The following is a 72,089-nucleotide window of genomic DNA, read 5'->3' on the forward strand; positions in this document are numbered from 1 at the left end:
TACTACCTCAGGTCTTCCTTGATAAGAGATCATGAGCTTAGTGGGACTAACCCAATCAACAAATGATACATAAAAAAAATTCATCAACAGGTTACTAGCAATCTCTGAATACAACCCGAATAGGAAGACTTGGGTTCCAGCCTGGATAGAATTATTCTACTATTATGTAAAATCTCTCAACTTTAATCCCAAAGTGCTTCCCTTCCTTAATAAAGAGAATTTGAAGAATATCAAGCTGCATGCATATTTAAAGAATAAGGTAACTAACCTACAAAAACTTTTTGAAACTTTAAATTTGTCCAGCGCTTTAAATATTTTGCAGCCATTACACCTAAATCCCAAGCTTAAACTCAATAACAAATTGCTTAATCTAAATGCTTTCCCACTCCTCAAAGAGAAAAGTCTGTTAGAGATTTACAGTATCAAGAATCAATCTATCACTGAAACGAGAGTGGCATTGAACCTTCCCAAAAGCTAAGTTATTATTTTGAGACATATTAAAGATATGTCTATTAAAATTTTGGATGACCCCAAATTAAATATAACTAACATAAATTTACGTAAAACATTAGGGAGATCACTGTTAATGAAGAAAAAAGTGATCTCAGATGCATGCAAACTTATAGTTTTAGTTAGATTCCAAGACAATGTACTATTCTCCTGTAACTGGACTGACCTGAATCTTACAATCACACCTAATCATATAACTCAGTCTATCAAAATAACCTAAAAATCTATCCCATTCAAAAAACGTAGGTATGCGCAACTTATGATATTAAATAATGTGTACCTTTCCACAGTTCTATTAAATAAATTCTACACTTCAACTTTACCATTCTGTACATACTGTGACAATCAGAAGGCTGATTTATTCCACATATTTTGGAGCTGCAAATCCTCCCACAAGAATTGGTGCTCATTAAAAATTAAAATCCCAAAAAAGGGTTATACGACAAGTACCCTTTCCTGGAAATTTGCCATTTTACATATCACCCCTCCAGGGCTACTGAAATTACAAACATACATCTTTGTCACTATATTTGCATTAATCAAACTGTATATCACTGGAAAAACAAATCTGTACTTTCATGGATAGGCTTTAAACAAATGGTTGTTAAATACTTAATGGCCCAAAGTATTTAATACCTAGACAAAAACAAAATTCACATTTTCTCAATTACAGGAATATACCATTTGACTACATTCTGAAATAGTAATGCACCATGTTTTATCTTGATCTTAGAGACGGATTAGGGCTTTCAAAATCACAGTGTTATTGTTTTAAGAGACTAAATTAGAAACTGTAGTTTCATCTTGCTTTTTGGAATGAGCATGTAGCACGTTTGTATTTAGTTCATTAGTTTTGTTGTATATAGATTTGTAAATACTACAATGTAATATCACTCAAAAGTACTACTGTTTGCTGGCAATTGTGTTGTTTGTGCTTTGTATAAATAAAGAAATAAAAATAAACAGATTTTTGAGATAAAAAATCTTCAAATGTCAAATCTGAATGTCACAGGTCTTCTCTCACCAATTCAGACATATTTTCACTGGGAATCTTAATTTCCACTTACCTTTTTCCTTCCTCACAAAATTTGTTTACCTTTTTTTTCTCCTTTCCTGCACATGTGATCAAACCACCTTAATCTGTTTTCCTTCATCTTGCCTGTAACTTGGGTTACTTTGGGTTCCATGATGATGTCTTCATTTTTTCATCTGTCCCATAGTACGGCCTTGTATATCTTAGGCACTACATGTCCATCACCTCAACATTCATAAGCTGCCCTGCCTTCATTGATCAGGTTTCTGCATCATACTGAAGTGTTGTGTACACCTTACATTTATCTTCTTTGGCATTCTTTTGTCATACACTACCTATGTCACTTTGTGTTAGTTGGCTACAGCACTTGATGTTGTTAACCCTTTCCAATAGTTTCTCTTCTATCTCAATTTTGGTTCTTCTGATTGCCCCATTTGCTGCCATGACAACTATTTTGCATGTCATGTCCCTATTATTTGCTGAAGTTCCTGTTCAGAGTCTGATTGTAGTGCTACATCATTTACATGCAGCAGCATTGCTGATCTGTCTCCTTTGACCTGTTTTCTACTATATTCTATCACCAGTGTAAAGTGGACTTAGAACAGAACCTTGATGTGCAACCATTCCCACTGGTAACCCTTCTGTCTGCCTGAGCCCTCTTTCCACTTGCATCAGTCAGTCCTTACACATAACCTGTATTAATTCTGGAAATGTTCCCAGAACCTTAAACCATTGCATTACCCTCCAAATCAGCTATTTGGGGACCTTGTCATGTGCTTTCTTCAAGTCAAGGAATGCCATGTTGGAGTCTTTCCTCATCTCTGAATTTTTCTCCAAGGTCTGTCTCGCTACAAATATTGAGTTGGTTGCACTACATCCTGAATTGAATCTGAACTGCTCAGCTCCCATTTTACTTTCTAATACCCTACATATTCATTTATCAACCACCCCCTCCAGCACTTTCATGCAACGTGACAGGAGCTTGATAACTAGGTGATGCCTATAGTCGTGAATATCCCCTTTGTTATTGTACACTGGCACTGGAATGCTTATTTTCCAGTCATATGTGATATATTGTTCTTTCCATACTTAAATGAGCACCATCAGCAGCCATTTCCCCCCTACTGCATCCAGCATATTCATCATACCTGTGCTAGCAGTATTAGCAACAAATGGCCACAAATAGAGCTATGGAGAGTTAACCTTAACAGTAAAATATATGCTATCACTGAAACATGGCTTAAGCCTGGCTCCTATAGCCTTACTACCAAACAGCAAAAGTATGTTCTATTCTGTCATAACAGAGTTGGACAGACAGTGGCAGGGGTGCCACCTTTCTTGTGAACAACACAGCCAATCTAAAGCCAAAACTTATTGCTACCTTAAATTTTAAATATTTCAAGGATCCTAACCTGGTACTTTGTCAGGTTCAGCTTGCTGGATGCATCAGAATATTCTCATCAGATATTTGCATTTCACCACCATCCTCTGTTTCGTAGGCTCATAGACAAATACCAGGCTAGTAGCTCTTATGGTCTATTTTAAACTTAGCCAATTTCTGCTGCAAAGGTGAGAATTAAACCCTACACCTTGTGTCTGTGAGGTAAACAACTTAATCATTAGGCCAATTCCCATCCTTCCAAAAAGCAGAAACAGGTGTCTTGATGGGATCCATTCAAAATACCCTTAGTCAGATCATCTCAATCACACAGACTAAGCCAACAATATTTTAGGGACCAGTCTACTGAAATAAATCAATACCCTGTCAACCACAACACAAGGCAGAAGACCAGCTGTATAGCAGAAAATGTAGCACCTAAGTTTAATAATCAAATGTCTGAACTCTAGAGTGCTACCTCTTAAAATAACAACATTCAAAACTCACTGTAAGGCTCTTAAAGTACTTTTGTAGGGAGGAAAGCACATCTAACATAGGTGGCTGCATCTTATCTTACCCCTATTACTTCTGTATTCTGGCTATGAGATTGCTATACTGTGTAATAAGAGTAATTCTCCAAAATATGCAGTCTTAAAACTGGTATATAAAAACTAGTCACATTACTGTTTGCACTTCTCAGGGTTGAAATTAGGTGTGGCTTGCTTCCCACAAGAAAAATATAGGTATAGAAATTTAGTGCAGAAAATCGTCTAGTATTTCTTTTGAAAGTGGCAGAAAACTTCCTCCTAAAGGAAGAACAGACACACACCAATCTGGCAGTTATTATAAGTTAAGAATGAACCTCAGTCCCTGAACCTGTGTAAGAGAAATTTTGCCACTGAGCAACCATTCTGCACTAAAGATAATGTTAAGAGATTTCAGAGAACAGAGAAAAAAAAATCAAAGGAAATCAAATTTCCTTCTGAAATTTCAGATTAACATATTTATTGCAGTGTACATTAAAGGTGAGCAGGTCAGATAACTTCATCTGTAGCTCTAAACTAATATCTACTGCTTGTTTACCAGGACATTCATGTTCACCTCCTATTCATCCACTTGCACCTGTTAACCTTTTGTTGGAGGAGTGGTCTGTGCCTCCACAGGTCTGCAGTCTCCGCTAGTGAGCCCACTGTACACGTCAGACTTCAACTTTCAAATCTGTGCCAAACTCTAGACACTTCTTACTTGCCTTCATCTGACTACACTCATAAGTCTTTTTAGACCTAAATGAGCCAGCTTACAAACTCACTTATAAGCAAAATTACCATTAAAAAGCTTAGCAAGCTAGAGAAAAAAAGAGTGATCTTTCCATCTAGTACACAAACGCAAAGACAAGTTGCATCACTTTGCCCACCTAAGTTTTAAAAGTGAGTAAATCAAGTAAAATCTAATCAAAAGCATTTTAATTAAACCAGAAACTAATAATGTCTGTAAATACTTATAGTATTCAGTTTAAATTCTAACTACAGGTGCAACCATTGCAGTGGTGGTGCTGCGGTAGCGTTGTCGCCTCACAGTAAGATGCTGTCTGGTTTGATTCCCAGCTAGAGGGTCTTCTGCATGGAGACATGTGTCAGTGGGCATACCTTCGTTGAAGGTTGTGTGTCAGAGCTGGCAACTCGGTACATAAAAATCAACTGCCAATCATTAGCGGACCGGAGTTCCGCTGTGGCGAGCCCTAACCGAGAAAAGCCGAAAGACACAACAGCAACTAGAAAAGCAGAATCATAAAAGATTACATGATTGGCTTGGGTGTGTAGGCAGCAGCTTGTTCTTATCTGATTCACTGCATGGCGTATTGCAACTTTTACCTCAGAAAGAATATTAGCCTGCAGGATGAGCCAGACAGGAATAACAAAATGATTAAAGAACTGTTGAAAATCAAGCAACTGAACATTCTGGTCAAATGTCTATAAAATGGAGGAGAGAGGGAACTAGGGGGAACCAGAGCCCCAAGAGCTGACATGTGAAGACAGGTAATAATTTAACACAGGAAAACAGAAGATGTCAGGAAAGTCTGTTTTACTGAATGGTTCTTTAGGTCATGCAACTCTATCTGAAAGGTATGTACAATCCAGGACAGTAAACTGACTAAAGAATGTGTGAGACCAGTTGAAGTCAAGGAGTAGATTAGGCTGGTGAATCCCTATAGGAAATAGGTTCCTAATCAGACAGTCTTCAGAGGTGGCAGATGCTTTGTCTGTCAGCTCAGTCATATATATATATATACATATATATATATATATATATATATATATATATATATATATATATCTATATACATTTATCAGACCAACTGAGGGTGGTGAGGGGTCAGATTCTCCTCCTTCTGTGTATCACCTTGGTGGAGATGGGGGCCTGCAAATGGCTCCCACGACACCCTAGCCCTGCTTTTGACAGGGGGGATATCAATTGGGGTGACTGAAGGCATGACAACTCTCAAACAGGAGTAGCCCTGGGAGTTATCCAGGGACACAAAGTGCATTCAAAATGTCAGTGATCAATGTGTTCTACAATTCACATTAGTTCTTGCAGCTAGCTGCATTCTTCATTGATGCACAAACTGAGTGATCTACTGCTCAGAGTCATATGGGTCTTCTCTGGCACTTCCCCACCCTGGCTGACATATGACAATTTGGGCACAGAGCATCAGCACAGCTGCTGATGGACACAGAGTGCACCAAGAGAAGAAAGTGAGATTTCACAGGTGCCATTACTGGTACGTGGCCTGGGGTTACAGGTCCCATACTAGAGGAGGTCTCCTGTGGTGGCCAGTGAGGTCACCCTCTGTGGCTAACGGGGTGACCTCACTGACAATCCAGGTCTTTGAACCAGCACCCAGTGAGAAACAAGGCATCCTCTGCAGGTACCCTCAAGTAGGGTCAAGTGGAAAAGACACCAGTATCTCTCAGGTGTCCATATTAAATGTCCACTGTATGACATCAATGGTCATTGGGATTACAGTGTGTCCAAGCCAACAGCAGACTGGGACATTATTCCACAAGTACTCAAATAGCCATACTCACAACCATACCAGCATGAGTTTAGCATAATCATTTCACTTGCCAGCATGTCTTTGGAATGTTGGAGGAAAGTGGAGTCCCCAAGGACTGTACCAGGAAACAAAATGCTGTAAGGTAGACACTCTAAACACTACCCGCAACATTCTGTACCTTTACTATGCTTAGTTCATAATTAAATCACTTCAAGAATTCAAGAATGTTATTACAATTTATGCTTATTTGCTTGTTGGGTCACTCAGTCAGACATGCAACATTTGGCAATACCAGTAGCTCAACAAGTAGAACACTCACCTTTGTGCTAAAAGATACAAAGACTGAGGGTCTTATTCCTACCAGAATTTTGGATTATATTCCATTACTGACACAGCAGTGCAGCATAACAGGGGTGCTGCATTCCTGAGTACACTATCCTTCAGAGGAGATACTAAACCAACATACCATCTGCCTGAGAGGGTGATAGTGCAAGTGGATGCAAAAGATTCCATGATACTTCCAAAAGGAGTTGGGGGAGACCCTTTGTGCCCTGGCCAAATTTCCACTAGTCTTTTAAATACTATGTTGGGACTCCCCTGAAAAGAGGCTGCTGGCCTAGTGAGACTAATTCAGTTAACAAAGTGTAAATAAATAAAATGTAAACTATGAATAAAAATCTAAGCTTTTACTAAATGCTTTGCATGGACTGTGCTTTGATATGATCTATCATTACTGTATTTTCTTTAACATGCTAGGAAAATAGTGAGAAATCCATGAGCACTCAAAATTATTTTATGAAGTATAAAATAATATCAAGTATTGAATCTTTCTTCATAGTTACATACCAGAATCTTGCTTTATAGTTAGCAATGCTATGAACTTTTGAGAATGAATGTTATAACATTCAGTCTTTTAAATTCATAGGTTCACAGGTAAGTAGTAGGCAATCAGTCTGTAGACTATTTCAAGCCAAATCAAAAAACCTATTCATATTTTCCCTTCAGCCTCAAGAAGGGCAAGACAAAATAGACCAGGAGAGAATTTGAGGCTGCCCATCAAATTATCAAGAGTTACCTTGAAGGTGGCAAGGGTGCTACTTTGCTTGACATGTAGTGGACGTTTGGTCCAGAGTTGAGTGATAAAATGGGATATGCATCTATCATGCCAAAATGTCTTAGATAAGGTTTAGTTCCTTTAGCCAAGCATTTGATGTACTGTCAGTTCTGTGAAGGAATAGGAGGTCAAATAGGGTGGGAATTGGGATCCTTCATGGTACAAAAGGCTAGACATAAGTCTCCATGGACGAGCTGTATGAGGTATTGTTATGAACTTTTCTCATGATAATAACATGTCATGTGTAAATGGCAATGCTTATGTGTGGGTGGTTTCAGTAAAGCAGTATGGGAGTTTGTTTCATGAAAAGAACAGAAAGAATATGCATCATAGCAGTATTCATTTTAACATGCTGCAAAGATTAAAGGCAAATTGTAAAGACTTAGTTTTGGTCATTTACTAATGTAGAGGTGTTAGATTCCACTCTGCAAGCATGATCTTTTGATTTAGTTTTCCTTTATTTTATTAATTTATTAACTAGGTGAGCATACTAGGCTTAACACTCTTTTGTGATCTGGGAGCACATCGTGCCTGTGTGAGGCGGAAGGCAAATGAAGACATAAGAAATCTAACTCTGGACTAGAGGATGAAACATGTTAGCAGGTCATAGCTTTAATATTCTCCATTAACCACCAGATATGAACAATTAAAAGATGATGTCTTTAATATTGAGCTGCGTGGGGAGTATTTATTATCATCTATTTTAACTGGATGAATAAATAGCCTTCATCAAAAGGTGGTCTGAATATAAACGCATTGCTTTCAAAACTTAAAAATATGCTGTTAGAAAGAGAAAGAAATCCAACAAGTGTTCAGATCTCTGCAGTGAAAGTGTCTGCATTTCTAGCAATCATGATTCAATTATCTAAATGTTCTAGTAATGTTTACATATATACTATTATAGCAACAAAGCAGACAAAGCAGGTTTTCAACAGAAGAGGATTTGGGACATTCTAGCATCTGCAGATCAGGCAGAGCACAACATTAAACTCTTGTTTTATGTATAACAAGAGCAAGCAGTGGTCAGTGTCATTTGTTGACCTGTACTGGAGCAAACTGGAGTTTTAATGGCTAAAGAAGTGTAGATACTAAAATATGAAGGTATGATACATCTTAAATTAAGCCAGCAAGCTGCTGCTCCCATTTACACAATTGAATTTGTAACACAGTGATCAGAATAATATTATCATGGAATGTTTATTTTGTACACTTTAAGACAATTAGAACAAGTTTTCTATTATTAAAGGAAGCCCTTGTCTTGTGGCTGAACCTGCAGTGCATTGCAGAATTTTCATTTAACGAATGAGACTACATGCAGAGTTTTCATTTGACAAGTTAAGCTTTACATTGCCCTCTGGAAACAGTGTAATATTAATGACCACATGTTAGTACTAGGCTGTCTGCTCTTTTGGGCCCTTTTGAGCATAGCCAAACTTCCCAACCCAAAGGTAAGAATCAAACACAGTACCTTGCGTCTGTGAGGTAAACACCTTAATCACTATACTAACCCTCAATATTATGCCAGGTTTATTACTGGGTGTTGTAATGAAAATCAATTAGTCTCCAATGGTCGTCATGCACCACTGAAAAATAACATTGGTGATTGATGAACAACTGTGCTTAAGGGAGTTCTGCACACTTCAATGTGCTGTCCTTTTATATCCACATTATTTACCATTAATTCAAGTAGATATTGACTCAGTTTAACATCTCATCCAAAGGACAGCACACTCAGGTGCGCAGCACTCCATTAAACTGCACTGCATTGTTAACATTGGAAATTTAATCCAATTATCTTGTGTGGGAAAAGTACTCACAGTCTTCTGCACCATAGGAAAGTACATTACTTGTTAAGCTATTGAGACTATTACAGTGCACTTATCTCAAAGAATAGGGAGCTCCCTGATGTCCTGCCAAATTTCCCATGTTAGTATGAATACCACCTTGGGTCACCCATTGAATGAGGCACTGGCCTAGTGGAACAATCCAATCAACAAAGTAAACAAAAATAAAAAAAAATGTATCTCTAAAATTCCACTCTGTCTCACATATCCTCAGGCACAATGATGTCCTTTAGTAATGCCATATCAATTATATTCAAGACTTTGTCTCCTAGATAGGTCCTGTACATTTCTTTTTTACATTGTACATATGCAACTATTTCCTATAAGTGTGTACCTTGTTCTCCATGATGGCAGCTTCATGTATATGCCTATTTCCCCTTTCCATGAGGTATAGTAAGTTTGCTTTTTACTGTATTTTTTTCTGTAAATATTTTCTTTCAAAAATAGCAACTTTTTTGTAAATGTATTATTTATAGTAACTGTTCATTCTCTGTTTGTACTCCAGTCCAAATGGGTCTGTTTGTTTGCTAAATAATGTCTTTGCTCTGTAAATGTTTATTGTAGTTTAAGTGGATCTTTTCTCCCCAGATCTCTGCTAAAAAGGGGTTTTACATAACCCATCTGGAGATTCCTGTTAAACAAAAGTAAATAAATAAAAGCAAAAGAGAGTTTATTATATATCTTTTACAAGGTTAATGGTGAGGAGGTTTAGGCAGGAATCTGATAGGACAGCTCCAGAAAGGCGGGAAATCGGCATGTGATAATAGATGCAAGACAAGGTCAGTAGAGGAGGCAATCAAGAAGCCAAGGGAGTTGTGAGATTACTACAGAGATGGTGTCAGCACGTAATGCCAATATACATATAAAGACAGAATTACCAATTACAAGAACTAGCTAAGGGCAAAGGGAGAGGAGCCAGAGATCAGGGCAAAAGAAGACCAGGTACTTATTTGGGAAGATGAAAGGAAAAAAAAAACTAAATGCAAAGAACAGGTTACGCCATACTAGCCAAGAAAAAGCAAGTCAGGAGGACAGAATAGCACAGCATATTAGAGCTACATTGTTCTGAAATTGTGATGCTAGATCAGGGAGAAAGTACAATGCACTATGGTAAAATATAAGGGGATTTAAATAAAGTCAGGTTGGGGGGCTATAAAAATGACAGTAAAAACAAAGAAGGCTGCCTGGAAAGGGAATACAGATGTTACGAGGCTGATGATGTGCAATATGCAAAGTCTGTGTTAAAAAAACAAAACCCTAAATTAATAGAAAATGGGAGAAACTGACATGGTGGGTGCCACAGATAGCTAGGAAATGAAGACAGGGAATGAGACTGACTGGTGTTTAAAGGCCCATGATTGACTGAGCACCTGTTTCTTTTTTATTCATTTATTTATTTATTCTTTCATACATTTCTTAAAAGGGTAAATGCACTGGTTAGCAGACCCTTTTCAAGTACGATACAGTCCAACTAGCAGTGAACATTACAATAGCAATAGAAAGAAGACATAGATTGGTAAGACAATTTAATTACACAATAAAACAATTGCATACTGGAATAGTATCAATACACACTTATAACTGTAATGAAAATCTGTCATTTTTAATATTAAATATAAAGTATTAGTGGGAGAGATACAGTCATATATTGAGATTGGAGATGGGAGAGCATTTGGAGCGGCTGGTTACAAAGAATCGTTTGCAGAAGAACACATATAGCGGTACAGATGAGACAGTAGGCAGTTGTAACAGAATTTAGAGACCAGGAGAGTTAAGAGGAAAGCAGGAGGTAGAAAGAGAAGCATAAAGGAAAGTTCAAATAGAGAGCTGAAGAGGACATGTCGTGGCTGTAAAAGAAGATGGAGTAGATGAGTGACAGCATGGCCATGTGTATTCTGGATTATCCGAATTATCAAAGCAGTGACAATGAAATGAGTATTTGGTGTTTGTTTTTAGAGCTTTAATAAAATCAGTGATGGTTGTATTTACTCAAGCTATGCCTGCAAATGATTTATTGTGATCAATATAGTACCCTGGTACCCCGATGGACAATCTGTTGGCAACAGTTATAGAGAAATGTGCTCTGACAAGGTGGTTAGGATTAGTGTTCCTAGGAATGTATGGGCGATGTCTCTGAAAAAGGAGATTTTTAAGAGGAAGGGCAGCCGCAATCATTGTGAAGCTTAAGGGGGTGTATGCATTGCAGGAAAGGAGTTCCAGTGTCTACCTGGAGCCAGCTGCATTTTTAATTGTTCGACAGTGATGTTCAGAAGGAGGTGTAAGGTTTATAAAATGTGATAGCTTGTTTTCTGTCCTTTACAAAGTCATTTGCACCTTTTCAGCTGTCACTGGCTTATAAAGTTGGACAGCTTTTGAGAGTTGTTAGGGTATCACAAAAACAGAAAAAATATCTCCTTCCAGTCCCTCAGAAGGAGCAGCCACTATTATATTATTTCATTTCTGGTGATTGTCCATGTATTCCAGCTTGTTCTCCACTGAAGGTATGGCAGACTGATGTTCAGGAATTACCACTTAAGTCACTTATTTGTGATGATTGTAAGTTGCAAGCAAATTCCAGAAAATCAGTTTTCAGATGTAATTCAACTCCTGCCTTAGAAACCAAACATAGAGTTTTATGCTCTGCAATCTTTGGGCCACTTGGGAAATTAACTCCATCAGCTTGTCTGAATTTGTCTTCACTAGTACTGCTTGATAGGGCCATTTTGCATGGTCTCACTAGTTCTGATAGGGCCATTATGCAAGGTCACACTAGTTCTGATAGGGGCATTTTGCAGGGTCTCACTAGCTCTGATAGGGCCATTATGCAGGGTCACACTAGTTCTGATAGGGCCATTTTGCAGAGTCTCACTAGTTCTGATTGGGCCATTATGCAGGGTGACTCTAGTTCTGATAAGGGCATTTTGCAGGTTCTCACTAGTTCTGATAGGGCCATTATACAGGATCTCACTAGTTCTGATAGGGCCATTATGCAGGTTCACACTTGTTCTGATAGGGCCATTATGCAGGGTCACACCTGTAGCTGATACTCCTATGCTGCAGACAATAATACCATCTGGAAATCTATAGTTTCCTAACATTAAACATTAACAATGTCAATAGCGCTGTGCATATAGTAGTAGTAAAAGTAATAGTAATAATAGTAACAGAAAAAAAGCTGTTCTAAGTCTAGAAGTGTTATTAAAAAGAAAGAAGCATTTAAAGTTCTCACAGCTCAGAGCATAATCAAAAAAGTACTGTGGCCATAATGGTGACCATCTCCATTCTGAGCAGCTGGCACATATAATCTGCTGCCTCTGTCTTTTTCTCTGTCCCTTTCTCTTTCTCATTCACAGTGACCAGTTCACATGTTTCACATGTCCATGACATGATGTTGTGCGCCAATATCATGTCCACCATCTCTTGTGTGGTCTTTAGTGAGAAGAGATTCAGATTCTCAAGTGGCTGCTTACATCATGTCCTGTCTATCCCAAACATCCTCTGGCTCAGTCCAATAGGTTGATGTCCCTTTCCCTGTTTTATCTCTTGAAATATTTTCAGTACAAAAATGTGGCTGAACCAGGACATGGCAGAGCAGCAGCACTGTCTCCTTACTTTTTGAATTTAATAACCTGTATATACACACACACACACACACACATATATATATATATATATATATATATATATATATATATATATATATATATATATATATATATACATATGTTGTTCTTCTTTCGGCCTTTCCCAGTTAGGGGTCGCCACAGCGGAACTCTGGTCTGCTAATGATTGGCAGCGCATGTCTTTCGAATGCCACTCAACCACGGGGAGGACATGCAGACTCCACAAAACCTCTTGCTGTGAGGCGACAACACTACCGTTGCACCACCACGGCTTACACACACACACACACACATATATATATATATATATATATATATATATATATCCCAGCATACTTCTTATTGCTGCCTTTCGTTTATCATTCTGGTCCTGATGATTCAGACTAGATGTGCTCAACAACCCCCCCCAATAATTTTCCTGCTCTGTTGTCATCAGTTTCCTACTTCCACTCCATTCCCAAGAGTGAAAGTCAGAGAGATAACGAGGCCTTGCACTGCCACATTTGCATGCATACTATAGCTAAACTCAATATAGACAGTTGTACTTAATACAGATGCAGGGTATTAATCCAAAGTGGAAATAAATGTTACTATCTCAACAGCCAATTAATAACAATTATCCAGCTTGAACTTCGGGAATGAAGTTTTTAACCCAAGTACTAAAATAAACAAACTTAAATACCTTGATGATCAGGGAAGGAAGCTACTGAGGGAAGGGAAGGAGTTATGCCTTAGCACCACCAGAATATAGTGACACAGAAGGGAGATCAGTAGGGGAATTAAGAGCATAGAAATTTGGAGAAGGAGGCATAACAAACCTATTTTTGAGAGCAGATTTTTGAGGCAGGATAACCTGAAACTCTTGCAGAAGTGAAAGAAGAGTTTACTCTTAATGAGTAAGAACATTTGGGTTATATAGGATTACAGTGGGAGCAAAAGAACAACATGAGAAAGCATATATCGCCAAATGATAAACTGTTGTTTGTAGAAATTTTAATAGACTCAAGACCAAAAATAGCTACAAGATGATGTAATAGTTAAAGATTAATGTGTTTATTTTTCTACAACTTGTTAAAGAATAGTTCTTTTTGAATGGTAGAAATCCATTTCGTATAACTGATTTTCAATGTGTTAGAAAATTAAAAATAAATTAAATCAAAAAAAGAATCTTGAGCAGACTGTATAGAGCACTGAGAGATATGAAAAACCTGTCCTAAAAATGAATGGGATGAGAAACTAGGAAAGCCTTTATTCCCTTAAGATTGTGAATAGTCCTAGTTCCCAGATATGTTATCAAATCAAAATACTTCCATATATGTACTTGGAACTGCTTGCATAAATATTTTATAACCCAAGCAGTGCAGCAGAGATGTTCTCAGACACTTCAGGCAGGTGCTGGAGATGTGGGGAATACCATCAAGGTACATGGGAGCATATTTTCTGGGACTGTGAGAAACGTCAACCATACATAACAGATTTAGGGCTCTGCATACAAGAAATGCTAGGGGATGAGGTGAGAATTACCAAAGAGATGTTTTTACTCAATAGGAGTAGTACTCCATGACCCAAACACATTAAGGTGTTATCTGTATTAATGACAGTAGCCAAAAAAGCCATTACAAGAAGGTGGAAGGATAGCGTCAGCCCAGATTCAGGTGAAGTACAAAAGATGATGAATGACATAACAAGTGAAGGACAAATGAGTTAAAAACAAGATGTTAACTAGGAAATAGTAGCTTTGGAAACAGCCCTAACCTAGGGGAAACCAAATATTTAAAAGTAACTGAAATGATGTGAAGAAAGGGTAGGGGAAACATGGAGTGAAGAGACAGCAGGATGGACAGAAGATGGAAAGAAAATAGTAATAAAGAAGGGAGAGAGAAAGAGGGACTTGTGTGTTTCAAGCTCAGGAGGTGAGGGTGAGGGAGACGTAAGTGTAAATCAATTAGTTTGAGTAATACTAGTATTTTGATAGGAAGATGTTGCATAGATTACATTGTGCAGAAGTTTCAAGAGGTGAAAATGTACCTGCTTCTTGCGGTATTTGTATTTGTATTGCATATGAATATTTTCTGCTATGCTCTGTTTAATTTATAGTTTGAAGTGCTGACTGAAACAGAAAAGATGTTATGAATACTGTTTCTAATAAAATTGTTTTGAAATGAAAAAAAAAAAAAAATCACACAATAACCCTTCACTATCTTCCCAAATAAAAAAAGATGTAAATGGTTAAAAGCTCTGTGGTTGGTGTAACCCAGAATATTTTTGTGAGTGTTTTTCCCTAAAATGACTTTACCAAATGGACATATTTTGGGGTCATTGTAGTCCCCATAGGCACTTGTTTCTTTTGTTGAAAATGTTTACCATCACAGCAAAAGTAGTTGTTCAAGGTGAAATCCATGCAATCTGATAAGAACCTGACATCTTCTTCAGTATACTGTACATCTTTTGCAGGGATTTAACTTTCTGTAATGCTGCTAAATACCTGGTGCATCTTCATCTGCAAGTTTCCATTCGTCTCTGCTGTATCAACATCTTAATTCTTCTTTCACTAGTTCCCATTATTTAGCTATTTCTTCCTTTTTATTCAGTAGATTACTCAATATCTCAGAAGTCTCATTATTTACCCAATCTGTGAAACCTTAATGATTAACCAATAGGTGAGGAATTGCCAGTGCCTCTCCCCCTCCTGATCTTCCCCTCACTAAGTGTAACCTTTAACGGGGCATTATCTGACAGAATAATTGGACAGGTAAAAACTGGAATGATTGTATTTGTCATATCTAGCAAACATATTGCATTTTTTTAAATAATAGCTGTAATTTAATCCCCCTATAGTATTCATCATGATATCCAGAAAGCCAAATGTTCCCATGTATTTTTCTAAGTAGTGCCCTTCTGTAGATACTCTTAATTTGCACTGCCTGTCTGACACATCTTGAGGGTTGGTGACAAGACTCCACTCCTCAGGTATTAGCATCATGACCTGCTGGAAGGCCATAGTGCTTCCCATAACCTCTTTTACCTCCGTAATTTTAGCTCTTGTAGGGAGATATAGCCCCCAACTAAGTTATTTTTTTAGTTTTCCAGTAACACTTTATCATAATGTATTCAAAAGTCAAAAGTGACTTTATTGTCATTCAGACCATACACAAGTGCACACCTGAATGAAAAGCTTATGTACAAACAGAAAAACACAGCAACACAGAAATAAATACAACATTTACAACAACAGTGACTGAACCAATAGTACACACAGAAGCATCCATTAACCATGCATGATTCCATGAACTACAGAAATCCACTTCTTCCATGTCACCACCATAACCCTCTCCCATACCAGCAACATCCTAAGACCCAGTCAGGTCTCCTCTGACACCACAAACCAAATCCAATTTAAAACAAAACTGGTAGACAAAAAAAGGACTTCTACCACCTGCATTCAGCATGATCGCTCTGAACGGCCACAACCATTCCAGTGATCCTCTCTCAATCCTCACCGAACACATCTCATTCTCACCAGCTCCATCTCTGACATCTCCGGCAGTCATCAGCAGCTTTCAAATCCAATCCAGCTCCTTCTGACCTAGTAAAATCTAACATTGGTCTTTCAAACCCAACTTGGCAGCCAAGAGTCTGATTTCATCATTCCACATACTGCACCTCACTTAACTCGCCAAACTTCCATTTTCATTTCAACAACCCCAATAAACAAAAACAAAGCAATATGGACACTACGGACACACGAACACCACAGTGCACCTTCCACCAGGCCACAAAATACAACACACACATTGGGATCCGGAGAGGCTGCTGCCACACAAGGTGCCACCATCTTCCTTATGTCTGAGTTTTCCTCTTCTGTTTTAATTTGTGAACCCTTCTTTAGCAATAGCATTACATCTCTCTTTCCTCCTCCTTTCTCAGTACTTGCTTAGTAACCTTCCACTCAACTTCTTTCTATCCATTTTTGTGTCCCTTGTTATTCAATGAACTTGCAGTGCAGCTATCTGTACCTTTGACTTCCATATATATGTCAGTGTTTTGTCTCCCGTTTTGGAATCATTTAAACCATTTACATTCCATGTCAGTAATTTCATACTGTTACAAAATAAGAGCAGCCGTTATGACAGATCTTTGGTTCACACTTGCCTGTAAGCATTTTGTGGACCAATACTTGTTGATGTCTCTGCTCCTTGTGTCCCTTCTCTGTCAGTTTCTCGTGTACCCTTTCACCCTGCCCAAAGTTCCTGCAAACTCTATGTGTTGTTAAAAAGTAATCTAAAACTCCAATAGCTAAACCCCTCTGACTCCAAGTAACAAAACTTTTCTCTGTAAATATATACAAGTAGAGCATAGCGTATTCCACTCACTTTGGCAGTAATTTTATAAACTTTCACCCTCTGCAGCATTCCATCAAGCTAGCCTTTTAATTTTCTTTTTCTTTCTGTGCACATAACCTAAATCACTGATTGCTTATGTATTAGATTGAAATCACCTTTTATTCTCAGTTAAAGTATGACTCTGGACAAGACTATACTGTTAATATTCATTCCCAGCCTACTTTTTCTAATCACAAACTTGGATTACGGGAGGATTCAAAGTGTATGGGCAAGACCCTGTTTCCTCAACATCTTCATGCTTAAACAGCTATAGTATATGTGGCAGGCCTAAAGCTATGTTATTTGTTTCCATTATTACTAATTTGTCCCCATTAATCAGCTCCTTGTCTCTCAGTGCAGCACCTGATCTGGGGTCGTGTGTGTGTGTGTGTGTGTGTGTGTGTGTGTGTGTGTGTGTGTGTGTGTGTGTGTGTGTGTGTGTGTGTGTTATGAGTGCGTATAATAAGAATTCCTAATATCACACACTTGTTTTCTTCATGTTTACGTTTACACATTATGTACTACGACATTCATAAGTAGCTGCATTGTTCAATGATAATCTTAAATATATGTTAACATGAGGCAGGAGTGTCCAACATTTAGAAAAAAAATCTGCTACATTATAGTCCCATCGTTATCATGTCTTTTTTAATTTTATTTTTTGCTAGTGAAAATTAGATAAATATATATAAACAAATTCACAGCTTCTTCATAAATCAAAGAATTACAGTACATGTGCTTTTAGCAACGTTACGCCTTAGTTCAACAAGGTTATATCAACCACAACATTAAGTTTTTAGCTATGTACTCATCCTCATATCATGAAAGCTTATATTTAATTTCTTTTTCAGTGAAGCTTCAAGTATTAAAAATAAGTTTCAGTTGGCTGATTAAACCTCAGACTGAAGCATACATGTATTCTAGCCACAAAAAATTACCATACTGTTGTGGAACTTGTAAATTAATAGAAAACATGAAAGAGTATATAATTCTGTATCAGTCACATAGGCTACAAAAAATAATATCTGCACTTAAAGCCTCACTCTGTGTTTAATTCCTCTAAAGATTTTACAGTTAGGAGAAAGTTAACTATTTCATAAGTACAACAAAACTGGTGTGCTCACAGGGAGCAACTAATCAGTAAATCAGTAAAATGAAACAAATGGATTTCAGAAATTTATTTAGTTATTCATTAGTTCGTTCATTCATGTATGTATGTTTTATAGGCAAAGATGTTAGGTGGTATTCAGATTAGCAGCACAAACTCCAGGTGGTAATTGTTAGAGGAAGAGTTGTGTGGATTATCCACATGAGGCATCATCTGTGGTACAAAGAATCATCTAAGTAGAACACACATACCATAAACTGTACACTGTTGTTAGGGCTAACCACCTGGTGGTGTTAAAATTGGCTTTACATAATTTGGTTGCATTGACTAATGTCGTCAAAAGGTTGCATTAGTATTTGCCCATGCTAAGAGGGTTGAGGACCTGGCCTACTCTAGCCTACTCGGGGACCCATGTTAATGTGGAGAAGGGTCTACAGGCCCCTACTGGTTTGTGTTTGTTTGTATAAATATCAGCAGCCATGGGCCAGTAAGCTATTGACTGACTAATGTCAAACTACCCCACCTAGGTTCCTAAGTTACCTGTGATAGCTCTGCTGAGTGAAAGCTCGACAGAAAATCAATCAGCCTACCAAAACTGAACTAAGGATTGATACACTGAATATAGATTAACTACAGGGTATAGCAGGAGACATGGTGGAAGGGCAGCACTGCAAACTCTAGGCTTGAGATCTAGGGTCTACTTCTTGTGGAGGAGGGTTCACACTAGAAACCATTTGGGAAGTGTGGTGAGATACAGCCCTCTGAAGGCAGTGAGGCATCTCATCAGAACCAGTAACACACTCATGGCAATCAGAGTCTAATGTAAAGTCAGGGCAATCTTTATAATCTTAGTCTATGCCCCACTGCTAAGTTATGATGGTGAGGAATAGAGGGCATTCAGGGAGCAGTTTCAGGACCTCCTTGATAAAGAAGGATACATTGAGCTGGTTTTGATAATAGGGGATATGAGTGCTTATAATAAGCTAGGCCGAACAGGATATGAGGACTGCCTGGGCCCAACTGGGTGAGGCAACAGGAAAATGAGGGAAAGGCATTTCTATACTTTAATCTGGCAAATGGCTTAAAGGGGTCAGCACGTTGTTTGTCAAGAAAGATGTCCACAGGATCAGATACAATAATGGTCAGAATATAACTCAGCTACACCTCATCACAGCAAAGAATAACAGTGGGGTCAAATCAGAGATTGCAAAGTCATCCCAAGTGAAATGGTCATCCCAATGTAAACCACTGGAGGCCACAGTCATCTGCAAGCAAGGAAGGAGAAGGCTGAAAGGTCAACAGAGATTTGGCTGAAGACTTGGAAGTTGACTGCAGTGAAAGCACAGCAGTTCAAGAAAATGCTCAGAGCTCTAGCACCTCAGGAAGATGAGGAAATAGGCAGAGCTGAAGAAGAATAGTAGTGTTTTAAAACAGCATGTATGAAACAAAGGAAGAGATGTGCAGCTGGGCCAGGTGTGGAAATAAGGCACATAAGGGAAGCTAGTGGTGGAATGCAAAAGTTCAAGAAGTTATCAAAATAAAGAAGGAGTGCAGGAAAAAGTGGGTGATAGAAAAAAAGGACCAGGCTAAGTAGGAATACTGGTTGGTGAGTAAAGAGACTAAGAGAGCAGTTGCAATGGCAGAGAGCAAGGCATCAGATAAACTCTACCAGCTTCTGGAAAGTGAGCCAACAAATGGCACATGATATTCTATGAGGTTCCAAATCAACATCAGAAATATAAAGAAGGTAGTCAGCAGATGCCATTCCTAAGGGATGTCAGCAACGATCTGCTCACAAGTACAAAGGACATCATCAGCAGAAGCAAGAAATACTTCCAGAAGCTTCTGGAGGAAGAAAACCCTAGAGAAACTGTACTGCCACTTGTACAGCCTTAAAATGAAAGAGGAACATGAGCACATCCTAGAAGAAATGCACAGGGCACTAAGGAAAATGAAGTTAGGGAAAGCAGCAGGGTTAGAAGAGGTCACTGCAGATGTGATCAAGATGTTAGGTATTTTTAGGGGAGAAATGCTCTTGATGTGATTCATTAATGTATGGAGAAAGAGGTGCAGCCCGAATGAATGAGGAGTAAGCTTTCCAGTGCCAATGTACAAGATCAAAGGAAATATTCGGAACTTTGGGCAGTACAGAAGTACCGAACTCCTGTCACTCTGCATGACAGTGCTGGAGAGGTTGTCTGATAAGTGACTATGCAGTTCAGTAAACAGTACGATGGAAATAAGCAGCTCGGATTCAGGCCACAGTGCACTACAACTGGTGTTTGCAGTGAGACAAACAGGAACAACAGTGGACAAGACACCATGAGCAACATAAGATGGCTAGGCATATATTCTAATCAGACACACTTAAAAGCCCATACCTCCCTTTACAAGCACTCAATAGTGCTTAACTCTCAAATGGAGCAATCCTGTACATGACAACTGAAGTGTAAATTTGTGTCTACCTATCCAGTCTTTAAGACTAGTCTTAATAGTTAAAATAGTTCTTTATTTGACCTGCAGTGGTAACTTTTCCCATAGGCATGGAATATACTGAGTTAGGAATCTATCTGTCCAGTAAGTGCTGATTATATGTTGGTGTAGATTTAGATCCCTAGTAATGGAGTTTGTAGCGACACTGGTTTTGAAGCTGAAAGAGGAGTGGGTCTTTTATGACAAACAGCAAGACACAGGTCACCTCAGGGCAGTCTCTAGACTACTGACTATAATGAGAGCTGTGCTAATCTATCGGGATAGTTGAAAGATTTAAAGTCTTTGATTTTCTTGGTAAGATATCTTTGGGGTCTTTCTAGTTGAGCAAAATGACATTGTATTCAGTGAGGAGTCTGATAAGGGAAAAGTACAGTGGCAGTCTAGCCTCTTTGAATCTTGAAGCTAATCCTTTGAAAATGTATTACAATTTCCCCATTTGGCATGTAGCTAACCATACACATCCAACAACTGAGAAGTCCACAGATGTTCATCACTAAAAGAATAAAGTCATAAATAACATGATATCTGCAGACTGCCTCAAAGCCCTGTCCCTGTAATCCATCTCCTACAGGCTGTTGAGGGGAGATCTATGCTGGCATTCAAAACATCATCAGACACAATTCTGGTGGGCCTCCTGCATATCCACAAAACAAACAGCACTATAATTACTCATTCTAAAGACTTAAACTTTGCCTGTGGTATAAATAGGACCTGCTGGACAGGCGGGTTTGTATCCTGGAAACTGTCTCTTCTCTAGAACAGGCTCCTCATCCATGTAAAGCAGAGCTGCTCCCTATTCCAGTTCAAGTGAAACTTGGACAAATGGATGGGGAACCAGAAATTCAACCTTGGTTTGGCATCTATGTCTCTAATGAACACAGGCAGCCTGTAAATGGTTCATTTCCTAGGCCTATTCTTGTAAATGTTTTATCTCCCAAGTCCCTGATTACACTATGAAATGTACAATAACTCATCAGCAATTTGGGATGAATGGCAAGGGTTAAAAAGGCCCCAGGGGTTGTTAGCATAGTATACACCTATGAACCTATAATTGTCCTCATAAGTGCCCAGGTCTGTTATGATGATGCCTTTCTGAAGTGAAATATCATATAAAACATGAGGTGGGAACAGATTTTTTTGTCAAATGATACTATGCTGCCCTTGTTTTGCATTTTACTCAAGACCATTTTTAGTACACCTGGTATGCAGGTACATGCATATTCCAGCCCTTGTTGTAGCTGTTTTAGTACCAGTGAATGACTGGATTATAGTCCCCAGTTACAATCATTAGCAAACATTGTCAACTACAGTTCAGAGATATTGGCCTGGAGATTTGCAAAATAAATGCTAATCAGAAGAGGTACCAGCACTGATCACAGTGGTACCCCACAAGTTACAATTTTATATTTGGAAAAGGTTCCTGCAACTTTCAGAACCTGGTAACTGTTGGATAGCCAGTTTGTAACCCATTAGACAAAGTAGGGATTTATATTATGTTTGCCTGATTATTTAACAATACCAGAATAGGGCTAGTTTCAAAAAACTTTGAAAGATTGAAGTAAGCAGCATGCACTGACGTAACCATTGTCTACATGCTCTTTAACCTTTTCAAAGAAACTTTCAGTGTTCAGGAGGCAGGACCTGCCCTTCATAAACCAAATTCATTGGCATCTAGATCCATTACTGTTAGAGAAATATGTATTAATGTGTTTATTAGCAATATGCTTAGTGCATTTAGAACTTGAAAAAAGTTAACACATTTATTTTATTTCATACTGCATAAATCTGTACAAACTGCAGTTGCTTTTTGACCTTGTACTGTCAGCTAAATCTTGCTTGTGCCTTGGAAATTTACTGAGAAGCAGATGATTTCTGCTTGCATTAGGAAAATAATGAATAGAACAATACTGCCTATATGAAACTCAGACAAGAAGTTCCGCTGTGCTATGAGAACATACACAGCTGTAGAAATAACAGATAATTAGGACAAAGCCTGTTTGAAAATATGAACTGCAATCAGCACTTGCTTGTATCTGTATTAGAAAAGTACCTTGAAAAGTAACATTGTACAATAGACGCTTGTAAATGAAGTACTGGTCACCAAGGCCAGGTTGTTTTTCTGAAAAGCTTCTCACAAATCTAGTCATGTCAGCAGAAAATGTGAAATAACATCTGCTGTAGTACAATGCTTAAAGTTGTGTTTGATTATGTCAGCTTAGAAGGCCATGTCTTGTAAAACAGTATAAGAATGAACATACTTCCTGTTAGTAGTTAGACAAATCCTTGTATTTGCATGCATTTGTCTCCTTGCTGCAAGTAAATTAAAGTGCCTTAACTGAACCTTACGTGTATTGGTCTTTGAAGTTTTTTCCTTTGACAATTACGTTTCCTGTGTTTGTATAAATGAGCTCTACTTTGAGACTTTCCATGGCTTTGCATATAAGGCTGGTGAGGCTGATGGGCTTATAATTGCTTGTGTAGGGTTGATGCAGTGGCTGTTCTTCAGGTATCAGGTACAAACCCTGTGAATAGGCTGAGTTTGAAAAGTTTAAGTACAGGCTCAGATAGTAGCAAGGGAAAAAGACACAGGTCACTTCTGAGCAGCCTGTAGACTTCTGACTCCAAGGAGAGTTGTGCTAATCTATCAGCACAGATGAGAATATAGCCTGGTAGGTTGTCTGGTCCCATGGAAATATTACTTGTAATCTTTCACAAGGATTTTAATACTTGTTTTAAGGTGATTTCAAGGGAAACTACATTTTCAGGGATATTGGAGACAATAATGTTGGTAGGTGGGAATACAGTTAGCGCTAAATTTGTCTGCTAATACATTGGCTGTATCCTTGGATTGGAATATATGATACCATTCCGGATTAGCTCAGTACATTTTTGGACATATTTCTTAACATCCTGTCAAAACTGAAGGAAGATTTGTAGCTTCCTTTGGTGTCTGTAGCAACCTTAAATTCATACATTTTCTAATAGTACTGGTAAGTTCCTTGCTGTTATGTTTCACTGTGGTCCTGAGATAAAGGGATGGTGAGTTCTTATGACATTTCATAATTTTCTGTCTTTTGTTGTACAGTTTATTAATGCAACAGTTCCACCTGAGTGGTTTATTCACAAATTTTTCATGATACTTAGGGCATACAGGTACTGACTTTTCTGTGCAGCTGTTTAGCTGTTGTCACATCTAACAGGCCTCTCAGTTGGGTCTATTTGCAGGGGATTGTTTTGTATTTTTCATTGGTCACCTATAATCTGAAGTAGATTTGCAATGGTGAAGTCCCTGAAAGTAACCTCATTTGTTGGTGGCCTGGTACCAGTAGGCCTGACAGAGAAGATAACTGACTTATGGTCAGACTTGACTAGGGATGAGGAGATGCAGGATGAAGTACAGGCAGGAACTAGGTTGGTTAGGCCCAGGTCAAGGATATTAGAGCCCCTAGAAGGTAGATTTACAATTTAGTCCAGAGCACTGGCATTAATAAGGTCCAGGAAATGCTGAGCATATCCAATTTTAGAGATGCAAGTATGCCAATTAATGCTTGGGTAATTGAAACCCAAGAGCTAGAAAGTACTTGGTTCGATATTTAACTCTTCAATAGCATTAAGATAATTCCCATGATCTTTGAGAGACATTGATGGGGACCTGTAGGTAGCAAGAAAGTAATAGTTAATGATGATTTAGATCTCTATGAGCTCCATGATAGAGCCATGGGTAGTTTGACATGAAGTGATGGTATTTCTAACAAATGAAAATACTTCCCCACAGTTACCCAAGAGCCTGATGGAAGGAGAGGTGTTAAACCATGGTATAGGTAGAGTGCTGTTACTGCACTGAATCCATGTCTCAGTTAACTACATAAATATGAATGTGGAGGAGGGCCTCAAGTTCAGGTATCTTTTAATGCAGACCCCAAACACTGAGTAGTGCCATCATGATGTTGCCTGAACTGGAATTTGAGTTTGCTATGTAGGAACGTTCAACAGGGGAACTCTGCCTAAAATATGCACTATGGCAGCAGCAAAGGTTTAGCCAGTATGCACAAGCCCTTGTATGAGAGATGTAAGCTATCCCTGGCAAAACAGGAAGCCTTATCTACCATCTCATACCAGGCCAACACATACCAGATCCTCTTAGAATAAAACCAACTATATAGCCAATTGTTAAAACCAGTTATCTTGTCTTGAGATCTAGGCATCATTCTAGGTGAAGGCAAGGAACTACTGAAGACTGGTGTCTTTCAAGTCACTAACGCATGCATAGCAAGTTCCATCATGTCTGTGTATGTTGCTCTGGGTGCAACGTCTCTGGTAATTCACTCCCACATGAGCAATCACTAGACTGTAGTCATATCTGTCAGGTTTAAGGGCCCTTATGGTCCTTGTAACATCACAGATTCTAGCACCAGACAAACAGCTTAATCACTCTGTTCTCAACCTGTCTGCTGAGTGTGGAGTCTGTATGCCTAACTATAGACTTGCCTATGGCTAAAACATTTCCCTGTGGACTTTATGGACTTAGGTTTGCTTTACCTAGTGACTCTTGGGTGAGCTCTATGGATAAGCAATGAACAATTAGTTAGCATAAGTCACTTGCTACCCTGCCTTAGAACACCTAATGTGATCAGACTAGCAACAGATGGTGTGAGACAGACTATTGAGTCATTTGGCCAGAGGGTGGAGAACTAGACCTCATCACATTCAATATTACTTTCTAATAGTACTCTTATGTTCCTTGCTGATATGTTTCATTATGGTCCTGAGATAAGGGGATGGAAAGATGCTGAAAGCACAATCTGTGAAAAATGAAGATATTTAAGAAACATCGAGGCAACCCTCTTGCATCAACCCACCACAAGTAAGCATCATACTTCCACAACACATCAATCACAACGCTATTCTAGGCCCATAAGTAAAAAAAAAATTGAAAGCCTGCTAGAACACATTCTAAAAGATTCTAGCCTGCAACACACAAGGCAACACTTATGCCTTTTTCACAAGAGCATACTGTAAATCCACAGAGCTCAGCCAAGGGTCACCAGGTTGAAAGGAAACTATTCCAGTAGACTTTGAAGATTTATGGACAACATATTTATGCTAAAAAACATTACATTTAAATATCAAACGTATTTTAAAAATAGCCAATAAAAAGCAGCAAACAATTAATGACAGATCAGACACATTTCATTTAAAGAGCTTTTGCTCTTTTAACACTGGTTTAATGGAAGCATTGTTTTGAATATGGTCCTGATCATTCATCTAGGTTTAGAGTTGTGGAGATGGTTAGGGCTAGTGTACATGGTGGTGATCTAAGAAATTATACTGAGGGATGTGAACTTGATTGGATTATCTGCCTACAAGCTGAGAGACTACCCGGTATTAATGGTAGGACTTCCATTAAACCAGTGTTAAAAGAGCAAAAGCTCTTTAAATGAAAAGTGTCTGATCTGTCATTAATTGTTTGCTCCTTTTTATTGGCCAGTTTTAAAATACGTTTGATATTTAAATGTAATGTTTTTTAGCATATGTATGGTCTGATGAAGCACAAATTAGAGTGAAAGCACTTACCATTTATTAAATAGGACTTTATTTAATATTCTTCAGCTGTGGTGTGGTGTTTTTCGTTTTTTATCTGGATTTGTGTTTGTTGGTTAACACCACTTTTTCTTGGGAGCATTGTTTTTTTGGTCTGGAACTCTCTTAGTTCTACTCTCCCTGGCAACATGGCTGAAAAGAGAGGTAGTAATACTGTTCCTGATAACGTGGCTATGGAAGGAAGTCCCGAAAATACTGCCAATGAAGAAGATAGGTTTCGAAGGTTACTTTCCAATGAATCTAATCCCTTATTGGCAGTATCAGGAGGAAGTATGACTGGAGTTGCTTCTAGCACTACCACAGATTTGACTGATGCTGTTCGAGAATTGGAAAACAATCTGTATAGGCTGAAGCAGCTGCAGTGGCAGTGGCTTCATTTCGAGGCATGCCTGTTTCATAGGGTCATCCCCCAAGGACTACGGGTGTTGGTTATGCCTACATATGGTTCGACTTATCCTGAACTTTTACATAAGTGGCAGCAGCTCAATATTGAACTCAGTTTTAACTACTTATGCTTACTCATTGATTTTTTTCAAACCTGTTGAGAGTGAGTTGAAGGAGTCGGTAACAGCTAAATACGGAGATTTAATGCAACTGTATCGTGAAGAATTTGCTGTAAAAGCTGATATTGTTATGGATGGTCACAAATCAGAAATTCAGACCACTGCACACGGACCAGGCTGGATAACAATAGACAAATCCTTTATTGCAGACTAAGCGCTTTCACCATTACAAATGGCATCTTCAGAGTAAAGAACAAACAAATCACACCCCTTTATGTAGGACTTAATTGATTGAATAATTAATTGATGTTATACAATAAAACTAAAAAGGTGCACTGAAAAAAGCCAACTGAAAAAAGATTAACTAACACACCCTTGCCATTGAGTCCATACAAACATTCATTCATATTAATTGCTTTTAACCTACAAGTTTATCTCACAAAACAAACAGAAACTTACAATTTAATTAAATATAAATATAAATATATATATATATATATATATATATATATATATATATATATATATATATATCAATATACATATTAGACTAAATTTATTATTAAATACATAAATATAAAAATATGAATATAAAAAACTGTTAAAATATTTAAAATCAATTATCAAAACAATCAAATCTGATAAGATTTTTGCTTAAGCACAGGCTTCAAGGAAATATAATCATTTAAACCAGGCTCCTTCATTGCATTTAACCTCAATTGCCACTCAACCTCCAAAACAGCAACCCTATTATTGACATCACCCCCTTGATCAATATACACACGATCAATAACAAAAAATACAAACTTTTTAAAATTGGAACATTTGATACTGTGCAAAAATAAAGCGTTGTGGACATCTCTCTTTTTAATAGCTCTTACATGCTCCATGACCCTGTCTCTTAATCTATGAGTGGTCATCCCAACATAAAATGCATCACAGGTACTGCAGGTTGCCAAATATACTAAGTTTTGGCTATTACAACCACATACTCCAGGACAGGCTAAAGTGCGTGGAAACCCGGCCACACATATTTAAGCCCCCTCAGCTATAAATCTGCAACATCTACATGCTCCACACTTTCCCATCCAAGATCTTTTGCACGTACTTACACCTTCAAATAAATTCTTCAAATTATCACCTTTACTGAAAGCAATCATCGGCATCCTCCCAACAATCCCTTTCATCTCACGACTTAAGCAATGATCCCAGGCATGCCTTATTGCCACACACATTTCAGTAGCCTTCTCACTGTATTTTAACACAAAAACAGGACCATTCTTAACATTATTTACCTCATTTCTATACATGTTTTCCATCTCACTAGTCAACACACTCTCAGGAGCAATCTTTCTCAAATTAGGCTTGTATATAGTCCGTCTTTTCTTATATACTTCCTTCTTGACCCTCAACAAGAGCCTCAAGGGGTAACCCCTCTCAAGTAACAAACCTATTAAGCTATAAATCTCTTGTCTAAAATTAGACTCCTCACTCACTAACCTCGAAATCCGCACCATCTGACCCTTAGCCACCCCCTTTTTTCTGGTTTTCAAATACCACGAGCCTTAGAATATGAAGGAACTAGTGCTGTTAATGGTTTTAAATGTATTGTAGAACAAGTTTTAGTTGAGCCTAATGGCTTTAATGGTTGTCACAATAATAGCAGCAGTGATGTTGTTCTTAGTGGGTGTTTATGTAGGGATATTTTGAAAAAATATGGGTTCATTATTTACAACTATACTGAGATGGAAATTACAGACGTTTTTTTTGGTCTATTTTCTAAAGGTGTAAATTTTGTGCCTAATTTTAAACTTGATATAGCTCAGGTTTTAATCAATTTAAAACTTTTTTTGAGACAATTAAATTTGCAGGTGTTTTTTCAAGGAAAGGAAAGGCAAGAATGTGATGATTTTTTTAATTCATTAGTGGTTCCTTTAAAAAGGAAAAGTACTTTTATTCCTCCTTATAATCCTGAATTTTCAATATTTGAGAAATTGTTAGAACTTGAATTTAGGAGGATTTGTTCTCAAAGGTACACTTTGGAAGATAATCTGAGTAGTGAGGAGAGGTTGTCCTTAAGGGAATTGAGGGCAAGTGAGAACATTAGATGTATGAAGTCCGATAAGGGTGGCGGTATGGTCCTCATGGCAAAGATTGATTATATTGCATCAATGATGGGGCTTTTAGGGGACCAAGCCACCTACAATAGGGTATCCATCAATGAAGTGAATAGGGCGTATCAAAAAATTGATTTATTCTTATTGGATGCATTGTTCCAGGGTGCAATTAGTGAAACAGAATTTGATTTTTTAACAGTTAAGTACCCAGTTATGCCGTGCATCTTTGGTATTCCAAAGGTGCACAAAGGTGTGGATAACCTGTGCTTTAGACCCATTGTTTCTGCAAGAGGCTGAAAGACTGCGCCCTTGGCCGCCTTTGTGGATGGTTTGTCGAAACCAGCCCTTAATGAGGTTTCCCATGTTTTGAGAGATTCATGGCACTGTCTTGAGAGGTTAAGGGATGTGAAATTATGTTCAGGTTCCTACAGTTTTCTTACGGTGGATGTGGTCAATCTGTTTTCTGTCATTCCGCACCTTGAAGGGTTGGAAATGTTTTATGACAGCCTCAACGCCAGTAGTAAAACTGACAAGGCGAGGTTGAACTTTCTCCAGGATGTTATGGAGATAGTTTTAAAGAACAATTTTATGAGGTTTGAAGGTGAAATGTTTCGGCAAACCTCTGGTGTAGCAATGGGGGCAAAATGTGCCCCTACTTTTGCTAATCTTGTTTTATTAGCATGGGAGAGGAAGTATGTGTTCCCTTCTAAATTCAATTCCAAGATCGTCCTTTACAATAGATTTTTGGACAATCTATTAATTTTATGGAATGGAAGTGAGATGGAAGCTTTGGATTGTGAACTATCTTAACAGTACTACAGGATGTTTTAAGTTCACTTACCAGCGGAACAATGAGAGTATTAGTTTTTTGAATATTAGGATTGCCAAGACAGAAGGGAGATTGTCTAGTACTATATTTAGAAAGGAAAATTACTCTAATTCAATGCTTCACTATTCCAGTTGTCACCCATTTCATCAGAGAAAGGGGGTGGCTAAGGGTCAGATGGTGCAGATTTCGAGGTTAGTGAGTGAGGAGTCTAATTTTAGACAAGAGATTTATAGCTTAATAGGTTTGTTACTTGAGAGGGGTTACCCCTTGAGGCTCTTGTTGAGGGTCAAGAAGGAAGTATATAAGAAAAGACGGACTATATACAAGCCTATTTTGAGAAAGATTGCCCCTGAGAGTGTGTTGACTAGTGAGATGGAAAACATGTATAGAAATGAGGTAAATAATGTTAAGAATGGTCCTGTTTTTGTGTTAAAATACAGTGAGAAGGCTACTGAAATGTGTGTGGCAATAAGGCATGCCTGGGATCATTGCTTAAGTCATGAGATGAAAGGGATTGTTGGGAGGATGCCGATGATTGCTTTCAGTAAAGGTGATAATTTGAAGAATTTATTTGAAGGTGTAAGTACGTGCAAAAGATCTTGGATGGGAAAGTGTGGAGCATGTAGATGTTGCAGATTTATAGCTGAGGGGGCTTACATATGTGTGGCCGGGTTTCCACACACTTTAGCCTGCCCTGGAGTATGTGGTTGTAATAGCCAAAACTTAGTATATTTGGCAACCTGCAGTACCTGTGATGCATTTTATGTTGGGATGACCACTCGTAGATTAAGAGACAGGGTCATGGAGCATGTAAGAGCTATTAAAAAGAGAGATGTCCACAGCGCTTTATTTTTGCACAAGTATCAAATGTTCCAATTTTAAAAAGTTTGTATTTTTTGTTATTGATCATGTGTATATTGATCAAGGGGGTGATGTCAATAATAGGGTTGCTGTTTTGGAGGTTGAGTGGCAATTGAGGTTAAATGCAATGAAGGAGCCTGGTTTAAATGATTATATTTCATTGAAGCCTGTGCTTAAGCAAAAATCTTATCAGATTTGATTGTTTTGATAATTGATTTTAAATATTTTAACAGTTTTTTATATTCATATTTTTATATTTATGTATTTAATAATAAATGCAGTCTAATATGTATATTGATATATATATATATATATATATATATATATATATATATATATATATACATATTTATATTTAATTAAATTGTAAGTTTCTGTTTGTTTTGTGAGATAAACTTGTAGGTTAAAAGCAATTAATATGAATGAATGTTTGTTTGTATGGACTCAATGGCAAGGGTGTGTTAGTTAATCTTTTTTCAGTTGGCTTTTTTCAGTGCACCTTTTTAGTTTTATTGTATAACATCAATTAATTATTCAATCAATTAAGTCCTATATAAAGGGGTGTGATTTGTTTGTTCTTTACTCTGAAGATGCCATTTGTAATGGTGAAAGCGCTTAGTCTGCAATAAAGGATTTGTCTATTGTTATCCAGCCTGGTCCGTGTGCAGTGGTCTGAATTTCTGATTTGTGATTATCATTAAACCCTTTATTGGGTTTATCTCTTTTCTGCTTGTTCTAATTGTTATGGATGGTGTTTCATGTTATGAACAGCGAGTGAAGTTGCAGAAAACTAAGAATATATCTAGGGATATGGCTGATTTCTCTAAAGGCCAAGTGTTTGCTTGGTCTAGAGATGAATCTGTGAGTAATCAGACAACTTCTGTGCTCCCTAATAATGATAGATCAGCCATACATCCTGCAGAGATTTCTGCTACTGATCCTGAGAGAGTTTTGACTGATTCTTCTATAACCGTCGATACAGAGCCGCAAGGGCTTGTTACTTCCATTTCTTCAGTTGCTAACCATAACAGGACTGTGGCTCCTTTAAATTCTGTGTCTATTTTAACAGTGAGTGATGTACAACCTAAGACTAACCTTAATTATGGTACAAATGGGTGTTTCCCTTTACAGCAGCCTTTGGCTATTCGGCAGAAGGGAATACAATATTCCCAACATTCACAGAGCCGGGGCAGGAAACGCCAACGGCAGAACGAAGACTCTCATACACTAACTTTAAAGAAGATGTGGAAGTAACCCATAATTGATTAGTTTTCAACTTGTCTAGTAAGACATTGACTGCTGCACAGACTGCCTTATTACAATGGGCCTGAGTTTTATTCCAGCCCAGTCTTCCGATCTTAGACTATTATTGACGTCAGGCTATTTGCACGTAAAGCCATGCTTAAGACAATGTTCCCAAGCACCGATATACCTATACATACTGATTGTGATGGGTTGAGGAAACCTAGTACTTTTCAGCCTGTACTTAGTCCTGTTCTTGAAACATTCATGAAACAATGTGAACATGATTTGTATAATGCTTATCATAATGGACAGGTTAAAAGTGAGTTTTTTAATATTAATGCTGATGAGAAACGTGCCCTTTCTGAATTACGGAATGATGCTTCACTAATCATTAAGCCCGCTGATAAGGGCGGTGCAATAGTTTTGATGGATTATGCTTTTTATAATTCTAGGATTTTGCAAATGTTGAATGATCCTGATGTATATACTAAAGTTAATAGAGATTTTGTTAGTAATGTTCAAGACAAGATCATGTCTATCATTTATGACTGTTTTAGCAGCAACATTATTATGAAGGAGATGAATGATTTTTTAATAGTGGAATTTCCTATAATACTGGTGTTTCAGGCTTTGCCTAAGATACACAAAGATTCCGTTAGCCCACCCTTTCAACCAATAGTTTCTGGTAGGGGTTGGCTGACGGAACCCTTCTCCCTTTACGTGGAGAAGAGGCTGAGGCCTTTATTGAATGATGAAACTCAAGTACTTAGTGATAGTAAACAGTTTTTGACACAGCTTTATGCTGTTACTAAGGATATGGTTTTTGATAATACATGTTTTTTGGTATGTTTGGATTTTGCATCGTTATTTACCAGCACACCCCACGATTTGGGTATTGACATGGTCAAGGAATTTTTGCTAAGTAAAAATATGATTGTTGAACAAGCTAATTTGATTAGTTTGTTTTTAGAGGTTGTTCTTGAATACAGCCTCTTTTTGTATGAAGACCAAGTTTTTCAACAGAAGGTTGGCGTAGCTATGGGCACTAGTTGTGCCAATAGCTAAGCCAACATTGCTATGGCCCAATGGGAGACTGAATTTGTACTGCGCACTACCTATATGAATCATATTAGAATTTATAAAAGGTTTGTAGACAATTTGTTTTTTTGTTTGGCATGGTACTGAGACTAATCTATTAGAATTTATTGGATATGTTAATAGCACTGTTCCTTTCTTGAAATTTACACATAGATATTCTTCTAAAGAGATTGATTACCTAGATGTCAAGCTCATGGTAGACAACCAAGGTAAACTTATTACTACTCTGTTTAGGAAAGAATGTAGAAAGAATATGATGTTACATCGCAGTAGCATGCACCCTGGCCATGTCTTCAGAAATGTTGTTAAGGGCCAGGGTATGCATGTTTCTCATCTGAATGATAGAGATGAATTGTTTTTTAGTGATACAGCTAGGTTGAGTGATGAGTTTCTACATAGAGGATATAAGAGATCTGAAATTAATATAGCATTTAATGAGAGCATTGGCCATAGGAATGGTAGGGCTCGACCTTTATACTCTGATGGACTTAATTCTGTCAATACTGACTGTGATGGAGTTAGTAATTCGCGTATCCACAATGATGTTCCTCTTTCTTTGTACTACACAAATGATGTGAGTACTATTTTAAGTGTCATCAGAGACAATTGGTTGATCCTGCATTTGGATGCAGCTTTAAAGAATGTGGTAGGGGCTAAACCTAGTTTTATTTTTAAAAATAAGAAAAGCCTTAAGCGACAGCTATGCTATAAAAATAGATGTCAGGAAGTTTCAGGTTTTAATAATACTCAACAAACTGGAACCACGAGATGTATAAGTTGTTGCTACTGCGATTTTATAGATATGAGTGATAGTTTTATCCATGCTGTAATTGGCAAAGAGTTTGTTTTTAAGGTGCAGGCAAATTGTAGAAGTAGGGACCTTATTTATTTAGCAAACTGCAGACTTTGCAGCTGCTTTTACATAGGGAAGACCAATTGGTCCCTTATGGAGTGGATAAGGGAACACCAGTACAGTATTAGTAGACAGGATACACATAATGCTTTGGCTAAGCATTGTTTTGAATATGGTCCTGATCATTCATTTGGGTTTAGAGTTGTGGAGATGGTTAGGGCTAGTGTACTTGGTGGTGATCTAAGAAATTATACTGAGGGACATGAACTTGATTGGATTATCCACTTACAAGCTAAGAGACTACCCGATATTAATGGTAGGACTTCCATTAAACTAGTGTTACAAGAGCGAAAGCTCTTTAAATGAAAAGTGTCTGAGCTGTCATTAATTGTTTGTTACTTTTTATTGGCTATTTTGAAAATATGTTTGATATTTAAATGTAATGTTTTTTAGCATATGTATGGTCTGATGAAGCATGAATTAGTGTGAAAGCGCTTACCGTTTATTAAAGAGGATTTTATTTAATATTCTTCAGCTGTGGAGTGGTGTTTTTCATTTTTTATCTGGATTTATGTTTGTTGGTTAACACCACTTTTTCTTGGGAGTGTTGTTTTTTTGTCTGATATTCTTTTAAGTTATGTTATTTATGGTGATACTCATGTTACGTGATAACTAATCTAGCAGTGGTTAGTCAAAGGAAAGAATCAGATCATCCAAGAATGATGAGTAAAGGTGATTTGCCTGTTGGTTACTACCTACAGGTACTAGTGCTGGTCCCCACAACTGCATACAGCTAGGAATCAGTGGTTCTTTGCTTCTTCTCTCACCAGAAGCAAAACAGTAGTACTAATCCTAAGCTGCTCTCTCAGAAGTGGTATGGTGAAGAACCTGGAGCTGAGGAAAGACTCCAACTGCCCATTCCTAGACTTACAGAAATCATATCCCAAGGACCTAAAAAGCTGATTTGAGCAATCCTGTGATGGTTTGAAGTCCAGGAAACATTGGCTGAATTAGTGTAGACTATGTAGAAGGTTCCAAAGATGTATTAATGGGCAGTGAAAGCACAGCAACTGAAAACGCTTGCAGTGATGAAGATACATTGCCTGAACTGGATAGTAAGATGGACACTGTGGGACATATGAAGATATGAGAACATCCATGTAGCGGCCAAATTCACCCCAATTACATAGAAGGTAAAGCATAACAGATTACAGTGGTTCAGTCACAAGTGCATGATAGTAGAAGATGATTTGGTAAAGCAAATTTGGGAGAGACAGGATGAAGGCAGGAGGATACTAGGGCATCAAACAACAACGTAGATGGATTGTGTGTGTAAAGACCTGAGACAGGGGACATGAGTGTTAAAGAAGGTTGGAGAATTACTCTGAAATGAAGAAGGGGAGACAGCTGATGCAACATCAAGACCCCATATAGAAATGTGAAAAGGGGGTTGTTGATGGTAATGATGATATACATTCTCTGCAGGGAAAGAAAAATACAGGTGACAAAATGTCATTTTAATGTTGCATATGTATCAAGATTAAACTCAGTAAGGGACAGGGGGTTGGATAATCAATAACGAAGAAAATATGGATTAGGATTGCTAAATCCAATCGTGTTCAGAATCACTGTATTTATTTTGGGGTATGAGCAGTAACAGGTGAAAAAAAATTTAGGTAAGCTTTTTTGAGCAAAGTATGAAACCTTCAGGAAAGTATAGGAAAGTGGATAAAAAGCATATTATGTTGGAGGGAGAAATAAGTGAAACAGTAGGAAATATTTGACATGGAAACTGGAGGTGAAGAAAGTACCAGAAAAAAATGTGCCACAGTATGAATATATACTGAGTCAAGGGTAGAGTTAAAAGGTAAGACCTATAACCTATAAAGAAATGAAAGATAAGGAAGGATATGGGAATGTGGTGATTTTTATATAGGATTTTATTAAATAAAAGGCTCAATGTTATACAGACAGCAAGTACAGGCAAAATATATGCATAGCAGGAAGAGAAAACAGTGGAATATTTTTTCATACAGTGTTCATAGGTTCATAGGTAGGTACTAGGCTATCGGCCCAAGGGCCTACGTAAGCCTAGTCAACAAGGTTCCCTGGCTTATGCCACCCAAGAAAGTTATTTTCCTGTGCCCCTGTCAAGCAGAGCCACAGAAGTGATCCCTGGGGTGTATTTCCTATTTCCCATCCACTTAACAAGATTTTTCTTGGAGAGTGTTAATGAAGAACTTTGCTTGACATAGATGGGTAGCTTGTTCCCAGAGTATGGGAAGTCTCTGGGACAGGAATCTATCCCTCCAGCATGTCCTGTTTATTGTGGTGACAAGGTTTAGGTCCCTAGAGCATGTAGCTCAGGGGATTGGAATTTCTTTAGGTGTAGGTTGTCCAACAGCTCTGGGTTTGACATAGCTTTATATGTTATGCAGAGATCACCTCAGAGTAAGCGATATGCTATGGAGTAAAGCTGGAGTTTTTTGAGACGGTCAGTGTAGGGCATCTGTTTGAGGCCAGTAATCCTCTTTGTGAGGTACTTCTTTGGCCTTTCCAGCTGCTGCAGATGTCTTGTGAGTTACATTCCAAAAGGGGCATTGTACTCTATAATGGGTCTAATGAGTGTCGAGTAGAGGGGAACAATGACCTCTTTTTCCTAAATGAGAACCCTTTTGTGATGAGGTGTGCCACATAGAAGTATTTCCTGACTACTGTGGTGATGTGATCATCAAAGGAGAGACTACTGTTCACCTGGGTGCCCAGGTCTCTTATCACACATTCAGCGTTAAGCAGGCTGCCGCCTATGTGGTAGCTCATGGGTACAGAGTTTTCACCAAAGGGGATAACAATGCATTTTTTGGCATTGAGCTTGAGGCCATGGCTCTGACACCAGGCATCTGTCTCAGTGAGGCCCTTCTGTAGGATGTCCACATCATTTGGGGACTCAACTATGGCTCCTAGTTTGCAGTCATCTGCGAACTTTGATAACAGTTAAGTTTTTGTGAGGCAATGAAGAAATTATGTAAAGGGGAAGGAATGTAAATTAAGTTAAATATGGTTCTGTATGCAGAGTATGACAAAAAAGATCAGAAATGTAAGTATTTTAGATGGGATTATTTTTTTCTTGCTTAAAGTATTTGTGAAGGGTGACTGGTTGTGAACTGCAATTTAGTAAGGAATGGGATACAGTTAATATTGTTGCAAAATTAAATTTTGGTTCCAAAAGCAAAGTTGGAAAAGGTAAAGGTATGCTTATTCTATTTATGTATTATATATATTTTTATAATTTTTATGAGAATGCTTTATAATGTGATATAAATTATGATTTTTAATAAAACACACCCCTGTTTTCGATATCTGCCATGAGATCTTTTGAATTTACCTGAGCTACCATAAACTCTAGCAGATTGTATCTCAGTTTAAAACCTCACCAGAATGGATTGCATTTTCATAGGTTCATAGGTTCATAAGTAGGTACTAGGCTATTGGCCCTAGGGCCTATATAAGCCTAGCCAAAAGGTACCCTGGTTTTCGCCACCCAAGAAAATTATTTTCCTGTCCCCCTGTTTCAGCAGAGTCACAGAGGTTTCCTATCTCCCATCCAGTCATCAAGATTTTTCTTGAAGAGTGCTAATGAGGAGCTTTGTTTGATATAGATAGATAGATAGTTTGTTCCAGAATATGGGAAGTCTCTGGTACAGGAATCTATCCCTCCAGCATGTTCTGTTTATTGTGGTGACAAGGTTTAGGTCCCTAGAGCGTGTCGCTCATAGGGATTGGGATGTCTTTAAGTGGAGCATGTCTAAAAGCTCTGGGTTTGACATAGCTTTGTGTGTTAGGCAGAGATTGCCTCTGAGTAGTCGATATGTGACAGAGTAAAGCTGCAGTTTTTTGAGACGGTCTGCGTAGGGCATCTGTTTGAGGCCAGTAATCCTCTTTGTGAGGTATTTCTGTGACCTTTCCAGTTGTTGTAGATGTCTTATGAGGTACATACCAAAAGGGGCATTGCACTCTATAATGGGTCTATTGAGTGACGAGTAGAGGGGAACAATGACCTTTTTTTCCTGGATGAGAAACCTTTCATGATGAGGTGTGCCACGTAGAAGGATTTCCTGACTACTGTGGTGATGTGATTATCAAAGGAGAGACTACTGTCCACCTGTGTCCCAAGGTCTCTTATCACACTTTTGGTGTTAAGTAGACTACCACCTATGTGGTAGTTCATGGGTACAGAGTTTTTACCAAAAGGGATGACAGTGCACTTTTTGGCATTGAGCTTGAGGCCATGGCTTTGACACCAGGCATCTGTCTCAGTGAGGCCCTTTTGTAGGATGTCCACATCTTTTGGAGTTTTGATTATAGCTCCTAGTTTGCAGTCATCTGTGAACTTCATTAGCCAAAGACCTTCTGTGTTAGCCTGTACTTCAGAGAAGTAGATACCAAACAGGAGAGGACCCAGGACTGAACCCTGTGGTACTCCACTTGTCACTGGTCTGAAGTTGGATTTGGAGTCTGCTACTTTCACAGTGTGGGTTCTGTCAGTGAGCCAGTTGGCAACCCATCTTGTGACATAGGGATTTATACCTAGTTTAGTGAGTTTATCTATAATTCCAGAGTGGGGGATGGTGTCAAAAGCCTTGGCAAGATCTAGATAAGCTGTGTGAACCACCTTACCCTCATCTACAGCTTTGGTGACTGCTTCAAAGAAGTCTATCAGGTTTAGGCGACATGATCTGCTTTTTACAAACCCAAACTGGGTTGGCTCCTGAGTTTGGAGATTACCACTGTCATTGTTTATAAGTTCCATGATGATATGTTCCATAGGCTTGCAGACCAGGCTCATTAGGCAAATGGGGCAGTAGTTTCCGGGGTCTGTGGTGGTTCCCCCTTTGTGGAGTGGGATAACCATCGCTGTGCGCCATTCAGTGGGCACATAGCCTGAGGTGAGGCTATAATTGAACATGATACTTAGGTGGGGTGCCAGTTTGTTCCATAATTCATGTAGAACACAGCTTGGGATGTTGTCAGGTCCCATGGATGTTGTGTTCTTGGCTTTGGATAGTGTGTTTTTTACCTGTGCAGCCATGACTACAGGAACTTTGTATTCTTCTGGTATAGATATGGGCCCTTTAGGGGATAACAGGGGGATAAAGTTAGCACTGAACCTATCTGCTAGGATGTTGGCAATATCAGTTGGTTCTGTATATTTAGTGCCATTGTGCTGTAACTCAGAGCAGATCTGAGTGTTGCCATTGAGATTCTTGACATAGCTATAGAATGCTTTGTGGTTGTCTTTAGGGTCAGTAGCGATTTTGTTTTCATAACTAGCTTTGGAGGATTTTATGAGGGATCTCAGGTTCTTACTGAGGCTGACCAGGGAGTTTTTCCAGTCATGGGATTTACTCTTTTTTGCAACAGTTTCTTTCTTCTGTTGTAGAGTTTGTTTATGGCAGGGGACCACCAGATTGGCTTCCTTTTTTTGGAGGATAGCATCTTGGTTCTGTTAGGGATTTCACGATCCATGCACTCGTGTAAGTGCTTATAAAGTGCATTTGTGTAGGATTCAGCAGTCATACCTCTATTGTCCATCAGCATGGGTGTCGTGAAGTTTGCCACTTCTGTCTTAAGAAGCATGAAGTTGGCTTTGGAGAAATTTTTAACTGTGGTTTCCCTGATGGGGTGTGGGGAAGGGATGTGGATGTCTAGGGTGATTAGCTTGTGGTCGGATCTGACCAATGAGGAAATGACCTCTGGTGTGGAGCACCGGTTGCCCATGTTGGTAATATCCAAGTCTAGGATATTGCTGCCCATGGCGGGGGTGTGGATAAGTTGATCCAAGACATTGGAATTTATGAATTCCAGAAAACGTTGAGCACAAGAGTTGATACATGAGTAGTTTTCCCAGTTAATGGTGGGGTAGTTGAAATCACCCATTATTAGGGTGTTAGGTTGTACCCTAGTATTTTCCAGTGTATCAAGAAATGAGGAGTGGGAATCCAGGGGCATGGTGGGGGATCTGTAGCAAGCTACAATTTGGATTGCGGTCTTGCCCAGAGTTAGTTGCACTTGGATAATCTTGGATGCATTATGCTAAGCAACTAGCCTGAAGGTGTGGATATCCTTAATGAATATGGACACGCCTTCACCTTTAGTGTTTCAGTCCAGGTTAGGTGGCCAAAAGGTGTGGTATGAATTATAGCCTGGTAATGCAGGGGTACTCTTTGGAGCCTTGAACCAGTTGTCTGTCACTGCACAGATTTTGATGTTCTCCATTTTAAGGAGTGCCTCGAGTGAGTGCATTTTGAGGCTTAGACTTCTAGCATTGAGTAGCAATACCCTCATATTCTTCTTCTTCCTTGTACCTGTTATGGTGGTGTATTTGTCATTTGAACCTTGCCTAAAAAAAGGCACTCTAGGGGTGGCTAGAGCCTTAGCCAGTATCTGGAATCCCAGGGGCGACAGGTGCAGGCCATCTCTGGCAAAGCATCGTGGTTTGTCGATCATGTCATCCCAGGCAGACACATACTGGATCCCCTTAGAATGACACCAGAAGCTTAGCCAATTGTTGAAGTCAATCATTTTGTCCTTGTACTGTGGTATCATCCTGGGTGATGGCAGGATGCTACTCCAGGCTAGGGTCATACCTGCCTGGGCTACAAGATCGGACAGCTCCTCCATGTCCCTTTTCATGTAGTCCAGGTAGGAACATTTCAGGCCATTCACACCAACATGGACAATGACAGAGTCATATTTGTACTTGTTGTAGAGTGACCTGAGTGCATGCATTATGTGGTGGATCCTGGCACCTGACAGGCAGCTGACAGTAACTTTCTTCTTATTTAGCCTGGTGAGTGGAACATCAGTGTGCCTGATTATAGCATCACCTATGACTAGAGTGTTGGGTACGTTGTTATGCCTTATGGGCTGTGGTTGAGTGGCACACTGAGTTTGTGGGCTATGTGTAATTTGGGTTGTGTTAGAGGTTGGAGGTCCCTGTTTCTTGGGCTGGTTTTTACTGAGAGCCTCCACGAATGTAGATGTGTGTTTTGTGTTTCTATGTGTGTGTTTTGGTGGTGTAGGTTTTGAGGGACTATGTGCTGAGTGTGGTGTGGTGCAAGTGTTTACCTTCTCCTCTTGACTGTCTAGTCCAATCTTAGGTGAAGAGAGCTTTGCTTCCAGTTTGGCTGTATAAGTGCATCTCTCACAGGTTGTAGTGTTGGGTGGTAGGAGGAGAGGGTTGTCTGTGTATATGAGGCAATTGCTGCATTGCCCCAAGATGCTCAGATTCATCAGGTAGACAGGAGAAAACACTGGGAGCTGACTCTTAGACATGCCTGGATAGGTGCTTATTTGTTAAGTACTAGAAAATGTTTTCCTCTAGACAGTGAGGAAAGTTGAGTGCTGTAGTAATTTGTAGCTTATTTAGTGCTTACAATAAGTTCTGAACAAGTGCTGAGCTCAAAGATACAGACTTGAGTGCTGAAACTAAAAAACTGGCTAGTTCTAAGAAACAAAATTAAGCTAGAAGGCTTCCCTCCAAAACAGAAAGGCTTGGCGGGGGGAGGGGGGGGGTTTAGAAGCCCACAAATAGTCCTGGACACAGCAAATCTGTATCCAGACTAGACTACCCACAGGAAAGGCAGGAAACAAGCTTAGATTTTTTTTTTTAAGTGGAAAGAGAGAAAGGAGGAGCAGAAACTAAGCTGATTGACCTTCTCAAATGTTCTCCCTGCATTAGGTTGAATGAGGTAATAACACTAGACTGGGAGGAGGGTTGCAGATCAAATTTACAGTAGGGGCGGGCAACTGCAAAGCCACCAACTATAAGAACAGCATACCAATAGGGAGGGAGGATGGGAAACAAACTGCAGAAATATTTCTCACAGCAGAAAAGCAGCAGTGAGCATTTAAATGAAAGTTTTAAACAGCTAAAGGAGCCTCTAGAGAAAGCGTTTAACTGCAAACAAGTTATCAGAATCAAACAACCCAACAGATGCTTAATAAAAGTGGACAATTTCCAGTTAATACCTCACACACAGTGAAACTAGCTAGAAAATATACAGTAGGCAAAGTGCTATAAATAACTTGAAAAAATAAGCAAAAAAAAAGGATACTTAATGTTATATATTATAGATCCGAGTTTGGTCACTGTCCTTCTTTCGATTAGCTCAGTGTGAAATGGCAGAAACACTCACAGCTTAACTTCTTAGGTAACAGAAAGTTGAAACCTGAGGCAACTTTTAAGAAAAAAGAGCTCAAAAGAACCAATGCGGTGCTTAGTCTAAGCTGTAGTCCAAATGACCTCAGTCAGCCAATGACCTTAAACAATTCTCTCTCACTGAAATGCCTGATGGCTTTGGCTAAACCAAGATGTCCCTGAATATGTGCTCAGACACACAGCCTCCACAAACACTAGGCCCAAACACAAGCCTGAATATGGACAATGCTACAAATATCCACACTACTTTGAAACAAACTGCAGAAATGTTTCTCACAGAAGAAAAGCAGCAGTGAGCCTTTAAATGAAAGTCTTAAACAGCTAAAGGAGCCTCTAGAGAAAGCTTTTAACTGCAAACAAGTTATTAGAATCAAACAACCCAACAGATGCTTAATAAAAGTGAACAATTTCCAGTTAATACCTCACACACAGTGAAACTAGCTAGAAAATATACAGTAGGCAAAGTGCTATAAATAACTCGAAGAAATAAGCAAAAAGCAGGATACTTAATGTTATATATTATAGATCCGATTTTTCTCAGTGTCCTTCCCTCAATTAGCTCAGTGTGAAATGGCAGAAACATTCACAACTTAACTTCTTAGGTAACAGAATGTACTGCTCTGTTTATGTCACACTGCAGCATCGATATTGGTAAATTAATTCAAGCAATCAGTACGGGAATGGAACCTACAGCAAAGAAAAAAAAAACATGCATGGAAATTTTATGCTTTGATTAACCAACTCATTTAAGGAGTCTGGGTACAATATGTGAAGTCAAGTCCATTACCCTTCTAATCAGCTAAGTTCCCTTTAAATAAGGAGGCAAACATTGAACAATTGCAGTCTTTAAGTTAATGATTGTGCAATTCTTGCTTCTGTTTGTTAAAGCAATAAATCATATATTGAGCCAGTAGGAGTAGCTGGGTAAACGCCTATGACCCAGGCAACCTGAGTTTGATTAACAACTCAAGTGCTTCACTTTGTAAGCAAGGGAGGATGGATATTCCCATCCTATTAGGGACAAGGTTGGAACCACCTGCATTGCCACTTTAGTTTTCTTGGAGGAGGTAACTGTCATGTATTTTCAGCCTGGGGGTAGAGTTTAGGATCACCAAGACAGTAGTGCTGGTGGTAGCCTTCATAGTATGGAAAGGTATTGTGAAACTATGTGGTGATGTGAATTACTCATGCTTCTATCCAGAAGCTGAGGTGAGGCTAGCACTAACATTGTCACTGGCTGGGATACTGGTGAGGCCAGTATGATGGCTCTAGCATACAGGGTGTGGTGGTGTGCTCCTACTGCTAGAAAACAAATGGCCTCATGTACATTATTAATTGTGAACAGGCAGAGGGGGAAACGATGTAGGAAAAAGTAATGTAATCAGACTTTATTCCATGAGTTTAGGAAGTAGATTGAAAGAAATCATAAATTAGTATTAATGCAAACTAATAATTTAACTTTAACTGATATTTAGGATCAGACATGATAAAAATGGAGGAAAAATATTCTGCAGTTAATCAAATGATCTAATTTATTTGCAGTACAAGTACAGTCCTCTTAGAAACAATACAATTAAATAAACAAAATATGTTTCACAGGATGAAATTAAGCATTGGTACTTCACTGACGGAACATAATTCATGCAGCAAGGCCATGATATTTAAAGTGTGAGGTATACATATTTAAATAGTCTTTGCTCTTCATTTACCTGAGTAAAGAAACAACTACCGATGCATTTGGGGCATACCTCTCAACTGTACTGATTTTTGTAGAATGCCCAGATTTTTGCCTCATATTTTGGTATGTTTTTTTATAAAATTGTTCTTTTCTGGCAAATTAGTGGCAAATCATTAAAGATTGAAGTTAGAAAATAATGACAGGCATTTCAGCTTCAGACTTTATACTCTTCAGAAAATACATGTTAATGCAAAACTTGTTATTCTATCAACTTTCTAAGTTTGTAAAGAGCAATATTTAAAAACTGTCTCTATTTTTGGGCCTCTGTCCCACTTTTATTTATGGCTTTGTCCAGATTTCTTGCTCTAAGAGGTTGAGAGGTATGAGTGGGATTTGTAAACACGATTTTCATAATTTAAATGATCTTAATCTCTTTATTCCAATTTATGCTAAGTGGTAGGTTCTGCAGGGTAACAGTAGGAATGGATAATTATTACGTAACTGTTGTTTTGGCTAGACCCAGCATACACTCTCTGTTAAGAGGTTTAATTACAGAACCCAAGAACTACTTTGATTTGTATTTCTGTCAACTATGTGATGCAGTCATCTTAGAACAGTATATATTGAAAGCCACCCTAAAGAAACACTTTAATCACATTACACTGACTTTTTGATAGGATACCTAACTGTAATATGCATAGTTACAACAGATGATGTGTTTAATTAGAAATCTTTATTTTAATAATTTCAGGTTAGGTATTTGTTTTCAAACATTGTCAGTGCATTGATTGACTTGGTCATTCTTGTTACTGGGGGGGGGGGTGAATTTATCATCATTATCGGGGTCTATATTAGATGCTCGAAGTTACTGAACTTCGAATATGATACGATTGACACCATATCATCGAAGTCCAGTAACATCAAACACCTAATAAAAATATTACAAAAAGTCAAAAAATAGAACTACTTGCTTTAAGACAAGGGGCAAGCCCCCCTGCACCCCCACACCCCCCACTACTTAAATATTCCAACTCTGAGACTGCACTACATTGAAGTAAATGGATATCTCCCCTTACAGAGATTTCCATTTACCTCTTCGATGCTCTGTGGTTTCGCTGTTTACATGTCGACAATGTCAGATTCGACATTGTGAACGCTCACGATTGTACTATAGACCCCATTATCGCTATCATGCATTGGGCCCAACAGAAGTAACAGTCAATGATTATTGTATACCACATTTTTGCACAACAAATGGAATAAGAAGTGATTGAAAATATTTGAAAAAGGAAAGCAAGTATATACTATTCAATAACAAGATAGTTGTCAATGTGGAGTTTCTAAATCATCTTGATTCTTGTTTTAATTAGTATCTTAACTCTAATTACTAACACACTTTCTTTTACTTTGAAGCAGCATTTATTACTTAGAACAAGTTGCGCTATACAGATTTGTCAATCTTGTAGAATTACATAGTACCTAAATTATTTTACCTAAAGATGTGAGTCTAAATCTGTTATTTAACTTTTTTAGAATGTTATTTCATATTTAAAAAATAGGGATTCTTCAAGATAATTCATCTGTTTGTTTTTCTTTAATAAATAGTACAAATAATATACATACTAACCAGAAGAGGGGTTGGCTAAGGTTTCTTAAATTAAAGTTACCATTGTCTAGCTGCACATTTGTTAAAGTTTGATATAGGTAAAGTCAATGCCTGGTTTCTGAAATATCTGAATACTATTTCAAATTAATATAATGTTATTGCTTTTATAAAACTCCCTAACATCTCTAGTCAGTATACTTGTCTTTGCATTCAATTCGATATACATGTGATTTTATTTTATCCTTTGAACCTTATGTTTCCATTCGGTATCTAGATCATCCTATATAATGTAAATACCATATATATTGCATATAAAGCACTCACAGTACTTTTTTCCCCAAATTTAAATTTATCATTGCTCTTTAACTATTGATTTGTGCTTCTGTGTTTTGGACTCCTTGCATCACTATGTTTGCAAGAAATGAATTTTGACATTAATCAAAATTTACTAGTGTTGCGTTTGTTACCACTGATTTCCTGAGTTAAGACTGAAAAGGTTTACTTAATCAGTCTACCTCACCTGCCCATTTAAGAAATGTTTTTATTATTATTATTATTATTAGCAGTAGTAGTAGTATTAGTATTATTATTGTTGTTTTGTTGTCGTTATTGTTATTATTATTTTATTATTAATAACAAAATTAAATAAAATAATGTAACATTTCAGTCAGCTAAAGATAATACTGACTGCATGGCCACAAAGGCTCCTTACTTTGTGAAATTCTTAAACTTTGGCCCTGAATGTAGATCAAGACTAACATTTCAACTAGTATTTGATTCCAAACTGAACATAGTTACTTCAGTGGCTTCATCATACAAGATATTCTTTAATGGTGGGGGGGGAGGTGGGAGGAATGTGAATTTCCAAAGTGATTAGTTTGTGGTCAGATCTAACCAGGGAGGAGTTGACTACTGGTGTAGAGCAACAGTCACCTATGGTAGTAATGACCAGGTCAAGGATGTTGCTACCTCTAGTGGGGGTAAGAACGTGATGGTCCAGGGCATTGGAATTAATGAATTCCAGGAAATGTTGGGCAAGTGTATTGGTACATGAGTAGTTTTCCCATTTAATGGAGGGGTAGTTGATGTCGCTCAGTATGAGAGAGTTAGGTTGGACCCTAATATTCTCCATGGTGGTTAGGAACGTGGAGTGTGAGTCTTGGGACATGGTTGGGGACCTATAACAGACTATGACTTGAATCACTGTTTTACCCAATGTTAGCTGCACCTGAAGTATCTCTGATGCATTTTGTTGGGCTACCAATCTGGAGGTGTGTGCATCCTTTGTGAATATGGAAACACCACTGCCTTTGGAGCTTCGTCCAAGTTCTGGGGCCGAAAGGTGTGGAATGAGTTAGAGCCTGGTAGTGCAGGGGTGCTTTCTGTTGCCTTGAAGCAGGTCTCTGTTACAGCACAAATGTCGATGTTCTTCATTTTAAGGAGTGCTTCGAGTGACTGCATTTTGAGATTTAGACTTCTACCACTGAGCAGCATGACCCATAGAGTGCATTTGTTTGTAGCTGTTATGGTGTTAATTAGGTCTTTGGAAAACTGCCTAAAAAAGCACTATAGGGGTGGCAAGAGCCTTGGCCTTTATCCGGAAGCTCAGTGGTGGCAAATGCAGGCCATCTCTGGCAAAACATTGAGGTATGTCAATCATGTCATCCCAGGCAGACAGATAGATAGATACTGAATCCCCTTAGAATGACACCAAAAACTTAGCCAATTGTTGAAATCAATCATTTTCTTCTTGTACTGTAGTATAATTCTGGGTGATGGTAGGATGCTGCTCAGGGCTAGGCTCATACCCACCTGGTCTACATATTACAAGAGCACCTCCATGTCTCTTTTCGTGTAGTCCAGGGAGGTATGTCTCAGGTCATTCACACCCACATGTACAATGCTCATCATCATGAGCATCATGAGGTTTACGACAATCCCTTTTGGTACAACCTTTGCTGCAAATGTATCTTCTGTAATAAGTACTTTCAGAAGCATAACATAGCGAGAATAATGCATGTATAATATTAATGCAAGCTTTATGACTGTTTCGACAACATATAACCTGGTTTCCACTTCATGGTATCTTATTGGCTTTAGTCAGTGAATACATTAAGTGGTTCCAAAGAAGTACTTTTGTCTGAATGTAAAAACTATGTCTGATACATATAGCCACAAAGAGTGTTGATGAGAAGAAGCAAGGTTTTTTTTCTTTTTTTTTTTTAATTTTCCCTCTTAAAATTTTTAATTTTCTACCATTGAAAACACAATGAATAGATTCCAATTGAAACTTTAACATTAATCAAATATAATGCTTGCCACCTGGAATCCTGCCCTTATCATGGTGGAGGAGTTTGTGTGCTACAATAATTCTGAAAGCTGTGGTCTACGGAACTTTTTTGTGCCTGGTAGGATTATCATTGAGAAACTGTTTTGAGATGAGGGATCCTGAAAAACAGCAATCCAAAATACCCGACATGATAGTTAATGTAAAGATTTAAATAACCTTGCTGATAACAGAAAGACTGATAGCTGCTCCTGGATCCAGGTAGTACTCACTCATATGCATCTGGTGGCCAGGTGATCCATATAACCAGGTTAGTTACAGCCTTAAAAAAGCTCCATGGATCTCTGTGGGTTGATGATCACCTAGAAAAAGGATGGGTAGGCTGTGATATTGGTTAAGTAGCAATTAGCCTTGAAGAACCCACTAGTGTGCCTGCCTGGATGTCTATCTTACCCAAACCAGTGATGGTTCAGGACTAACTAAAAATGTTTCAAACGGATAAGCAGAGACTCTTAGCTGAAATCAGGGAACCTTAGTAACTCCTTAGTATCAAGCCCTCTTCTGCAGGGAACCTTAGTTACTCCTTAGTAGTAAGCCCTCTTCTGCAGGGAACCTTAGTTACTCCTTAGTAATAAGCTCTCTTCTGCAGGGAACCTTAGTTACTCCTTAGTAGTAAGCCCTATTCTGCAGAGGGAGTAGGTGAACAAAGTCTGTTTTCTGCAAAAATCTATAATATTCAATGGATGAGCACTTATTCAGAGCTTCAAATGTTCTTCAAAAGTTACAACAGTTTAAGTAGCATTTAGGAGGGAGATGGATTAACTCAACACAGATCATAGCAATGAAAACTGTCTCTTGAAACATGGAATGTCACCTTACTGCTGGGATGGAGGAATAGTTTGTGTAGGGGTTTGACAAGACCCAGAAAGATTTATTAGCTCTTATATCTACAAATAGCAACTGCTTCTGGAATCAGACTTGGCATACCCAAGGGGTGTGCCTCTTGCTCTGGAGCTGACCATTAGAAGGGGGTGCAGGCAGGTGTTGAGTTACTCACAGTCTCCTATAGAGTGCTCTACAGCTAGAGTTTGCACCATAATTTAGAGGATCAGTACAATGTAACTATCAGTTGTAGGTAAGAAAACTCTTTGCTTGCACACATGTATGTAACATCTTTTTGGAGTAGTCAGCTTTCTTAGAGACTATTGGTAGGGTGTTTGCTGGGATACACTTACTATTTTGGAGTTCTACTTGGAGACTTTAACTTTGACATGGGCGGTGGGTGATAGTGACACCCGAAGGACGGTGATTTGTAAGAAGTGTCCTTAATCTAAACTTAACTGGTGAAATGTGTTTTGACTCCTATGATACTTATGGATTGTCCATAATGAATGCCATATTTAAACACAAAGATGCTCACATGTGTACGTGGTGTTGGTTAACCTCGGGCCAGAGGTCAATGACTGACGTTATAGTGCTGTAATCAGTCCTGACAACATATGTTCTGGACATTCAGGTTAAGAAATGAATTATCAACCAAATCATTGCAATCTGATGGTATGCTTTGTTAGATGGCTAAGGATATGGTTGGATAGTCCTAAAATTACTAATGTGCAGTTATCATGTTTTAGAAATGTTTTTGTAATGCTACTGTGTTAGAAGAGTTTAACCCACACCTCAGAAATTGCTTATCCAATATCATTGGGAGGTCAGGGATATGGATTCTGAATGGATCCAGTTCAAAACCTCTGTAGCTGAGGTGATACCAAGGAGTTGTGTCTGAAAGATGGCTGGTATATATGTCATGATGGTAAACTTTGGATCTGTGATGATGGATATCAGTGGTGATGGAAGATATAACGTTAAAGAAAGAGGGCATTTATACAATATTAGCAGGGCAGTCCCTGGATCTGAGTGATAGTCCCTGGCAAGCAAGGAAAGAAGCAGTTGCTGAAGGGAAGACATAGGTATGGGAGGAGTTGCAAAAGACCACAAAGAGTGTTTTTCAGATAGTTTCAAAAATGTTCTATAAATCATTTGGTGACCCAAGAAGGCAGGTGATATACTGACCAGGCTGTTCTATTTAAGGGTAGTGAAATGCTAGTGTCTGATACTCCAAATTCCAGTGTCCACTTCCTCCTCTAAAGACACAGTGCCAAAAGCAAATGGTAGGACTGGCTATGCATTTGTGGTTGAGGCCACTGAAGTGATTCAACAGTTCCACTGTGGCAAGGCTGCAAGAATAGAGTAGCTCTGGATGAAAATACTGAAAGTCATTAAATATTTTGGAGGTATCATTATTAAATTATCATTTCAATGTTGCATGGAATGCTAGGACCATACCTTTCAGCCTCTTAGAGCAAGAAATCTGGACAAAGCCATAAATAAAAGTGAGAAAAAGGCCAAAAAATAGGGACAATGTTTAAATATTGTTCTTACAAACTCAACAATTTTGTATTAGTATGAATATTCTGAAAGATATGAAGTCTGAAATGTAAATGTTTGTCATTATTTTCAAACTTCAATCTTTAAAGATTTACCACTAATTTGACAGAAAATCACAACTTTATGAAAAATGGACCAAAAATATGAGGCCAAAATCTGGACAGTCTGTGAAAATCTGCACAGTTGAGAGGTATAGCTAGGTCAGTATTTCTGAACTGGCAAACTAAGGCAGTGGTCTTCATTTTTAAAGAAAGAGAGATAGAAAAGTGTTTTTTTTTTCAGTTTTAGAGGAATTCTCATCTCATGGTGTCGGAAAGAAGACTTTGTCTAATAGTCAAGTCTTTGATACAAGATGTGCACTTTAGATTCATAAACACTGTGCTCCATACAGTAGGGTGGGTATACCATAGAACAGCATATTACATTCTTGTACAACTTTTAGAAAATAGCATATGGTGGGATAGGACCATCTAGGCAGTATCCCGTTGTGTAGCCATAGTACAGCATGTATGGAGAATATATACAAAACACCTCCCCCAGCATCATCAGGAATTTACAAACATGGTACCAGCTACATAAGGGCTGGTCTCATTTGGGTAAGGTATGGGACTGAGGCATATAACAAGAAATGGTCCTGTCCTTGGGATCACACCAATCCCCCCTTCCTTGATGCTGTACTCTTCAGCTACTGGAGCTGAGCAGTATATCAATACTGAATTAAAAAAGAAAAAAAAACTCCATTGCATAGTAGAAAAAAAAAGTACCTGCAGTGGAGATCGCTGTGGTACAGTCAAGTCTTCTACCACACCCATACCTTTCCTTACCCCTACATGATTACATCTCATAGTGTCTCAACTACCAAGCTCGTGTAACCCAATATTTTGGTCATAGGAGACTCCATTGTCAGACACATTGATAACCATCTCACCAGGTCAGATAAGAAGAACAGAGCTGAACCATGGTCAAATGGGGCGCTAGGTAAGGTAATGGATCAGGGCACCCTTCACAGCCTTTCCAGTGTCCCATTGCTTGGCTATTTCACCCCAGTTGTATAAACGCTGTTCAAACTTGTCAGTGTGCCTATTTTTTTCTTGTTTACTTCTACAATGATTAGAGATCTTTAAAACTTTTATTTTAAATGTTATACACAAACACTGATAGCCTTTTGCTAAACAAAACAATACAGTCTCACAATAAAAACAGACTTGGTATGAACAGTAAGCTTCTCTGCCCATAAACTCAAATTCATTGAAACGGCATTAAAACTGAAGTTTAAAGAAGATGCATCTGGCCAGTGGTGGATTAAGTTTGCCTTTAGCATGTTTTCAAACCATAGCCCCCTTACACACATTTTTAGGTCTTTGCATACATGCACGTGTTTTTTGATGCACCATCCTGATTGTATTGAATTATATTCCTTGTATAATACAGCACCACTTGTTAGACTGTGTTTTCAATTTGTAGCTTTGAACATTTTACAGTAAGTAATGAATCAAAACACACGATCAATAATGACAAAACTACACACATTTCAACCACAAAAGGCCACTCAAACTTCTACTATCATAATCGACAAATATCAATCAATATACAAAATCACTGCAGAAGTAAAAGTCATCTGAATAATTCCACATTAAAGAGATCTATAACTAATGAAGAGGTTGCTGCTGGCAAACAACTTTACATTTCAGTGTTTCATGTACAAATTCAGTGCCTGCTGCCCTTGAAAAATAAATTGCCCATGTTACATTCAAAAAATGATAAGCTGGTAATACTGCAATAGGGAATGGCTGTCAAACCAACAACAGATTCATAGTTACTAAACATCTCATCCAAAGAAGGATACACTCAGGAGTGCAGCACCTCCACCCCTCCCCTTAAAGGGCATTGCATTGTCCGCACTCCATCTACACGGTGTGGGAGTAGAATTCCCAGCCTTCTGCACCAAAGGCAAGTATGCTACCTGTTGTGCTACTAACACTGCTTTCAAATTCTATAGTATAAAAACAGTGATGATAGCCATTTGCTAAACAAAACAGTTACACATTGAAAACAGACAGCATGAGCAACAACAAACTTCTCTTCCCTTGAAACTCAACATTTCTTGAAAATGCACTGAAGCTCAAAATTCTTTAAAAATGCATTGGAACTTCACATTATTTGAAAATATACACTCAACATTTTGTGAAAATGCAATGAAACTCAACAGTCCTTGAAATTGCACTGAAGCTAGCCCTTGAAAATGCACCTCCTCATGACAGTTTGGTAGTTGGTGTAGATGATTCAGCCTCTAGTCTCCTGTAGTATAGTAATTTTTGTAATCTGTAATTAGTTGTCTGTCAGAAGCCAGGATTTGCTAGATCATGTAAACACTCGAGTTACTAAACCCCAATGTACTCATATGACTCAGTTGGGTTCCATTTAGATGCTCAAAAGTCCTTTTACGCGAATACAAAAAGAGCGACACATATTGTGCGAACCATGGAAACGCCGAATGTCCAAAACTGTGAAATTCAAAATGTTGAAGTGTCATGGTTGGCCTGTCTATGGTATAGCTCTGTAAGGTAAGTGTGCGATAGTTACAGACCTTAGGGTTAGGGTGCGGGTTAAGGTAAGTGCATAGATAGGTAATGTCTGTAAGGTTTAGTGTAGGGTTAGAATTAGGGTTTTGTTAAATGTATGTGTGTGTATTATTTATTTTGTTTCGGTATATCTCTGTAGGGTAAGTGTGCGATAGTTACGGACCTTAGGGTTAGGGTGCAGGTTAAGGTAAGTGCATAGATAGTAATGTATGTAAGGTTTAGTGTAGGGTTAGAAGTAGGGTTTTGGTGTTTTACTTTAGGGTTAGAAGTAGGGTTTTGGTTAGTGTATGTATGTGGTTTATTTATTTTGTTTGAGTAGGCAGTATGTAGTGGGAGGTGGAGTTGGCCGACTATGGGGATTCGACTTTTTGAATTTTGCGGTTTAGTGCCTTTGGCATATTGACGGTTCGTGCAATACGTGTCAGTATTTTCGCATTCGCTTAAAAGGATTTTCGCTAATATAATATAGACCCGACTCAGTCATGGTCCATATGGGTGTAAATAACCTGAGATGTACCTCCCAAGACTATATGAAGGGTCTATACTACATGATTGAATGTTTAGTTAATTGAATAACTAAACGTCAATCACTAAATATCGAAGACCCCAAACTGCAAACGGCAGCTTCCACACAGGGAAACAAGGTTGTTGTCCTACCTAAAAAAAAAAAAAAAAAAGCAATAAACACAAATGAGGTAGGGGCCTTCACTCCCCCACCTCCCCGATGTGTGGGGCTGTGCCCCCCACCCCCAACTAAATATACCAACTCCATGATCGCTCCGCATTGAAGAAAGGGCAAAATCCACGTAATGGCCAAACAACTTGTTTCCCTGAGTGGAAACTGCCGTTCGCAGTTTTGGGTCTTTGATATTTAGTGGTTGCAATTTAGTTATTCGATTAACTAGATGATCGATCCCAAAATATAGACCCCCTATATGAAGAAAGACATGATTGAGCTGTCAGAATATGTGTCACAGGTGAGTATGAGGCTAGCATTGGGCAGCATTCTACCATCTCCAAGGATGATGCCCCGATGCCAGCAGAAAAGATTAACTTAATAATTGGCTTAGCTACTGGTGTTATTTCAAAGGGGTCCAATATTTGCTAGCCTGGGAGAGTGTAACTGGCAGGGCACACTGCTTTGCCAAGGATGGTCTTTACCTGTTGCCATTAGGCTTTTGGAACAAAACATTATTCGGCCAAAACATTATCCATCAGTATAATGCTTCTTTTTAGGCATTGCCTCACAGACAAACCTTCCAACATAGCAAAATCTATGGAGGATAAGCTAAAGGTATTACTGATCAAGGCTAGAAGTCTCAAGAAAAAACTACACTCCTTGGAAGCAGTCCTCACCCTGGAGAATGATGATGTCTGTGCAGTTACTGAGACATGGTTCGAAGTCATGGAAAGCACCATGCCAAGCTATAATGCCTTTACACATTCCAACCTTCTGCACCTGAAAGGACAAAAGTTGGAGGTGTATCCATCTACATAAAGGATAAGCACACCTCAAGACTAGTCAAACAATGTGACATGTGAGCTATTCCATAGCCAACTAACCATAGGAAAAATACCTTACCATACCCTTGCTAGCTACAGGTTCCCATCATGAACCAGGAAAAAACACTTCATATCTGAATATACTAGAATCACTTACCATTCAGCCCAGTGCTATAATCATGGGTTATTTAAACTACCCCTCCATTAACTGGAAAGTATACATGACCACTAACATGCAAGCTCAAAGATTTCTAGACTTTGTCAATGCAAATGTACTGGAACAGGTAGTCTGCACTCCTACTAGGGTAAAAATATCCTAGATCTAGTACTCACAAATATGGGAGAGTGTTGCACCCCACCACCAAAGTGTAATGTCCTCACTGGCAAGATCAAATCATAAAGTGGTCTCCCTTGAAATAAATTTAAAACTAGAACCCCTACCCAACCCCAAAACCTTTAAGAACTTTTCTAAGGCAAGCTATTTCCAATGAACTGATGGAATAGCTAATTGCCAAGCATTCCCAAACCCAGAAAACACAGAAGCCTATACAGACGAATACACAAAATACCTGAATGATGATATAAACAATTGCATAGAAATGGCAGTACCAGAAATAAGCCTAAGACAAACTGCAAAACCAAGCCACTCTGGTAGACCCCTGATATAAATAGGTTGCACAAGCAAAGAAAAAAAAATCCTTTCTAGAAGTAAAAGAGAATGTGTGCAACAGAGCAAAAACTCCCTAATTAGGCTAAATAAACAAATCAGGGGACTAGTCAAGTTTTCAAAATAACATTTTGAGACAAAAATAACCTCCCAAGCCAAAGATAACCATAAGGCATTTTTCAGTTATGTCTGCAGTCTTAAATGCAACACTCAACAATATGTGGAGTTAGTTGTAGACAGCATCACCTATACCCAGCCAGAAGATATAGCAAATCTGCTCTCCAATAAATTCAGCTAACTTTCACCTCCCTATCACCTCCAGTTACCCCCTCCAAGAAATACCCTTCACCATACCTCTACCAGTCATCACAAAAGAACAGGTTGACACTGCACACTCTAAAGCTAAGAAAATGGCTTTGATAGAATACAGCCTAATAATATCCCAGGATGCCCCTTAAATAACTTGAAACAGGACCTACAAGAGCCAGTGAGATCTCTATTTCACTACAGTCCCCAGACTGACTTTCTTCCTGTGAAGTGAAGGACAGCAACGATCATTGCTCTGCATAAAGGGGGACCAATAACAGACCCAGAAAATCACAGACCTATAAGTTTGACTAGTCCTATATGCACGACCAGGAAAAGAATAATCATTGACCTGATAAATAATGACATAGGAAACCTCCAAGCATTGGACCCAACCCAGTTCAGCTTTGCCAAGGGCAGGTCATGCCTGCTCAGTCTGGTGGACCTCTTTGAGAAAGTGACTAGAGCCATGGCACCAGCTACATAAGGGCCGGTCGCATTTGGGTAAGGTATTGGACTGAGACACATAACAAGAGATGGTCCTGTCCTTGGGATCACACCAATCCCCCTTCCTTGACGATCTGCTCTTCAGCTACTGGAGCTGAACAGTATATCAATACTGAATTAAAAAAGAAAAAAACTCCATTGCATAGTAGAAAAAAAAACTACCTCTAGTGGAGATCCCTGTGGTACAGTCAAGTCTTCTACCACACCCATACCTTTCCTTACCCCTACATGATTATGCTGCCTAGATCCAACCAATGGGTGCTCCCACAGTAACATATCTCCACACTACATTTATATGATAATGACCTCAGATCTGCCATCATGCCTAAGAGTGAGTCATAACAATTTTTCATTCATTAGGTGTGGTGGTGTGACAAGAATCATCTAATTAGCAAGTTATAATACATCTTATTAGCTTCTAAGTAGGTGTATTATAATTTAGTAAGTAGGTGTTCCTTGCTGCCCTGTGTAGTATTGTCATGTTATACTGCACTGCCCTCTCTTCTTTTCTTCTCCGTCCTCCCTATCTTTCTTCTCCGGAGTATCAGTGTGCATGGTACACCAGTATGTACCATGCACACTGTATAACACTCACAGAAGCCAGAAGTTTTAAGGACAACATTGTTCTTTACTGATGATCATGTGTTTGAATCATGTTAATAAATAGTGACATATAAAACCTGCTACCCAGAATGCATATAGCTCATTACAGCCAAGTGATGCCTCCATTTTTCTACAGCTGCATCTTACTGACTCCTCTAAGTTTTAAATGCTTCTTCATATTTACATTAATAATTCCAAAATTATTCTACATACAAAGTATTAAAAGATTTCATCTTAAAACTTACACAATGACAAACACAGCTGTAATGATATTTGATCTCTGTCTAGTGAAGGTAAAGCGATATTAACTGCTTGTATAATATTTAATTATACTGTCATAAATTTCATGTTTGTCTAAATATCTCAATAACCAAGTAGCACAGACAGAATTACTTAACCTTGTATGAGAGCTCTCAGCTGGGTCAATAAAATGCTAATGACAGTATGTGTGTAACTTGTGTGGTTGCTGAGGTATTGTAACTAGTTTACAAAATATTACAAACTTACAGTGTTTAATGGGACATTTAAAATCTATTTCCATTTAAGACCTAGACTCTACAGAATACTAGCACTATAAAATGGTCTGTACTGAAGAGTTTACCATTTACACTTTTTAGTAACCCCTATTGTTCCAGAAATATGAATATTTGTTTGAAATGTGAATTCTATCAAAAAGCTTAGGCTTAGCCATTGGAGGTTAGAGTGCAAACTTAAGAAGCCCATTGGAGGGAGTGACAAAGGCAGTGTTCTAACATCCTCGTTTTCCAGTATCGTATTACTATCCTCCTTTGTGTCACTCTTACCTGCTTACTTTCTACCTTTGCTTTCCACATAACCCACCCTAGAAATCTCAACACTGCATTTTATTGAAGCATGTACAATGAAACTCCAATTCAGTCATTTCCTCCCACCTCCAAGGTTGTCCTTTCTCTGAAGTCTCACTACATAGTTTCAAAAGGTTCACTCGGTGTTCTGGTAATTTCTAGCCTTTTTAAAACCTAGCTGCCAGTACCTCTAAAGAAATACTCAGCATGCCCTTTCTTTACATGTCAGCTTCTATTCATCTTTGCATATTCTTGCTATAATAACACAGAGCTTAAAGTATCCACATAAACACGAAAAGGTGAGCAGATGCACACCTTTGTCCAGCTATAAAATCCACATACTCGGTCACCTGACTTAAGTCACAGATCAAGAGAAGGGAAATTATAATACTAGAACATTATATGTTTAAGCAGGACAGGTCTCATACAAGAGCTGGAGGTTTTGCCGTTCCAAAAAAATGAACTGCTTCCTGTTTGGCAACAAATGCCCTTAAACAAAAAAGTATTTCAGCATAATAAATATTCCTTTCTGTCCACATGCAGCTCTTCAACTGGCAGAATTTACATTTTTCTGAAAATTAGCCCTGCTATAGGATACACCTGCCTGGATTCTTGTGGATCTTAAATCTAAGGAACTGTCACCCTGTTACTTTATGACATGGCTGACTCCCATTTAATTGTATGCAATTCATTGCCTTTTCAGCTCATATTTATAAGAGAACAGGTAAAGAAAATACGATTGACAGGGTTACTCTCTTATCTGATGCTTAAAGTTACCATCATGCTCTCTTTTTCTTTCTCTCTCTCTCTTTTGTTTTCTGCCATCTGGTCATAAACCATAGGTTAGACTATAAACAGGTATATCGGAGCTAAAGCCTACATTAGATCAGGAGCAAGTTAAAATAACCTACAAGAAATCCACTGGAAGATCCTTGACTGCATGTGTACCACTGGTAAATCATTTTGTTAAAAATTTCTGTGGCATCATTGACAGCTTAGTTCATCCAAAACCATTTAAGGTTAAGCATACCCCAAACCCCTGGATGTCTCTGTAGAAAAAAAAATATTTTCAAGAATAGGAACTGGGCCTTGTGGAAATATAATCTCCTTTATTTAATCAATGCAAAGGTCTTGAGAATCACTGCAAAAAGGATGTTGAGCATCATAAATATAATTATTTTTCTCACAGGGTATTCTTGTATCATCAGATACATTTTGCAAAGGTACTAACCAGTTATTACATCCTGTAAACACTGTACAACCTCGCATTGTCATGATGAACCTAATAGTAAAGTTGCCAAAACTTATAGGATTTATTTTGAGTCAGATGTCCCCTCTTTCAGGAATCTATATGGCACTAACTTATGTGAATATTTTTGTGTGTGTCCTGTCTGTCATCTGGATTATCTAATATTGGCCAGTGTTCTCCTCCATCTCCAGTCCCCCAGTTGGGTTTAGCCACCTGGACTGGGAATCCTCCAGTTCCCTACTGGCAGAATGGAATCATTCTAGTATGCCTTGGAGGAGGTGCATGGAGGAATCTTTCAAGACACAGCACTATTAAAACTGCACTAGGTCTTTTCCCTTGCTAAAGCCTAACACAGGTGTACTTCCTCCTAAAAGTGAGGTGAGTAATAATGTACTCTGCATCTGTGTGCATGCCCTGTAAATATATATATATATATATATATATATATATATATACATATACATATATATACATACATATATATATATATATATATATATATATATATATATATATATATATATATATATATATATATATATATACAGAGAGAGAGAGAGAGAATGACATCTGCCTTGTCCCACGAGGAAAGGGCACCTTTGGCATAATGGTTAAGGTCTTCACCTTATAGGCACAAGATATGGGGTTTGATTGCCTCATGCCCACTGATAACCACTCAATTCTGAAACAGAAAAGTACAGTATTTGAGAGATATAGTTAAACAATGTGGCTAGAGGGAAGACTCTTAACATACAGACACAAAAAATGCCAAACTGGTTGTCAGTGACACACACGCACACAGCAATCACAGCTCTTACTAAGGACCAGGTATATAGACCCCCATACATGGGGGTGCTCATACATAACTTAACCCAAACCTCAAAGACCTGCCAGATGCAGCCCGCAGAAACTATGCATACCCACAAACAAGACAACTCCCACCACAACAAATTACATCTAATCGTGTCTCAACTACCAAGCCCATGAGGTGTAACATAATACAACCCAATATTTTGGTCATAGGAAACTCCATTGTCAGACACACTGATAACCATCTCTCCAGGTCAGATAAGAAGAATAGAGCTGAATGATGGTCAAATGGGGCCGTAAGTAAGGTAATGGATTAGGGCACCCTTCACACCCATTCTAGTGTCCCATTACTTGGCTATTTCTCCCCAGTTACATAAACTCTGTTCAAACTTGTCAGTGTGTATATTTTTTTCTTGTTTACTATGACAATGATTAGAGATCTTCAAATCTTTTATTTCAAATGTTATAGACAAACACCGATAGCCTTTTGCTAAACAAAACAATACAGTCTCACAAAAAAACAGACTAGGCAAAAACAATAAGTTTTTCTGCCCTTGAAACTCAAATTCATTGAAACAGCATTGAAATCCAAGTTTTAAGAAGATGCATCTAGCCAGTGTTGGATTACTTTTGCCTTTGGCCTGTTTTCAAACCATAGCCCCTTACACACATTTTTAGGACTTTGCATACATGCATGTATTCGTTGATGCACCATCCTGATTGTATTGAATTATATTCCTTGTATAATACAGCACCACTTGTTAGGGTGTGTTTTCAATTTGTAGTTTTGAACATTTTTCCATTAAGTAATGAATCAAAACATATGAACCAATAATGACAAAACTACACACATTAGAACAACAAAAGGCCACTCAAACTTCTATCATTACAATCTGCAAATATCAGTCAATATACACAATCACTGTAGAAGTAAACCTCATCTACTTAATTCCACATTAAAGAGATCTATAACTAATGAAGAGGTTGCAGCTGGCTAACAACTTTACATTTCATTGTTTCATGTACAAATTCAGTGCCTGCTGCCCGTGAAGAATAAATTGCCCATGTTACATTAAAAAAATGATAAGCTGATAATATGGCAGTAGGGAATGGCTGTCAAACCAACAACAGGTTCATAGTTTCTAAACATCTAATCCAAAGGAGGACACACTCAGGAGTGCAGCACCTCCATCCCCCCTTAAAGGGCATTGCAATGTATGCACTCCATCTACATGGTGTGGCAGTAGAATTCCCAGCCTTCTGCACCAAAGGCAAGTATGCTACCTGTTGTGCTACTAACACCGCTTTCAAATGCTATAGTGTAAAAACACTGATGATGACCATTTGCTAAACAAAACAGTTACACATTGAAAACAGACTTTGCATGAGCAACAGTAAACTTCTCTTCCCATGAAACTCAGCATTCCTTGAAAATGCACCAAAGCTCAACATTCTTTAAAAATGCACTGGAACTCATCATTTTTTGAAAATATATGCTCAACTTTTTGTGAAAAATACACTGAAACTCAACAGTCCTTAAAAATGCACTGTAGCTAGCCGTTGAAACTGCACCACTTGATGACAGTTTGGTAGTTGGTGTAGATGATTCAGCCTCTAGCCTCCTGTAATCTAGTAATTACTGTAATCTGTAATTAGTTGTCTGTCAGAAGCCAGGATTTGCCAGATCATGCAAGCAATCAGGTTACTAAACCCCATGTACTCATATGACTCAGTCATAGTCCATATGGGTGTAAATGACCTGGGATGTACCTCCTTGGACTATATGAAAAAAGACATGATTGAGCTGACAGAATATATGTCACAGGTGAGTATGAGGCTAGCATTGGGCAGCATTCTACCATCTCCAAGGATGATGCCACAATGCCAGCAGAAAAGATTGACTTAATAATTGATTTAGCTACTGGTGTTATTTCAATGGGGTACAATATTTGTTAGCCTGGGAAACCGTGATTGGTGGGGCATACTGCTTTGCTAAGGATGGTCTTTACCTGTTGCCATTAGGCTTTCAGAACAAAGCATTATTCGGCCAAAACATTATCCATCAGTATAATGCCTTTTTTTGCCATTGCCACACAGACAAACCTTCCAACATAGCAGTATCTACTCAGAATAAGCTAAAGGTATTCCTGATCAAGGCTAGACGTCTCAGCAAGAAACTACACTCCTTGGAAGCACTCTTCACCCTGGAGAATGATTATGTCTGTGCAGTTACTGAGACATGGTTCAAAGTCATGGAAAGCACATGCCAGTGCAAAGATATAATGCCTTTCACTCATTCCAAGTACCCCCTGCACATGAAAGGACAAAAGGTGGAGGTGTATCCATCTACATAAAGGATAAGCATACCACAAGTCTAGTCAAACAGTATGACACATGTGAGCTACTCCATAGCCAACTAACCATAGGAAAAATACCTTACTATACCCTTGCTAGCTACAGGTCCCCATCATGAACCAGGAATCACTTAGCATTCAGCCCAATACCATAATCATGGGTGATTTGCACTACCCCTCCATCAGCTGGAAAGCATACATGACCACTAACATGCAGCCAAAAGACTTCTAGACTTTATCAATGCAAATCTCCTGAAACAGGAAGTCTGCACTCTCATTAGGGTAAAAATATCCTAGGTCTAGTATTCACAAATATGGCAGAGAGTGCTGCACCCCACCTGAAAATGTGTAATGTCCTCACTGGTTAGATCAAATCATAAAGTGGTCTCCCCTGAAAAAAATATAAAACTAGAACCCCTACCCAACCTCAAAACCTTTAAGAACTTTTCTAAGGCAAGATATCTCCTATTAACTGATGGAATAGCTAATTGCCAAGCTTCCCCAAACCCAGGAAACACAGAAGCCTATGCAGAGGCATACACAAAAGCCCTGAATGACCATATAAACAATTGCATAGAAATGGCAGTAACAAAAATAAGCCTAAGACAAACTGCAAAAACAAGCCACCCTGGTGGACCCCTGGAATAAATAGGTTGCACAAGAAAAGAAAAAATCCTGTCTAGAAGTAAAAGAGAATGCATACAACAGAGCAAAAACTCCCTAATTAGGCTAAATAAACAAATCAGGGGGACTAAAGTATTCAAAAGTGAATTTTGAGACAATAATAACCTCCTAAGCCAAGGATAACCATAAGGCATTTTTCAGTTATGTCTGCAGACTTAAAGGCAACACCCAGCAATGTGCGGAGTTAGTTGTAGACAGCATCACATATATCCAGCCAGAAGATAGTGAATCTGCTGTCCAATAAATTCAGTTAACTTTCACCTCGCTATCACCTCCAGTCCCCCCCCCCCAAGAAATACCCTCCACCATTCCTCTACCAGTCATCCCAAAAGAACAGGTTGACACTGCACTCTCTAAAGCTAAAAAATGGCTTTGATGGGTCCTGATAATATCCCAGGATGCCCCTTAAATAACTTGAAACAGGACCTATCAGGCCCAGTGGGATCTCCATTTAACCATAGTCTCCAGACTGACTTTGTCCTGTAGAGTGGAGGACAGCAACAATCATCCCTCTGCATAATGTGGGACCATCAACAGACCCAAGAAATCACAGACCTATAAGTTTGACTAGTCCTATATGCACGACCAGGAAAAGAATAATCATGGACCTGATAAATAAGGACATAGGAAACCTCCAAGCACTGGACCCAACCCAGTTCAGCTTTGTCAAGGGCAGGTCATGCCTACTCAATCTGGTGGTCTTCTTTGAGAAAGTCAGTAGAGCCATGGATGAGGGTAAAACAGTATATACTGCCTTCTTTGCCTCCATATCTATGTTCAAAAACTCCCTCAAATTACATCTCCTTAGTACCTGGTTATGTTCCTGTATCATGTAACCTTACCCGTACTGCTATTAACTCTCCAAATTGCTCTCTGATCACCTGCTTGATCTCTGATCACCTGTATGCTTGTTCATTTGAAAAGTTGAACTTTTAACTGTAGAATTTACTTAATATATTTCCTCTCTTACCAGTGTATAACTGACATTGTCATTTTACTTATTTTCTATACCATCATTTATTTGGAGTGTTTTTAGTTATTTCTTGTTGTATTATTATGTTCATCATATATGTTGTCACCTGTTTACTACATCTTATTTGTGTATTATACTTGCTGTAATGTTTTCTCCCCGGGCCACCACTGAAAATGGACCTGGTCCAGTCAGAATTTCCCGGTTAACAAATATAAAATAAATAACTAAATAAAATACTTCGACCTGGTTAAGGCATTTGACACAATTCCCCATTTGGGGATTACAGGTAAACTCAGAAAAACTGAGCATAAATCCCTGTGTCACTAGATTGATAGCCAAATAGCTCACAGACAGGACACATGTTGTTAGAGTTTGAGAATCCAGATCCAGCAAGAGGCCAGTTGCTAGTGGTGTACCACAGGGCTCAGTGCTCAGATATCTCCTGTTCATTAACGTCAAGGCTAATGTAGAGGGCCTTTGGCTGACCAAGTTTGCTGGTGAATGCAAGTTGGAGGCAATCACTGAATCCCTCAACAATGTAGATATCGTTCAGGAGGGTTTGACTCAGATTGCTGCCAGAACCATAACCTAAAACTAAATGCAAAAAATGCATAATCATACTCTTTGGGAAGTCAGATATTCCCTGCAAATTACAACTTTAATAGCGCACCCCTAAGAGTGGACACAGAGGTGATAGATTTATGTACAAGATAGATAGTAGCCTGAACATTGACCACCATGTGTTCACAGTGGTGAGGAAATCCCTTCTGTGTGGCACAGCTTATAAGTAAAGGCATGGCATCCATTTCCAAGGAAGTTACAGTCCCATTTTACTTGGCCTTCCTCAGACCAATAATCGAGTCCAATGCACCATTTGGCATGTAGTTTACCATGCACTTGCAACATTTGGAGTAGCCTCAGAGGTTCCTTACAAAAACAATACAGAGTGTAAACAACATGTCCATTGCAGATTGACTAAAAACCTCATCCCTTTACTCTGTCTCTTACCGATTATTAATGGGTATGCCTAACCTGCAAGGCACTCTCAAATCCAGTCCTGATGGATCTGTTAGACACTCACAAGACAAACTGCATGAGGACCACCCAAATTAAGTATGTAATCCTGGGCTGTGACACAAACAAAACATACTGGAGTGACAGATATGTGTCTCAGTGATTATCCCTTCTCTGACACAGGGTTTCTCTTCAAATGCAGTTTGGTTCAATGGATGGGGAGTTGTAAATTCACTCCAGGGTGGTGCCCATAGCCCTTATGAGCAGGGCAGTCTATAAAATACTCTGAGGCATAGGTACAAACCTAAGCTATCCTCTAGCCCTTAGGGATTGAAAATCAGGTAAAATTCGGGTTATAATGGTTAGGCTTGTAAGGACTCTTGAGCCATTAGATTAGTAATCTACTATGGACCTATAGAATTACTTGCTTAATATATGTGTTTTGTTTAACGTCAGAACACTTGCAGTGCCATGCCTGTTAAGTGCAAGACAAAAGTGAATGATGAAGGTATAAAGGAAAATATTCATGACAAATGCTTCTTCCTTGTCTTGTATATTTTGCTTAGAGACACGAGAAGAAATATTCTGCTGATAAGTTCTGGAGTACCATCGGTGTTGCAGGACTGTTCTTTATGTGACAACTGTTCAGGAGGGACTTGAGGTGCTAACTGAAAAGAATGTATGTTTTTGCAGCATGTACTGTTGCAGTATTACACATGAGAGATTAATATGAGTTTGCTGCCAGCTGAAAGTGAAGTTGTATTACATTTTTAATATGTTCTGTTTTCTCTTTAATGTTTTTGAGATATAATCACACAGAAGTTCATTTCTCTGGAAAGGGAGTGCACACCAGATTAATCACTTCTGTCATGGACACCACTCCTTTTGACATAAGAAGTAATACAGTCACCATTTGTGCAGTGCTGATTTAATATCCCAGACTCAGGCCTACTCTTATATTTGTCCGCTTTAGTAAGTACATAATAGTATTGCATTTTAAAACACAAGATTTTAAAACCTGATCATTACTATAAATATTTTTTAATAAATAATTTTTGCCATGCTGTTGTTATTAAAAAAATTATAAATTAGCTGCTCTAAATTTCAAAATTGGTGCAATAGAAGTATGCTCATTCCATCCAGGTTTAATTGTGGTATTCAATCTGATTTTCCAAATCAGCTATCTTTTACACTCATGAACAATCTCAGGTATACCAAATAGGAATTATATCTAAGATGTGCAACTGAGTATATGCGTGTGTGTGTGTGTAAAAATGCCCCAGTTGCTCATGGTGGTGTGGTAGGGAATACCTCAGGCTTGAACCCTGTACCCTGTATGCAGGTGTTAAAGACTTGAGTTCCCTACCCACCACCATTTGTAAAAAAATTGCAGATTTTTGCCTCATATTTGATCTGATCTGTTCCTCATAATATCTGTGGTTTGTAAATATTGCAATGCTTGCTATTTGATGGTGTAGTAGTAGCATTGTTGCCTCACAGCTGCAGGTTTTCAGGTTTGATTCTCGGCTGTGGTTCCTTCTTTGTGGGGTCTGTTATCTTCTCCCTGTGTTTGTGTGGGTTTGCTTTTGTGTCCTCCCATGTTACAAAGACATGTCTGCATTATTTCTTCCTGGGCCTCTGCTGAAAATTGTTTTTTTGTTCCAAGTCAGACTGTCCTGATTAACAAATGTTAAATAAAATTGACAGGCATTTGAATTTCAGACTTCAGGTTTCTGAATGTTCAATTCCTTGCATATTTGATGGTGCAGTGGTAGTATTGTTGCCTCACAGCTATAGGTTTTCTGGTTTGATTCTTGGTTGGGGTGGCTTCTGTGTGGAGTCTGCATCTCCTCCCTGTGTTTGTGTGGATTTGCTCTGGTGCCCTGTCATTTTAAAAAGACGTGTCTGCAGTATTAATCCCTGGGTCTCTGCTGAAAATTGTTTTTGTTCTGTCAGCAGTAAAATTGACCGGCATTTGAATTTCAAACTTCATGTTCTTCAGAATACATAGTAGCACAACCTTTTTTTCTAGCAATTTTCTAAGTTTATAAGATGAATATTTTAAATTTGTCCCTATTTTTGGGACTGTATTCCCCCATTATTGGCTTCGTCCAGGTTTTTGTGCTAAGGTTGACAGCTATGGCAAGAACTGAATTCACTGAGTATGTTTGAGGGCTGTATTCCCTCATTACTGGGTTTGTCCAGGTGTTTTGTACTAAGAGGTTGACAGCTATGGTGAGAACTGAATTCAATAAATGATAGCCATTTAAGTTTCAGTCTTCCTCTCTTTTACAAAGCAGCTGATGTATGAGTGGTATGTTACTCTGACTGTTTTTTGCTCAGGGACCTTGGCAGTAAAATGTATGGTGGCAACACAACATTTTATTCTAGCAACTTTCCAAGATTATACAAGCAATATTTAATGTGTCCCTGGTTTTTGGGCTTTTGACCCCCCTCCAATACATTTTGGCTTTTTCCAGTTTTCTTGAGCTGCGAAGTTGAGATGCAGTTGAGTATTGAGTAGATTTTACAAGGAGCTGAGAGCTGCAGAGGAATAGAAGTTTAGTGCTTTTCCTAGTTAATACTATAGCACAAGAGGTTGTGTACTTGCTTTTGATGCAGAAGGCTGTGGGTTCTACTCTCACAAGGGATAGATGCTGCCGTACTGAGAATGTTCTCCTTGGTGAAGATACTAACTATGAGTCTGTTATCAGTTTGCCATCCATTTCCTCTTGCAATATTATTACTAGCTTATCATTTTTTAATGTAATATAGGCAATTTATTCCTGAGGGGCAACAGACACTTTATTTTTCGATGAAACCATGAAATATAAAGGTGATTGCTAGCAGCAACCGCTTCATTCGTTACAGATTTCTTTAATGTGGAATTATTTAGATGACTTACTTCAGAGATTGTGCATATTTACTGATAATGGACTGTAGAATTGTGCATATTTACTGATAAAGGTGGACTGTAGAATTGTGCATATTTACTAATAATGGTGGACTGTAGAATTGTGTATATTTACTAATAATGGTGGACTGTGGAAGTCTGAGTAGACTTTTTATGATAAATGTTCTCAACTGGGCAGTTTTGCCATTATGGGTGCATATGGTTTGTTTCATTGCTTACTGGAAAAATGTTCAAAACAAATTTAAAACACCCTCTAACAAGTGTACTGTATTGTACAAGGAATATAATTTTAGTACAATGAGGAAGGTGTATCAAAGAGCACATGTATGTTTCATATGCAAGGGACCTATGATTTGAAAACAGCCCAAAATTAATCTTTATCTGCCACTGGCAAAATGTATTTTCTTTGAATGTGGGTTTCAATGCTGTTTCAATGAATGTGAGTTTCAAGGGCAGAAAAGTTTTAATGCTAAGTTTTCATTGTGAGACTGCATTGCTTTGTTTAACAGATGACTTAGTGTTTGTGCTGTAAAATACAAAATAAAACTTTCAAATGAAGTCCAACTCATCATAGAAGTAAAGCAGTATGCACATTAGTGTTTATGGTAAATGGAGTGAAATAGCCAAGTAATGGTTCATTGGAATGGCTGCAGTGGCTCCATTCAACCATTATTTTGTCAGGGGGGAAGGGCAGCAAACTCAGACAGGCTCAGCTGAACTATACCTCCCAACTGTCCAGATTTTCAAAGAATGAATAGATTTTTGCTTCTTATTTTTGGTTTGTTCTTCATAAAATTTGTAGTTTTCTGGCAAATCATTTAGGAATTAAGTCACTAAATAATACGTTTCAGACTTCATAGCCTTCAGAAAAATGCATGTTAAAGTAAGTGCTGTTCTATCAACTGTCTCAATTTATACAAGAGCAATTTTTAGTACTGTTTATATGTGCCCCCAATATATTTGGCCTTGTTCAGATTTACTGCATTAACAGGTTGAGAGGTACATGCAAATAAATTGCTTTATAGAATTAGGCATAGCCAACCTCTCAACTGTCCCCAATTTTGGCTCAAAATGTTGCTCTTCCCCTAATAATCCCTCCAAGAAAATAGCAATTTTGGAAGAAAACATGGAGGGTTTACAATTAAGAAATAACTGTAATAATCAAAGTTATAGATTACTTGAAATGCATGTAGATTCTTTTATTTTGTCAGCTGCTCAGGGTAGCAGTACTAATATTAAAGTGTCCCTTCTTTGACAGCTAGCAGCTGTATTGTGTGTCTATTTTATATTTTTGCATCACATTTTTGGTCCATTTTTCATAAAGTTGTGTTTTTTGGCAAGTTAGTGACAAATCACTAAAGACCGAAGTTAGAAAATGACAGACATTTGAGTTTCATATTTTATACCCTTCAGAAAATTCATACTAATGCAAGACCTATTCTATTATGCAAGACCTATTCTAAGACCTATTTCTAAGTTTATTAGAGCAATATTTAAAAATTGTCCTTATTTTTGGGCCTTTGTCCCACTTCTGTGTATGGCTTTGTCCAGATTTCTTGCTCTTGAGGTTGAGAGGTATGACAAATGTGTCAGGGCCATCACAGTCAGCCAGAGAGATTTCAAATTGTGACATGCTTGTTGCACCCCACTCCCCCATGTAGTGACTCTGGATATGTTCAAGCAAGGCAAGGAGTAGTTGTATCTACCTTGGATGGGGAGGACATACTGCATAAGTACTACAGTGGCTTTTCATCTGTCCTTGATTTTGCAGAATGGTCTGGTTTCTGTCATATTTTTGTACTGTTGATTTATGCTTATTACTCAAAGTGCCTGTTGCTCTGTGTTTAAGTAGCAATGCTTTAATGACCATAAGGTAAGCTTGTCTGAGATCGTAAGATGCAAGTAAGCTTTAATAAGCATACTGTTAAAGAATTGCCAACACTGAAAGCCTTTCTGTTGTTGCCATGCAGAGAATACTTGACTAGATAATGTATAAGCCTTGGGTATTAAAGGACAGGATTCCATTATTTTAAAAAGCTCATTACACTTGTTGGAGACTTCCAGTCATCTCTACAGACTTTACCCGTAAACTAAACAGAATGCCAATCATGTGTGGTCCATAACCTGTACAGTAATCCTTTAAGCAATGTATCTTGAGCTTGTTTCTTGTTTGCTTTTCATTTTTTACTTTTATCATGTTTTCCCCATGAAACAAGTTGTCAGGCAGCAGGTCTTTTTTGGATAAGAAACATTTTTACAAGTGGGGGCATCACATAGATTTCTCCTTTCAACATGTTACTTGGTACTTTAATAAAGCTGAATATATTATAATTAGAACTGCAGTGCAAGGAGAAGTGGTTTGAGTTGAGTGCTTCTGGTTTTTCTTAAACTTGATTTTGACTGGCATTCCAGTAATGTATTTAAAAAGTAATTTATTTTTTCGTGCCTCACAATCTTTTGTTTCCATCTAGATATTAAGTAAGCTGTCATGCAGCCAATGCATTGAAATATTTTTATTCTTCTACACTTATTTTTGTCTTGATTGGACTTTCATAATGATGGTTTGCCACCCAGGGCAGCGTATTTAATTAAAGTTAGTTTTTTGTGGTTTTGTGCATAGCTCCTCCCCTTTCTGTTTGACCACACCCCCACCCCTTGACCCCACCGATTCAGCTGTGTCCTGCAGCCCCCCTGTGATTTGAAGTCACCAGCCGCCACTGATTGCAAGTGACATTGTGTACAACCATATAATTCACCCACACACTTTTTTATTTTTGGGGGGGGGTATTAATAGTAACATTCGCAATATTTTACTGATGCAAGACAATTGCAAATTATGTGAATTTCACTACTTGCAGTCTGTACTATCACTTAGAGATCTAAGATACCTTCCACAATATCCGCTAAACATAATGTGGGTGATGGTCGCTGTGATTTTGAGCAAATGCTGGCACATGAGCATAATGCTGAACTGCTAAAATGGCAAGACCTACTGGATGCAGGTGACCCTCTAGACATTCATTACACTGTCATGTGGGACCAAGACCCAAACTGTGAGGTTCTGTTATGCGTAGAGGAAAGCTGATGATGTCCACCTGCCTTCTTATGGATTACATCATCATTAGCGTTTGCAGCACTTACTTGAGAATCACATGTGGTGCAGCCTACTCTTCCTGTACTTGTATAGACAGTCTTCCAGCCACATGCAGCTGTGCTTCCTATGTGAGTCTAATACGTCTTTACTAGTGTGCATGTGGATGCAGACATGGATACTTTGTGTGCTACTGTACTGTACATGAGTGGTTGGGGTTGGGAGGGTGGCCTAATGGTTAAGGTGTTTGCCTTACAAACACAAGGCGCAGGGTTTGAGTCTCACAAGGGATAATTGGCTAGGCTTAAAACAAATGGCTCACAAGGGCAGTTAGCCTAGTACTAACCTATGAACCTAAGTGCAATCATGGCATTTTTCCTGATCTTAGCCATTCCCGTGTACTGGTGAATTTCTTCACTTATATCCTGCAGTACTCTTCCCATCTCTACTTGATTCTCTGTGACAGTGGACTGTGCTGGACAGCAGATGCTTTTCATATCTCGAGAGCTAGCTGTGACATATGCCTTTGCATGGCACCTCTTTGCACAAGAGCGACAATGGATAATGCTACCTCGAAAATGTTGGCGTTTTCCTGAAGGTTTTCCGGTTACCAGACACTGGTATTGATCTACTTGGTGTTCCCCTTTCTCCTAGTTGTAATCATATGTCCTCATTAATTGAGTGTTTGAGCCCTTGTCACTCCTTTGAGAGTTATCAACCTACTGTGAGGTGGGTTGTCCTACCAGTACACTTTACAACTATATGTCACTGTCCCCGGGCTCTGAAATTAATATCACAGTTATGGCATCACCATCAACAGCCATTCTGCTGTCAACATAAGCCTGCTGTGCTGGTACAGACCAATTGGATGTTTCTGGTGCTAATCTTGTGAAAGGACAAGTGATGATATGTTTTCTGACCCCTTTCACAAAAATATAAATAAATAAACAAAATAATAATTATAACTTATCTATGAATAGGAGATGCTCACACTTAAATAAATTGTGGCCACTTCCTTGTGTTCCCAAAGTGGATAGGACAACTATTAATAAAAATATCTTATAGGTTACATTTACACAGCTTTCTTTGGCAATGTTTTCCATTATGGAGTACTGCCATCAGGTGTGCACTAATACTAGTTGACTGCACCTGCTGCAGTGATTGGGAACAAGGAGTGTCCACATCACCTCAGATTATGCCTGTGGCATCCTCATCTGTGTCATACAAATATCCATGTATGGAGATGAGGTACTCCTCATCAGGTGTCAGTGTTTGCATTGTGGTAGGGCACCCATCAGCACTGCTATGGGCTTCAGCAAGTTCATAGCTTCATAGAAGTTTACTAAGCTAATGGCCCTAGGCCTTTACAAGCCCAGTGATGTTATACTCATGTTCCCTAATTGACCTTGGTTAGATGGCAGTTATTCACAGAGTGAGTCTATGATTAGCACCGACTGCCTGTGTCCATGAAGGACATAGGTACCATCCCTGGGGTGAATTTATGGTCTCCCATTCAATTGTCTAGGTTGTGCTTGAATATGGTCATTGAGGACCTCTGCTTCATGAGAACTGGGAGCTTATTCCAGAGCACAGGCAATCTCCGGGAGATATATCTGTCTCTACAGCATGTTCTGTTAATGTCACCGGCTAGGCTGAGATCCCTGTAGTGGAGTGATTCTTGTCCCATTTGATTTGCAGACATGCAGCATTTCCATTGGGGCAGGATCCAAGACTGCTCTGCAGGCTAGGCACAAGTTGCCTCTCAGCAGCATTTAGGATACAGAGTACAGTGAAAAGGCTTTCAGTCTTTCCATGTAGGTCATGTTTTGGCCCTGAATTTTCTTAGTGAGAAACCTTTATGGCCTCTCCAGCTGTTTCAGGTGTCTGGTGAGATACATGCAAAAGGGAGCATTATACTCTATTAGTGGTCTGATGAGAGTTGAGTACAGAGGAGTTATAACTTGCTTTGCCTGGATGCAATGTCCCTACTCATGAGATGAGCAATGTAGAAGGCTTTCCTTACCATTGTGGATACACGGTGATAGAAGTTTAAATTGCTATCAACCTGTGTTGCTAAATCTCACACCGCTGGGCTTGAGCTTAGGGGGGGGGGTGCTGTCAATA

The 72,089-nt window shown here is 38.6% G+C and overlaps 1 pseudogene; it reads right to left on the bottom strand.

The window, feature by feature from the left end:
• Nucleotides 1-5,414: 5,414 nt before the first annotated feature.
• On the bottom strand, nt 5,415-5,568 carry LOC122787189 (annotated as a pseudogene).
• Between the last annotated feature and the right edge of the window lie 66,521 nt (nt 5,569-72,089).

Source organism: Protopterus annectens, chromosome 1.part1 (genome assembly GCF_019279795.1).
Source record: "Protopterus annectens isolate FY-2018-M chromosome 1.part1, PAN1.0, whole genome shotgun sequence".
NCBI classification, from domain to species: Eukaryota; Metazoa; Chordata; order Ceratodontiformes; family Protopteridae; genus Protopterus; species Protopterus annectens.